Source organism: Ananas comosus, linkage group 7, assembly GCF_001540865.1.
Source record: "Ananas comosus cultivar F153 linkage group 7, ASM154086v1, whole genome shotgun sequence".
Taxonomy (NCBI): domain Eukaryota; kingdom Viridiplantae; phylum Streptophyta; class Magnoliopsida; order Poales; family Bromeliaceae; genus Ananas; species Ananas comosus.
Window position 1 is genome coordinate 11,706,115 of NC_033627.1, and position 72,089 is coordinate 11,778,203.

Consider the following 72,089-nt stretch of genomic DNA (forward strand, 5'->3'; position numbering starts at 1 on the left):
AAAAAATAATAAAATGATAAAAAAAAGAGAAAAAATAAACCACAGGGGGCAAATTGATACATTGTAAACCACAGGGGGCAAATTGATACATTGTAAACCACAGGGGGGCAAAGTGAGAAACTACGAAACCACAGGAGGGTTTTTGAAGTTTTCCCTAAATTTATATATTAAAAGGGGTATACATAATAATTTAAATTTGAAATTTTAAAAGAACATATTTAAAATTGCCCCATTATTTTTTTTTCGTTGCTTAAAAATTTATTTCCCTTTCTCTTTTATTACATTGTTTTGTAATTGTATAATGTAATATATATTATTTTATATAATTCATATTATTACTTCTTGCCTTATACTCTATTATGATCCCTACAATGTTATTGATGACTTAGACAACATTATAAATAAATCCTAAATACTATCATGAAATCCTAGACACCACTATTAAACTCTAGATACCATAATTAAGCTCTAAATTCTCTGTATATAGATACCAACACATTAATAATATAAAAGGGCATAAATTGCGAGCGCACATTATTCTTACAATTATAATGTTGCTGGAGGTAGTACGGAGTGCAAGCACGCCCCCCACTTCAATAAACTTCTCAATTCATCTCATAGTTTAATTTAAGTAATTATCCAAATTTGAAATAGAAGAAGCAAAATGCTATTCGTACATTTATATATGTGTGTAAATGTGATATCCTAAGATTTGGAATAGTATTATATATAAGATATATTATGACGAAATCTCTTTACCGGCTATAACATTTTAGGCGGTGGTTACATTCAAGAGGTTGAAAAAGTTAAACATGGTAAGACTATAGTAATGTTAGGATAAGTGATCCACTGAAAAGTGGGGCGTTACAGTTGGTATCAGAGCTAATCATCAATCGAAAGTATGAGATAAGTTTTGGCTTAGCCGAGGTCACACTATATGTCTTATATCGTCTGATATTTGTGAATGTACTTGAAACAAGAGGAGAAGAACATGACAACTTAGGAAACTCGTTTATATTAATTGCTAGCATGCATTCTTTGTTATTTCTTAAAGTTGACTACTTTAAATTAGTAAAATATGAAGTTAGATGATTACTTATAAAATTTGAATGTTTGCATGGTAAATATAAAATTTTAAAAGGTTAGACAACTATTTATAAATGGGCAAAAGTTTGGATGGTTCCACTACATTAAACCCTAATTTTTTTGGTAGTTTTTACACAACCAATTAATGTACTCTTTTAATGTGAGGATTATACTACATATAAGATATATTTTAAGACCTACGTGGTGTTGAGCTTTCAAAATAACCTACTATTATGTCTTGAAGGGCTCAAAAGATTTTAAAAATACTAAATAAATTTTATTGCGCCATGTAAGATAAGAAAAAGTACAATTAGAAATAATATGAAAATCTTATATCAAAATGATGTTTTGAAACTTCTTGTATTTATATGCAATGTGAATGTTTCTAATTAAATATTATTATTTTTACATAAAATAACTGTGAGAAAAAAAAATCACATACACTACAAGAAAAAGCGCTTGTAGAGGCGGTTCTCAAGAGGTGGTTGTTATGACCGCCTCTAAGCTACATATTAGAGACATAGGGCCTGTTTGGCCTAGCTTTTGAAAAAGTGATTTCTAAAAAAGTGATTTTGGTTTAGAAAAGTGATTTCTGTTAAAAGCTGTAGAGCGTTTGGCTGAGTCTGATAGAAAAGTGATTGTGCTGAAGTGATTTTAGAAAGCTGTTTGGCAAATCTTTTTTGCTGAAGTGATTTTGTAATGCTATTTAACATTAGTTATTTTTAAAACACACTAATATCACNGATTATTATGATATTTTTTATGTAGAGGCGGTTTAAACCGCCTCTATATAATAACATGCCTCTTACCCGTAGAGGCGGTTTAAACCGCCTCTACAAAATAATATTTGTAGAGGCGGTTTAAACCATCTGTAAATTATTATTTAATAAATAAAAAATATAAAATAAAACAAAATAAATAAATTCGTAGGGGTGGTCTAAACCGCCTCTATAGGACCGTCTCTAAGCTCCCCCGGCGGTCGCTCAAACCGCCTCTACATTGTAGAGGCGCTGTCTACGCCGGCGGTCTAGAGGCGGTTGCGGAAACCGCCTCTACAAATCATAGAGGTGGTTTAAACCGCCTCTACGACAGCTAAAAACCGCCTCTATGAGCATCTTTTCTTGTAGTGATACACAATTCTCTGAAAAAAAAAAGAAAGAAAAAACCATTATAAATATGTCAAAATCAAAATATAATAATTGATCCTTAATCATGTTAGATTAGAAAAGTAACCTTAGTATTTTACACTTTCTCAACTCGTATTTGTTCTGACTTGAATAATTTCAATCAATCAAATTAAAAGTTTAATAAAATAATATTACAATCTATTATTTAAAAAAATATAAATTTAAATATAATGTATATTCATATACATTATATAATATAAAATTAATTCATGTTTGTATCAGGTTGGATATAGATAAAATCCATATATATATTCGAATCCAAATCAATTTGAATTTTGTTTTTAATTCCCGTATTCGAAATCATATTAGTTTAGCATATGGTAAATCCGGCCCCTTTTAACTAGGGATTCGAATAAAATTTTGAATGTCGGTATCTAGGGACATCCCAAATTGGGTCTAACGAAATTACCAATTCAAATAGGTCAAATTCAGACAAAGAGTACACTTCAATTTGTCCCGTTGGTTTTGTCGACCATTTTGTCATCCTCATTAATGTTTGAAAAGTCGCACTTCATTGTCTCACAAAGAGTTTACTTGCTGCGCTTAACTCATATTTTATTGGACTAAAGAAAAACAAAAACCTTTAAATTATTGCAATTTTTTATAATAACATCATGCGCATATTTCCAACATACAAATCTCAAACAAATGCTATGCTGGCTATTTATTATTGGATTACAATACGTCCAACTTTCTGTCCCGTGACAATAGACTCAGAAGACTAATAAGTTGAGTGGAGGTATGGTCCATAAGAGACCTAACAGCAAGAGGCCCGGCAAAAGATCCAACGTTCAAGTAGGTTGAGTCAGATCGAAGCCCGCGAGCACTGTGGCTGAGCCTTAAGTGTGATGGATGCGCCCTTTCTATCAGCACGTACTTTTGGGATAGTTGATTGGCGCTTACGATCCACATGTTAGACATTCTTTCTTTTTCTCTTATTTATCTATTTATTTATTCCAATCAACCCCATACGTAAGCATCTTTGCTTATACACTTATATATTTAAGTAGTGAAACATGATTTGAATCAAAGACCTATATAGGTATAGCCAGTAGCTGAATACCATAAACCCTAGCTCAGCAAGGCTTAGCTACCAGTTGGAGACTATTCTTCCTCCTCACAGTTTGGCCAAACACCTCATCCATGTCCAGCTCCTCCCCTCTCTTCTCATTGGGCAGTTCCCAATCAAACCTGTGAACAACATTGGCAAGGGCCAGCTCAAGCACCACCACTGCAAACCCTATCCCAGGGCACACCCTCCTCCCCCCACCAAATGGCAAAAGCTCATAATCTTGCCCCTTGAAATCAATAGAGTTACCAAAAAACCTCTCAGGTTTGAACTCCTCTGGGTCCTCCCACACTCCTGGGTCCCTCCCTATGGCCCATACATTGACAAAAACCCTAGTTTTTTTAGGAATGTCATAGCCTTGCATCTTGGTATCCTGCATGAGCTCTCTGGGGACTAGTAAGGGCCCTGGTGGGTGCAGCCTTAGGGTTTCCTTTATCACAGCCTTTAGGTAGGGCATGGAGGCTAAGTCTTCTTCGCTTACCGTCGGGTTCGAGCCTACGATGCCTCTGATCTCTTCTTTCAGCTTCTTCATCGCCTTAGGGTTTCGGACGAGCTCCGCCATCGTCCATTCCATTACGATGTACGTCGAGTCCGTCCCCGCGCCAAACAAGTCCTGTTGCCATAGGAGTACAATTGTGTGATGGCCGGGTCTAGCATTATAGAGCTAACTAAGAAGATGTTGGACATGTAAATAATTGCATAGTTATGTATTTGATTATAGTAAAAGCGTGCAGAACTACATCAGAACTATAGACCATTTTGAGTTTGCTATCCAATTTTTCAAAATTTTTATTTTACTATACAATTCTTCAATTTGTTTGATTTGAGTCAATGTCCAGCTTACCTTCTTCCATACATTTTAGCTCATGTCCAACTTACTTTCTTCCATACAAAAAATATGCATCAATTCTATCGGTATATTATAAGTTCAACAACTTTATTTAAACAACACTTTTAAATGAGTTCTGATTAGACCATTAAGGTCCTTAGCGGATCAAAAGTAAATAATTGGCAAAATAGTACTGCTACTTGTTGGGCCAAGTTGGGCCAAAAATTTTAGGACCGGAAACTTATTGTTTTCGATTTCTTTGATCGGTCGTGCCCGATAGGGCCCGCGGATAGAAAAAGAGTACAAACATTTTCTGATGAGAAAATAAGTTTCACAAGAATTTCACAAGAGTTTGTCGTAAAGTAAATTCACTCGTTACTCTACATTCGTAGAACACCGTAATTGACTTCGCTCTAAATGGTCTTGCAGTCAATTACATATGCAAGAAAAAGAAATGTAAAAGATAATAAAAAGTAACTATTTTAATTTTTTTTTCACCCTATTATGTACTAGTGTAGAAATCTTCAATAAAGAAAAAAAAAGTAAGATAATTGCAATTCTAAAGCCATTATAATAAATAAATGTTACAAATGAATATATATCTATACTATATATAAAAGCACGTATATTCAAATTTGGGTATGTCGACAGACCCATTTTTCGGCGAAAAAATTAGCGCACATTTTCCTCTTTCCTTATGAAAAATTTTAAATATAAGAATAAAAATAGAAATAGAAACAGCAATGAATATGTAAGTTCTCTATAACAGATTACTGATATGAAAATTCTAAAATATAAATTTTTCTATTTAATTTCAAAAGTAAGTTTTCTATAATAGATTACGGGTGTGAAAATCCTATAAAAGATATTTTTCTATTTTATTTTAAAATATCTTTTTTAGATATTATCTATTTAATTTCAAAATATATTTTCTTTTTAAGATAACGGATTTTATTTTTCTATTTAATTTAAAAAATTTATTTCCTAACAGATTTTATTTTTCTATTTAATTTCAAAAGTAATTTTTGCATTAGAGATTATTGTTAATTATTTATCATTTAAAGCATATCTTTCTTAATAGCGTGATTTATTATTTTAAATTTTTTAGATACATATTTGGCAATCATATAAAATATGGCCTAAAATTAAAAAATAATTTAAAAAAATTATAATTTTTTTTAATAATTATTACGTGCATTTTCACGTACATTTTACTAGTATATATATATATATATATAGAGAGAGAGAGAGAGAGAGAGAGAGTAGAGCTATTATACTATTGGAAGTATAAAATAGTTTGTGTTTCCGATTTTTTACCCTTAGATCAACCCCATTAATTATTTTTAACCATTGGATTAATATTATTAACCAATAGGGACCACTCAACCCTAAGGGGACTGCTATCATCCCAACTATAGAATTTTTGATTCCAGGGCTAAAAAATCGAAAGCACCAACTACTTTATACTTCCGATAGTATAGTAGCTCTACACTATGGGCGTGTTTGGTTCGCTAAATATTAACTCCGAAATCGGAATCGGAATGATCCATTTCGATTCTAGACGTTTGGTATGTCGTAATCTCATTCCGATTCCGTTTCTATTCTGGAATGGGAATCGGCTAATCAGGGTAGAAACGAATCCGGCCTCTCGTATCCAGGATTGAAAATTGAATTATGACTTAATTATTTTATACACCCCCGCGCGCTCGTATCTCCCCAAGCTTCATCCCTCCTGTAAGTAATTCCTCCCCCTTTTCTCTCTAATCCCTCTCTTATTATTATTATTTTTATTATTCTCAAAAGTCACATGGACTTTGGACTTTCTCTAAAAAAAAAAAAAAAAAACAAAAAAAAACTTAAGAAGAAGAAAAAGTCATATGAACATTAGTAATTATGAGATCATACTTTCTTTTGTCCTTGTTACTAAGAAGTAAATTTTTTTTTTTTTGATGTTAATATCACATATGGTGCTACTATGTTAAGAGGGAAAAAAATCTAGATTTTGATAAAAAAGAAAATTCTTATATAATAAGGTGTTGATACAAAATCATAGGATTTTGAATTGTGGTATTTTTTTTTAATTATAATAACTAGTTGAATAAAAATAATATATTGTATGCGAGATCATATATAGTAATGCTCTTTATATTTATTTTATATTTTTTCTTACTTTATGTCAGGATGGCCCGCCTTCCTTTAATTTCAAGAAGAAGAAGACAAATCTATGTTATTTTGAGCATGTATTTTATTTTTATATTTTTTTTCCTAATAATGTCATGGTGGTATTACATGTCGCTAACTTATAAAAGAACAAAACAATTAAAAAAACCAAAAAAAGATAGAAAACAATTACGATTTGAAAACTTACATAAAATAATAACAGAAAGTGATATAAAATGTGTGAGCCAATTGAGAATGGATCGACGTACGTTCTATATTCTTTGCGAAATGGTAAGAGATGTCGGTGGATTGAGAGGTACTCGAAATATGTCATTAGTGACAAATTTTTTTTTCAGGCTGTTTGGAATAATAATATATTATTTTGGATAATTTTATATTGTTACCAGTAATGTTAGTTTGCTATATATTGATCTTGAAAATATGAGTTCTCTTTTACTTTTTTTCTTTGTGGAAATGATTATGTTTTGATAACTATTCTATTTATTAAAATTATATAAAATTTTATTATTTATATATTACCATGTAATTATTACAATAAAAATAATAATAAATAATTTATTTTCATATTAAATAATATAAAATATAATTTTTTTTTACTTTTTATTCATTATTTTGTAAGTTGCTCATTTATATTTTAAATAGAGTATTCAAAATAGTTAAAAGTAATTAAAATGTATTATAAGGGTAAAATTGGTATATTAATTTGATTCCATTTTTGATAACTAGCTGAACCAAACACCGACAATAAGAATGGTTCATTTCGATTTTGATTCAACCAAACACCGACAATAAGAATGGTTTATTTTTCCTAATAATGTCATGGTGGTATTTTTTTTTTTTACTTTTTATTCATTATTTTACAAGTTGCTCATTTATATTTTAAATAGAGTATTCAAAATAGTTAAAAGTAATTAAAATGTATTATAAGGGTAAAATTGGTATATTAATTTGATTCCATTTTTGATAACTAGCTGAACCAAACACCGACAATAAGAATGGTTCATTTCGATTTTGATTCAACCAAACACCGACAATAAGAATGGTTTATTTTTCCTAATAATGTCATGGTGGTATTTTTTTTTTTTACTTTTTATTCATTATTTTACAAGTTGCTCATTTATATTTTAAATAGAGTATTCAAAATAGTTAAAAGTAATTAAAATGTATTATAAGGGTAAAATTGGTATATTAATTTGATTCTATTTTTGATAACTAGCTGAACCAAACACCGACAATAAGAATGGTTCATTTCGATTTTGATTCAGGTGGCGAACCAAACAAAATTAGGTAATAAGTCATTCCGATTTCAATTCTATCTTATTCCCATTCCGTTTCCGATTTTGATTCCGACTTCAAACCAAACACACCCTATATATATATATATATTGCAAGGAAAAAAGAACAAGAAAACTGTAAACAACCAAGCAAATTAACTAAATTAACCAACTGGTATTAATATTACCGTAACAATGGCTTTGATGTTCTCCTTGCCAAAGGAAACGCCCATGGTGTTATCTTTCACCGCAGAGAGCAAGACGTCGACGAAGCATTCGGGCTCACGATCATGATGATCACCGTGATCCCGCGACCGAGCGAGGCGCTGTTCGATGATCGCCTCAAGAATGTCGCTCGCTGTCGCCATCGTCGTCTTCAACTTCGCGTCGAGCCCGGTTAGTTTACCAGCCCATGAAAGTGCAGGAAAATAGTCCCCAACATGAAACGAACCGAGCATTAAAGAACACTCTTGGATCATCAAGTGTAGAACACTATCCCACTCCTCTTCTCTTGAGGGTTTTCCTACGATCACTCTACTTATGATATGCTTAGATAGAGAGGCGAAAAGCTCGCTCATGTTTACAGTGGAACGCGAAGCAGAAGCTCGCGCGATCGCCGCGACCAATAAGGCCACTTCTTGCTCTCGTATGAGCTTAAACGAGTCGACCATTTTGGAGCTCATGAGGTGGAGAACACTTAGCTTTTTCACCTGTCTCCAGTAGTCGCCGTAGGGCGCGAAGGCGATGTCTTTGTTGTCGTAGAAGAGGGTGGCGGGCACCTTCAGCGAAGGCCGGCTCGCGAAGAGGTTGTCTTGGGTCTTCAAGACCTCCCGCGCGGTGTCGACGGAGGACGCGATGAGGGCCGGGACGTGGCCTAGTTTGAGGAGCAGGAGAGGCCCGTGCCGGAGAGACATGCCGTGGAGCGTGCGGTGGGGGAGGGGGCCGAGTTGGTGGAGGTTGCCGAGGATCGGGAGCCCGCGGGGGGAAGGTGGAGGGCATGACAGCTTCTTGGAGAAGTATGGTGTTATGGCATGGTGTAGTAGTAGAAGTAGGAAGAGGATGAAGAGGAGGGAGGTGATCATAGAGGGAGGAGAGAGCAAGTGCAATGAAAGAGTAAGAGGAGACATGGGAATAGAATAGAGTTTACTTTACATAATGCTAAAGGGTTGTAGGATATAGGGATGTTATATATAGAAAAGTTGGTGCTATCTGTAACTGAATAAGTTATTTGTTGAATAGTATAAGTAAAAATAATTAAAGAGTTAAATCTAACGGCATAATACTCGATAGCATCAAGCATTTGGTACTATCGATAGTATCGCAGCCGGGCTTCTATTTGTAACTGATCTCGAAGACAGAAAATTTCTGCACACTAGATATCTGACTATCTATTAAAAATATTAAATTATGTAAAATAGTAATTATTTTTTAAAAGTTTAAGCTATTTAAAATGTGATGTCTTTATATTTGTATATTCAATGCTCCCTGTGGATTTAGTTAAATAGGAAGAAATTAAATAATACTAGAAGTCTAGGGAGAGTCCGGGACTCCAACTCAGATTTTTTATGTGGATATCATTCTAAATAAACAATGCAATCAAATAATGCAAAACAATCATGTTTTTCTGAAAAGGGAGGCATTTAGTTTGGGAATAAGGGAGGGAATAAGCCTTTGTTCCCCGGCCCCTTTGTCCCCAAATGTAATTTTTGGTACCGAAGAATAGTAGTTCTCGAATCTCTGAAATAAACTGGTATGATTTAGTATAAGTCTGGAATTGCTGTTCAACCCTTTTTTCTGATACAAGTTTGTTCCAAGTGGTAACAAGGTTAATTAATATCTAAATTTAATTTTAATTATAGTATTAAATTAATATTTAATCTAATTAATACATTTAAATTATTATTCATTACTTAAATAATAAAATAATTTATTTATTTATTATTTATAATTAATTAGCTAATTAATTATTAATAATTTAATGTGTTTATCTCTAAACTAATATTTATATTGATCAACAATTAATATTTTATTATCTAATTAATTTTTTTACCAGTTATCTAATTAAAATAATTTACTACTTAACTAAAAAATTAAATTATTTTTTATATTTAATTAATTAATATATTTTTCATTATCTTATATAATATTCATAGCTAATAAATTTATTAATTTATTAAATTACTTTTTATTGTTAATCAATTAGATAAAATATTTTTAATTTAAAATCATAACTCTTATTTCTCTTGTTCTAATCTAACCATCCAAACACCATTTATCTTATTTCCAGAAACAACATAAATTTTATCAAAACGCAAAATTAGTCAAGTTCCTGATTACACCTAAACTTTATATCTATTCCTAAAATAAACGGTTTTTATTTATACCCGAAATAAATGCAAACTTAAGTTATTAGAAAAGAGTACTTTTATATTTTTATATTTAGTAAGAAAAGTAGTGACAACTTTTATGTTTGGATATAAAAACAAAAATTAATAATGTCTGCACATCAGATTTTGAGCCATTAATTAATTCATTAGACCATGGAAGCAATTTCTATGGTTGGACAAAAGCAAGAATTGAGTGGTGGAGGAGATATCTAGTCTGTAGACCAGCAGTACTATGACAAGCTCCTATGTTGTTGGGAATCTTGGGATGGGCTACTGCAAAGAATGTGATGTGAATTTATGTTGATGTAATGCCTCTCTTATGTATTTTCTCTTTTCTTTTTTCTTAATCCTCTCATCCTCCTATCAAAAAAATAATCCACTAATATTAAAATTGAGCTTCTATACTTTTAAAAAAGTATTTAAGTCGTTGGTACTTATAAATTTTCGTCTTTGGGTGAAGATTTGTATGTTCAGAATAATAGTAATCTGCTAAGATTGAATGGATGATTGGTAAAATAGCATAATTTAAAAAGTAGAATTGATTAAAAAAGATTTTACAATGAAAAACTTAAAAGCTCCAAGTACTTGATGCTTTTAAAAACACCATAACTGGACACGTAATATTAACTTTTAATCAGAAATTGAATCATCATAAATCGAATCATCATATTAAAAGGGGAAAACTTCAAAAACGTCTCCTCTGATTTCGCACTTTTTCCTTTTAATATTTGTGGTTTAAAGTGTATCAAGTTAGTATCCTGTGGTTTCGCACTTTCTCGCTTTAGTACCCTGTGGTTTAAAGTGTATCAATTAAGTTAGTACTCTGTGGTTTTATTTTTCTATCAAGTTAGTACCCTGTGATTTTATTTTTGTATCAAGTTAGTATTCTGTAATTTTAAACCATAGGGTACTAAAGTGAGAAAGTGCGAAACCATAAGGGGGGTATTTGAAGTTTTCCCTATTAAGGCTACGTTTGGTTGGAGAACTAAATTTTGGAGAACAACTTTTGTTGTTCCCGAGAACAAGGGATATTCTGGTACAAGATAGAACAATTGTAAATTTATGTTTGGATGCATTCGAGGATATTCTAGAGGATATCTTTAATAGCGTTTGGATAAAAAGTTTAGAACAACGTCTAAATATATTTTTAAAAATAAAATATTTNGGATGCATTCGAGGATATTCTAGAGGATATCCTTAATAGCGTTTGGATAAAAAGTCTAGAACAACGTCTAAATATATTTTTAAAAATAAAATAATTAATTTATATTAGTATATTTTATATAAAATTATTTATAAAATTATTTCATATAGTAATTTATAATATAATATTTTATGTAAGAATCTAATTTAAAATAATATATATTATTTTATTATATATAATAATTTATTTTATGTAATAATTTATTTTATATAATTTATTCATAATATATTAATGAATAAAGTATAATACTAACAATATCCCTATATTTTTAATTAATAATTAGTATAAATTTCAATACAAATAAAAAAATATATATAATTAAATATTAAAGTGTAAATGATAAAGTTTAATAAAATAAAAAATATATCAAATTTAATTAATTTATATAATATAATAAAATTTAAGTATAAATATATTGTCATAAAAATAATATTTATATTAATATATGTATTATTTATTAAATTTGAGCATTTATTTAATTTATTTGAAATTAATTAAAATAAAGTATAAAAAAAATGGCATAAAAAGAAAAAAAGAGACAAAAAAAACAAGTTCCGGCTTGTTCTCCATGAAATGGAGAACAATCTTAACGGGTTGTTTCCGGAACAACCCGTTAAGCCCGGAACAACCAGGTTGTTCCATTTTGCATTGCGTTTGGGGGGACAACGAGGGATATCCCGTCTTGTTCTGGAATATACTTCCAACCAAACGCAGCCAAGTATAAGATGGGTGGAGGATAATGAATGTGTGATGTAAATTAATTAAGGACACGCAAGTGAGTTAGGCACAACCAACAAATTTTCTGATGATAATGGCTATAAACAAAATATTTCTAGATGCTTAGGACGAAAATAAAACATTACAAAGGACTAGGAAATAAGAACTAAAATTAAACTTTGTTACTAAAGGTTAGGGTCTAGATATTATTTCTACTATTTTATAAAATTAATCAAACCTAGTTTTAACTATTACTGGAAATAGCAACGTTACAAATTAAACAAAATTTTATTATTATTTCTAACTATTTCAAAATAATAAGCTACCTTAAAAAAAAAAAAAATTTATTTTAATATTTACTATTTTCTAAGCAAACGGAATCTTAACACTTCTCGAAGAAAAGGAAAGCGCACGTGAACCTTGTTCATTTGGTACAATTTGGGATTGGACGGTTCAAATTCACCCACGTCATCCCACTCCGCACATGATTGGTGCCCACGAGTCAAAATTTTTTATATTTTAGAATTTGGCGTAGTAGCAACGTGCCAACAACCATTAATTGCACTTATTAACATTGTGAAACCGTAAAATGCAACAATAAAGTCAGATATAAATTAAATCAAGGATTAATTTCATACAGATCACTATAAATATAGTGAATTATAAATATATTCTTATAAAATTTAATTTTTATATGTTGTCCTTGCAAAAGTCCTGATATTTTCACATATATCCCCGTCGTTAGGATCCTTTAAAAAAAATTAGTTAATCATAGATAAAATACTTAATCTTAATCTTAATTAGTTAATGAGACGAATTGATATTTTTATCCCTCTTTAATTAGTAGTTGGGATATTTTTATGGACATATTTATGATGACAAAAAGGTCATTTTACTCATAAAGAAACATCGTTTTAACGATAACAAACTATAAAGAACAACATATGAAAGTTGAACTTTGTAGAGATATATTTATAATTCACTATATTTGTAGGGACCTGTATAAAATTAATCCTATAATCAAGTAAGATAAACATTGTTTGACTACAAAGGTTTCATATGTCAAAATAATTACTGTCTCTTTGCATGCAAGGAATCTTTCAAATCCAATCCCACATTCAATCTTAACCTCTCATTCAATTTCCAATAATCTCAACGTGCTCTTCTTATTTTATCCTATTGAATTCAATTTTAAATATTAAAAATTAAATAGAACATAATAGTATAAAGTAAAATGAACTATGCGTGGATTTGTTGGCAGTACACGAACGAATAAAAAGTATTTTTTGAATTTATTAAAATATTATTTTTATATGTTGCTGATATGTTGATAAATTTATATGGTATTTTTAAAATGCGCATAGGGAGCCAAAATTAGCAAGTTGGTATGAATTAGACAAATACTTAACATTTCTCGCATGTTTTTGTTGTGGTTGTACTTCTTTTTCTTTTGTTTTTTTCTTTTCTTTTTTTTTTTTTTTTTTTTTTTTTTTTTTTTTTTTTTTTTTTTTTTTTTTTTTGTGGTTCAGGGGCCAAACTAGCGAGTGGATATGAATTGAGTAACACTTCTCGCATGTTTTTATCGAGGCTGTACGGTTTTTTTTTTTTGTTTTTTTAAAGTTCAGAAATAAGAAAGAGTATCAAACTAAAGATAATACAATAATTTTATATTAAAATAATATTTAAATTGAAAAGATAAGATATATATTGCTACACGTCGCAATCTATCACTTATCTATAAATATAATAAAAGTTGAGCTTTTTTTACACGTAACGAAAAGGGGGGGTTTAATTAGTAATTTGTAATGATTTTGAGAAGTGAATTTTTTTTAAATCTAATCTAATTTTTTTTCTCTCATTACAAAAATTTAAATACATACGTTACTTTTAAATAGTTTAGACTATACCTATTAAATATAAATTTTAATTCTATAATATTGATCACTTAGATATAAATTGTACGAGAAAAAAAAGAACGATGAGTGAAGTTTAAATTAATTATTCATTTAATATATTTTACATGAAGTGCTAATTAAATCTGTACTAAACGACACATTCAAATTTTGCAGTCAATGTATCATTAACTGACTCAAATTTAATATATAAAAAAGTTAGATAAAAAAATTAAAATTTTAAAAGGTTGAATAGTTAATTCAAAATAATTTATAGTTCAGAAAAATTCTGTATGTTTTTACTTTAATTTTAATATGAAACTTCAATACCATATTTATAGTTAGATAAGTGATCAATTTCACATTTAAAATATTTTAGAATATCAAAAATATAGTTGGTCGACTTTTAATTTTAATAATTAAGCATTTTAAAATTTATTAAATAGTTTAACATATTCTTTTCTCAAATAAAATTACTAATTAAATAAAACCAATCGATACTCAATTCTGTCTTTGTCTGAAATAAATTTAACATATAAAATGGATAATTGCGCTTTTGATCCTCAGACTATAAGACACATGATATTTTAGTCCTCGAATTTTAATGAATTATATTTTTTTGTTGAAAGTATGAGACACATGAAGCTTTAATTCTCAAATTTTAATGAGTTACAATTTTAGACTCAAGCTACTGCTATTATAAATATAATTTATTATTCTGATATTTTTTTTCTTATTTTTTTTATCTTTCTTATATTTTTATTCTTATATTTTACTGTAGTAGTTATTGTGTTTTTTATTTGTTCACTAGTTAGAAATAAGTGAGCATTCGGTTTACACAATCTATCATTCGATACAAATAAGATAGTGCCCGGTTCAAGCAAGCAATCCATCGCTCAATAGAATAGAAATAAGAGAGTTTGGTTCATGCTATTTATGTGCCACCCTGTTTTGCAGAGGATTCACTCATTCTAGAACTACTTTAGTCTTATCATTCTTAATCTTGTTAACCTTCCAAGCGTAGTCACTGTTTAAAATATTAAAATCGATGTAAGAGATTTAGTGGGTGTTTGGTTCATATTCTGAAAAGTGATTTACGAACCAAGAGTGATTTTTTCATCAATAGAGTGTTTGGTAATATCTATTTTCAAAATCTGATTCTGTTTGTTTAGAATAATAAGTTTTCTAATTTTAGAGACCGAAATCAGAAATAACTAAAACCTGCATTTTAAAATCTAATTCTGCTTTTGAACTCAAATTTTAAATTTTAATTTTAATTTTAGATTCAAATTTAAAATTTAATTTTAGATTCAAATTTAAAATTNTGCTTTTGAACTCAAATTTTAAATTTTAATTTTAAATTTCAAATTCTAAATATCAAATTTAAAAATTTAAATTTATGATTTTACATTCAAATACCAAAATTTAAATTCTGATTCAGATTTTAAATTGTAAATTTAAATTCTAATTTTGACTCATTTTAATTAAGCAAAAAATATTTATGATGTACAACCACAATAGGATTTTGCCAAATAGTCTTACAAAATTACTTCAAAAAATTATTTTCTATTTAGAATCAGCAAAACGCTCTATAGTTTTTAACCAAAATCAATTCTGCAGAAATCACTTGTCCAACAGTTAAGCAAAGTGTTTATTATACCTGATACATAGAATTATTCTAAATTCTAGGACCTCCCCGTAAGACCCTAGGTAGTTCCATTTATAAAATATAATAAGACTAAATTTTTTAACTCGGCTATAGCATTTTAAACGGTGATTAGACCCAAAAGATTAAGAGAGTTAAGCGTGTTAGGAGCCTAGGGCTAGAGTATTTCTAGAATTGATGACTCTTCTGGAAAATGAATATCAAAGTTGGTATCCAAACTAATTATCATTGGAAGTGTGAGATGACTCTCCTGGGAAGTGGATGTCTCAGCTGGATCTCTTAATTTTGCTCTTTGAAAAAAAATCCTAATACTCATAATTTCATAGGATAACAAATTTCACCAATGAAATAATTGTCTTATTCTAATAAAATGACTTCAAAGCAAACTAAGAGATGCCAATCTAAAAATTAAATCTCGCTCATCGACCAAATACTACAAGCTTCTTAAGTGAATCAAAGAGATACATTGAACAAGATGTTCATCCAATCAAAACAAGACCTTAATGACTTCATCATATTGCGCTCGGTGACGAAATAAATACCGGGATACTAATTTTATATACTTCAATTTTATAATAAGTAAATATTTCTTTTTTCCAACTTAATGAAAGCATTGCGATGAAAACATAACAGTTAGAGATTCCGGAGCAGTAATAAGCATTTAGTGACCAGATTAAAGCTTTAGGTTTAGCAGTAAGCTAAAAATGAGCTATCAAGAACAAACAACAGAAACTCTAATTTGAAATCTCTACTTTTTATTATAAAAAGTTGTAGAAAAAAGAAATAGTATATAAATTTAAATATATATATATTATATATTAGTATATATAATATATATATATAGTTGAGCTGGAATGCTTCGGTAGCAAACGGGTTCCGTTGCCATCCATTTGTTTTCAAGATGGAGCTTTCAAATCGACGATCGGACCGTTGAACATGATCTATATCACTTGAAGTATCAAGAAATCAAATTTCAAATCTTTTCGATATCATTTACCTAATGATCAAAGGGTTTCAAAATTAGTAATTTTAATGGTTGATATGAGGGGTTTCTCGTTTAACGGTGTAAAGCTATCCAAATCAATTGAATTTTGGTTAGAAATTTTTTTAAACTATTTAGAACATATCTATACTCTCGATCATGCTTACAAAATTTCTATCATCACTTTTTAGAGGATATTCATTTTCAGCCGTTTATTTTACGGCCCACTTGATGGACAAGAGAACAATATCGGAAAAGTATGAAATTTGATTTCTAGATGCTTCAAGTGGTATAGATCATTTTCAACGGTGCCGATCGTCGATTCGGAGGCTCCATCATCGAAAACAAATGGGTGGCAACGGAGCCCGTTTGCTACGATAGTATTCCAGCTCAACTCTATATATATATATAATATAATATATAGTATAATATATTATATAATAATATATATATATATATGTATGAAAAGTTTACTCGATAACAAATACCAGCTATGGTCAAACAGCCCTCTAAAGGTATCACTATTAGGTGTAACATATGATGATTGCGACAGCCAAAGGCATTTTATTGCCATTATATTAAGCACTAGAACTGACCTTTGATTTACAATGATGAAGAGATATGTCCGAGTTCAACATAGCCAGAGAGCACGACGCGGTTTCGTTCCTTCACCGTCGTTTGATATATCACCCTACATACATAAATTGTAATTTCAACATGGAGTAAAACTTCTAAAAAATTATCTTTAAGTAGAGCAGTTCTATAAAGCCACGAGCATCTTTTTGATTGAAATAATCTTAGCAGCTTTCAACTGCAACCAATTATAGAAGTTTTACATTAGAGCTTCTACTTATGCAACCAAGAAGAACCTCATTTCATCCTTGGGCCTTAGCACTATTTTTTTTTTTCTTGCCAATACAGCTGGCTACTGTTTCTGAGAGCATTGAGGTTGTTGCAGAAGCCAGCCAGGCCCAACAAACACTAGTGCCTTAGCTGGAGAATATATTTACCTTGGGCCTTCGAGCCACATTTCCGTGATTAGAGTTTCTCCTGGGTAAACATGCAAAAGAAACCGACCGAAGATGGTTTTGACTGCAGTTGGTTCACCATTGCAAAATGATCTAATGACAGCTCTGACTGCAAAACCTAGAGTACATAATCCATGAAGAATAGGGCGAGTGAACCTTCGAAATGAAGAACAGATCAGTCAATTTAGGAGAAGGAAAACCAACCAAAGGCATGTACAGGTATACCGTGAGAGCACAAAGTGAAGGACGCATTTGAAAGAGTATAATGCACAAGCATCTTAAATTCAGAAAAGGCACAATGACAGGCATACATAATTAAGGTTACTCCACGTTCCATAGAATTGAAAACAAATCAGTCAAGACAGAACAATCTGATAATGCTGATTATATCCTAACCAAATCCAAATCGCTATGGTATCACAATCTCCAATAATAATCAAGGGGAATATTAATTTTTTATTATCAGAATAAATCTAATGATTAAAGATTGATGTTTTATTTGTTGGAATAACTAGGGATGAAGCAGAGGATAGCACAATTCCAAGGATTGGTTGGAACAGTAGTCCAATTTATCCTAGACTCATTTGACCATCATAACTATCCCTCAACTATTTTATCGTCTTCAGTAGATTAAGGCTTATAACAAACAGTACCACGCAACGTGAAACAAAGGCCATGATACGGCCAGGGGCTCAAAAGATGGTAATTGTACATGGTTACCTTCATAACGTGATTCATAGTCATTTTCCAGTTGCCTTTACACTCAACACAAGCAAATTAATAGTAAATGGCATGGTCGATGACTATTTAAAATGACATGCAGGTACAAAGGTTGAAGATCAAAATTTAAAGTAGTTAGTCTACTCGACTCAACAATAAAACTTACCAAATGTACATTGATCCCATGTTTTTTGCATCTAACTGAAGATTGATTTTCTACCCATCTCATTTTCATAACTGAAGATTGATTTTCTACCCATCTCATTTATTGCTCCTCTTACTTTTTGTGCAAGTCACAAATATGTGAATTCCTCTTCATTGAAGCAAAGGTAATCGGTCTCACCTAAGTATCATGGTTACTAGCCAATTATATGATATACTATTGAGTTTTTTTTTCCCAACAAACTCGTTCCACACATTACAACGTTCAACACTTGCAAATGCAGCACATCCGCGGGATGGCATAAAAAAAAGTTTACAAAGAAAAGAATTAACAGATGTAAAAAGAAGCAGTGAACAAAACAGTTACAGCAAAATAATCTTATAATGCTAATTTTACATACCCTGCAGGCTGTGCCACCATAGGATCTGAATGCAAAGGATTGTAATCACCTGATAACCTATATAGAAGAGCCTGCAATGAACTGAAGTGATGCATCAGAAATAACAGGAAGTCTAACTGATTCCTCAACGAACAATAAAGAACAACTACAAATAGAAAACTGCTTATGAGGACAGTGATACAGTGTGGAAATACTTAAAGACCCAGGCCAACCAAAGAGAGAAGTTAAATTTACAGCTACAATTAAAAGTACAATTACACAAACTACTTGAGGCCAAAGAAAAGGAGAATACAGATTGCTAATCGTGACTATCAACACATGCAGCTTTTTTTTTTCTCGCTCAAATAAATAGGTTGATGTGCGTATCTCAACATCAAAACACAATATCTGAATCATGGAAATGTGAGAATTTTAAACTGATAGTTGTTATTTGGTGTCTCAGAAAACATTGGCGGAAAAAAAAAGGAAGAAAAAGTAGTCTTAACCCCTTATATCCATCACACAAGTTAATCAATTACCTTTGTTATTTTAACTGTAACAACTAAATGAAGTTACACAAATCTTTAGTCAAGCCTTCGTGCAAATCCAATTTATTTTATTATTCTGTTTCCCCTATATTCATGGTTTTATAGAGCATAAGTGATGTGAGATTTATACATGTTTTTTGCTTAAGCTCTGCATCATTTGAATATTAGGTAGAAGAATAATCAGGTAATACACCATAGTACTAAATTGGACCATTTAATGTAAACTCATGATGCTTTTATATGAAATTGTGTATGGGTAGAAGAACAGCTACTGACCCAACCGGACAGAGCTCTTTTTAAGACCAAAGAATGGTCACAGTGCCCTTTCTGTTCTACATACGAAATAGCCATAACATCAAACATAGTAAATTGACTACAGTAATATGTTTCGTGAAGGTCATGCATGACATAAACGACAAATAAAAGAAATAAAGTTACAAACAAAAGGTGCATTAAGACTACAGAACAGAATATAAGTGGCATGCCTGAGATTTTTGAGTGCAGTCTTCGTATACTGCTGAAGGTGACGTCTTTGGAATTGAAACACGGGAAATCTGATTGGGAGGATAAGTTGCATATGAATACGGCTGTGAGGAATCTGAAAAGCCTCCGGAACCACGCAAGTAAATGGTACTCCTGCAATGAGTTGTGCACTATAAGACTGACCGGGTGAGTTCAATTATAGTAATTTCTCATCTCTTACTAACCTGTTCATGCATACAACTTCACCAGAGTCCTTTAGATAGCTAGTGGTTTCAAGCTCAACAATAGCAGCTTTCCCTGCAGCATATAATAAATCATTCTAATGATGCTATTTTAAGTCCACATATGGAGTTGTTTAGGTATTTATTTCAGACCTCAAGTACAGAATCCACATTTAGGGCATGTTTGGTTTAGAATAGGAATTGAAATTGGAATAGGCAACGGGAGTGTGACCAAAATCGAAAATGGAATGTTGAAAACTCCTAATTTGTTTGGTTCATAAAAGGAATCGGAATAGGAATCATATTCAAATTGAAATCCAAAAAAATTACATTTTAATTAAAATTAAAATTTACCCAAATGTGTAATCAAAATTTGAATCCAAATCTGAACTCCCAATTTGAACTTAAAACTTGAATTTACAATTCAAAGTCAAATTTTAAATTTAGAACTAAATTCAAACATCAAACTTATATTAGAATTTAAATTTCAACTTAAGAAATTAAAAATTGAATTTTAAATTCATAACTCAAATTCAAATTTAAAAATTATAATTTGTTCTAAAATTAAATATAGACTAATATTTGAATTTAAATAACTGTTAGTTATATATATATATATATATATAAAAAGTGTTCTTTTCTCAATCTCTTCCGAAATCAAAGTTGACTCCCACCTCTATGTTTAGGAATCATTTTGTGGGGAGCGGGGGATTCGATTACCCCAGGATTGGAAATTGGAATGCCAATCCCTCAAACCAAACACGAACAATAGGAATGGATCATTTTGATTCCTATTCCAAGCCTCAATTCTTCAAACCAAACATGCCCATAGATTGAATGGAATAAACAAGTTTATTTACTTAAATTGAAACAGTTGCTGCCACAAAGTTATGAAAGAAAAAATGTGGTCACTTCCTTCTTTGGTAGCAAAACCAGTCAAGAGAAAAAGTCAGAGAATTAATGGACAGATTGCAGGCAAGTGATAACATTAACACACCTTTGTCATGCAAGCCTGCGATGGATACCTTGTTTACAATCTGAATAAAAAAAAAAAAGGCTTCACTACTAACTAAATTTAGAAAGCGAAAATAAATTTTCATTGCGCAGCTAAAAGATTTTCTAGTTGTACATCAAATATGAAGCTCATAGAAATTCAAAGTTCAGACTATATCAAAAAACATAAATCAAGTGCCAACTTAGCAACCCCAAATCACAAGTTATAGAACAAATAATATTTAAATTCAGTTTCAACAACTTGTTGCCAGAGGTCTTACGCTGCTACTTGAAGGAAAAGGCCTATAGATCTCAATGTATTGCTGACCATGCAACAACAGTTTCGGATCATATCTGGGTAAGAAACACAAGAATCCGGGTAAACTTCAAACTATAAGACAGTTGATAAGCAAGGTCAATGAATAAACTTCACAGCATAAGCTAGTTAAAAAGGTCAATAAACATGACAGACTCAAAGACATAAGGCCCAAAATGTAGCTAAGAATATCAGCAAGTGCAAGAACAATTGAAAGCTAATAATATTGGATGTACTTACTGTAGGCCAGTGATGCCTTCAAGTCCAAGCCCATTAAGCTTTTGGAAAGGAAACAGAGCAGCAAAAGTTGGCAAAACCTGCAGATGAGATTAATAGCAGGTAAACTAATCATCCACTGGGAAAGAATAAATTGCGTGATACAAATGAATAGTGGTTGGCCTTTTATATTCAGAAAAGCACCAGAGTCACAAACTCTACTTTGAAAATTTATTGAATAGATACACTTGTTTGTAGAGACTGTAAATACACCAATCTAAACCACTAATATATTAAAAATAAAAATTTAAGCAAAAAAGGAATGATCTCAACCATAAGCTTAGTGATGCACATGCCACATCAACGTAAGTTTAATTGCAGTCATAATTTCTGGCATTAGCCCAGCAAGTGCAATATACTAAGGAATTGAAAAAAAAGGGCGTCATAAACTGTGTAATTATATGTTCTCTTCCGGTCAACTTCTTAAACCTCCTACCAAGAAAACTACTCCCTCTTCATCTAAGCTATGGCTGCTTCTTGTTGCTGAAAGTGGAGATCAACTATATGCTTCATACTTTTTAAATTGCAGCACTCACTATTGTTGAGCCTTTTCAGCTTTACCCCTAAAACATAAATATCCGTGTAAAATTTGAAAATTACGCATCTGCACCTCAAAATCCTTAATTCTCAGTTGTGCACCGTTAAATTCCAAAACTTATTTGCCCTATACAAATTGACTAATGTCAATTGACCGCTAATTTTTTTTTTCTGTCGAGAGTGCTATGCCATTAAAGAAACACATCATTTAAGATATTTTTTTTCCTTTTTTAAGAGTCTAGTATTTTAGTGTTCACATCAAGGTTTTAAGTGCCCGTCGGCACGGACCGTATCCACCGTGCCGTACCGTGCCAACAAGATACCGACACGATACAGACCCCGTGCCGATGACACAACTCAAAACCCTCTATTCTTTAAATTAGTAAATAATTTTCTCAATAAAGTTCAAAAGATGTGATAAAAAGACATAATAAATAGTTAGAATATTTTATTGCTAAAGAAAATAAATATTTTATACTATTATGTGTCGGCACACAAGAATTTTTTTGACCGGCACGCATCTGCACTGCTCGGCACGCACCGTGCCATACCGTACCGGCAAGTTTTCGGCACGACCCCGTGCCACGGCACTTAAATCCTTGGTTCACATAGAATGGCATAAGAGATGGGATGGAGAAACTAAGGCCCTATTTGCTTACACAATCTTATTCCACATGTCTTTTTAATTTTCTTCAAAATTATGTAGTCTTTGAAAGATGAAGAGTGCGGTCAAATGTCTAGAATGAATAACATATTTAGCCTTCAAAATGATTTTCTAAGAATAAGATAAATCACCTCTTATATAAAATATGCTATCTTACCAAATTATGAATACCAGGACCTTTTAAGAAGAAAAATTTAAACTCTTTGCTTCGAATCACAATATAAAATGTTAGTGCTGAATAAATTACCGACATCCAAACAGAGCCTAAAAGAGTATATTTTTCAAGAGTAATATGGTCATTTTAACAATAAAAAGTCAAATTTAAAGGATCAACTATTACAAAGGGATACATTTTGCAAAATTTTAGAATTTCAAGAAACATAACTTTATCTCTTAAAACTTTTTAGCACTTAAATCCCTTTAGAGACAAATATGCAATTTCACCAATTTACAGCTATATGTACTCAATCGTCTCCTACCGAAATTTGTACCACTCATTTATCTACTCAAACCTAACAATCTAATTAACATGTCTCTTCAATCCATTTCTCACCAATAAAGAAGAAAATATGGCATTAAATACAGAACCAAATTAAATAAAAAGAACTGAAAATTTCGGATTAAGGCCGTTAAATCGACCTGGATGAAGGGTTGCCCATTCGGATGGTAAACATACTTGAGCTCCTTTTCGTCCACCGGATCGGCGCCGCAAGCTCCGACGCCGAGAGCGTACAGCGCCACATCCCTTCAAATCCAATACAAGATTCAATTGGATTAGATTAGATTAGATTCAGTAGAAGCAAACCATGTGGAATGGATCGGATCGGGAGAAGGAGGGGGAAGTAACGAACCTCTCTGTATAGGAGAAGGATCTCTGAGCGCGAAGCAGCGAACCGAGAGAGAGAGAGAGAGAGAGAGAGAGAGAGAGAGAGAGAGAGAGAGAGAGAGGTGAGATGAGTTCATGGTGAAAGAGGAGAGGAGAAGAGGAGGAGGAAGAGGAGGAGAGGGGGAACCTCGGGGAACTTGTGGGAGATGACGAGGGAGGGGTCGATCGAGGAGGAGGAGAGGGATCGGCTAGGGTTCGCCATGGATGGGGGGAGGGGGGCGTCGAAGCTCCGCTAGAGAGACCGGTGGACGACGACAGGTAAAAATCCATGGAGACCCCTCAATTATACGATATTTGACAACTGCACGGTACCCCCTCAACTATAGGATATTTTGAAATCGATACCTCTACTTTTATACTTTCCGTCAATTTTAACAGATCTCTCTATAGTTTCAAAATTTTGAAAATGATCCTTAAAAATCTAAAATACCACGTATATTCTTCTGAACATATGAGCCTTTTTAAAATATCACTTTCGGATTAAAAGAGAGTTAAATACTGATTAACTTAATAAAATAATAATTTTATTCTCAACTATAGGATATTTTGAAAGAGGGCCCTCAACGGTTATTGTTAGCACCAAGCATTTTGTACTATCGATAATATAATACCCGGACTTTCTCTTTATATAATATAGTCCGGCTACTATACTATCTATATTATCGAATTTGTGCTATCGAGTTTTTTGCCGTTAGATTTACTTATATATGAGAGTCCGGCTACTATACTATCGATAGTACCAAGCGTTTGGTGCCATCGAGTTTTCTGCCGTTGGATCTACCCTTTTGGCCATTTTCATTTGTTAGATCATATTATTCAACTAGCCACCCACTCAACCTGAGGGCTACTATCATCCTGACCGTACATCCCTTCATCTATGGATCAAAAACCTAATACCAAGCGGTTGGTATTATTAATTATATAGTAGCCTAATTATATATATATATATATATATATGTTAGGGTTACTATACTCTTAGGGCCCATTTGGTTCGAGTTATGTAATATTATAAAGTATCTTGATATATTCATGTATCTTGAATTTCGGCGTGAGATTACTGCTGATGCTGCATTAGCGCGTTTGGTTTAATGTAGTAATGCAATACTAGATTACAGTGATTATAGCATTAATACGTTTGGTTCAGTTTATAAAATTTAATAATCCTGACATAAAAGTATAGTTTTTTTCAAAATTGCCCTTATTGTGGTCATTTGAATATTATTTTTTGCGAAAATGACGAATGGAGGGAATGAGATCGTGATGATTACCTGGGAGGACGACGCAATAGAAGATGATAGGTGTTCGTGAGAGAGAGAGAAAGAGAGAGAGACGTTGAGAGAGAGAGAGCGAGAGAAAGCGGCGTGCGAGAGAGAGGGGGGAAGGCGAGAGAGAGATGAAAATAATACTAATTAGATTTGGGGTTGTTGGAGGATAAAATTGTCATTTTATATAATATGTAGTATTAACGGGTTTCAGTATTGCAAGATACACGACCTCCCTCCCGTTAATATTTTCTATGTAATCCTGCTCGATTTGTAATGCTACATTAACGACTAGATTACATAACGGATTAACCAAACACAATTATCCTGGCAAGATTGCCTGTAATCTTGCCAGGATAACTCGAACTAAACGCACCCTTATGAGTATTCCGTGCCGGTAACTAATGTATCGAACTTTTTGACTGGGTCTGGCTTAGGCTTACACATATCCAAATATACCTGAAATTTTTTCAGACGTAAATTTTAAATTCGGTTTAGAGCCTATAATTCAGATATCCAAAGTCCAGCCTATTTATGGCCCGTGAGGTCCGGTTTATATATTTTCATATATTTTTACCCTTATAATCTTATTCCTAAAAATTAACTTAAAAATTAAATATATAGTATATAGTTCCAGACATTTCATCTTACTCTTCATCAACCAAATAATACAAGTTAGAATAAGTCAAAAGAAAAAAAAAAAATCTGAATAAGGTGTTCATGCATCCATACACGTTGATACCGTAGTAAAGGAATCGATCCAATCTTAAAGCTTATACTGATACTAATAGGTCCAAATACTCCGAAACAACATAATTAATCCAATATGGGAGTATTATGTTTTATTTGCCAAACCAACAACCACAATTTCCTCCCATTTATTAAGCATCTATCAATCGATCTAGATGAATGAGCACAAAAAAGAAAAAAAAAGGATAAAAAAAAGTTCACATGAAAAAGAAGAAAAAAAATAAAGGATAAAACTAATTAAGTTTATGATCCTTGATTAGTAAGTGTCCTCCACAAGCTGTTTGAGAGTGATAGGGGAGGCAAACTGGGGAGGGCCATTGTAGAACATAAAGGCGGCCAATTTAGAAGCAGCCTGGGTGGGGTGCAGACTGTCCCAGAACAGGTACTTGGTCCGGTCGGAGCAGAAAGTCGTGTTCGGCGCGCACCAGATCTCGGCGTTGAACTTCCCGCCGCCGCAGCACGCACTCTTCACCTCGATGAATCCTTAAAAGAGAAAAAAAAAAAAAAACAAAAGTACGTAATTTACTCGTGTCTTGATTGACCTTGCTTCTGTTTTTATTTTTGTTGACTTTTTTTTTTTTCTCCTGTGGAGAGTATGCATTAAAAAAAGAATTCGATACGATGGTTTTCTAAAAGCACCGAATTACTTTATATCTTGGAAAGNGTCCGGTCGGAGCAGAAAGTCGTGTTCGGCGCGCACCAGATCTCGGCGTTGAACTTCCCGCCGCCGCAGCACGCACTCTTCACCTCGATGAATCCTTAAAAGAAAGAAAGAAAAGCGCTCTTTCTCCACTCACATAAAAGTAGTGGCAAAGCCGGTAGTTTACTTTTACTGCAAGCAGCTCTAAAATGTTGGCGGTTAGACCAGCATCGTCTTACCTATTAGGGATGTAAACGGGGTGGATCTCAGGGGCGGGAGCCCCGCCCCGCTTTCCGTCCCGACTAGTAAAATTTCGCCCCGCCTTCCGCTCCGAATCCGTGACGGGTTAAAAACTATATCCCATAATCCGCTCCGCCTCGTAACCCGCCTCCCGCCGGCGCCCCGAATCCGCCCGACAAATTAATATTTTTTATAAAATTATAAAATTATTAATATTTATAAAATATAAATTCATAATTTTTAATAATATTATATATATAATTAATAATATTAATTATAAAAATCAAAAATATCAATCATAATTCAAAACAAAATTTTAAATTTTAAATACATGAGAAATGAGAGTACTAATTTATTTATATTTTGAATTTTTTTATAAATACATTATTTTTTTAGGGATATTCTTTTAAAATATAAATGGTTTTCGGGCCGAATTCGGGGCGGATCATGACGGGGCGGATTCAGGACGGATCAAAATTTCTTCCGTTTTCTATCCCGAATTCATCTCGGATTATAAAATTTACTCCGTTTCCTGCCCCGTACCCATTTATTTTCTCCCATTAATTTATTACCCCCGTCGGGGGGATCGGGGCAGGAGCTTCACCAACCCGGATCCGTTTGCATCCCTACTACCTATGTGACGGAGAGCGGTGTAAGCCAAATCATATTCGAAACTCTCTGACGTCTATGTTTATAGACTTTAACTTGGTTAATCTCTTTCCACCACGATCCACAGAAAAGTTAAGTCTATAAGAATCCAAAATTACCAAACTACTATCAGTCTAGTGGTTAAGTGTCTAGATGACGATCAAAATCAGTAACGACCCGAGCCTTTTAAAATGAGTAAATTTTCAAATTGATTTTGTGGTTGGTTGGGTGGTGTTGGCTCTTTATAATTGGGCTATAGTGGGTCCAACATCCTGCCTCGTGATAATAGGTCCGAAAGACTAATAAGGTAAGTTGAGTAAGCTTAATAAGTTGAATGGAGGTGCGATCCATAAGAGAGCTAATGGCAAGAGGCCGAACAATAGACTCAACGTCCAGATGGATTGAGTCGGATCGAAGCCCATGAGCACTGTGGCTGAGCCCGTAAGTGCAACGGGTGCTCTTCTTATCAACACGTACTTTTGGGATAGTTGGTTAGCGCTTACGATTCACAAGTGATATCAGAGCCTGTAGCGTGAGTTCGATTTCTACATGCTGCATTTAATAGTGCAGGTGTTGGGGGTCGACTAATAAGTCAAATTGGGTGAGCCTAATAAGTTGAGTGAAGGTGCGGTCCACAAAAGATCTAACGACAAGAGGCCCAACAATAGACCCAACGTCCAGGTGGATTGGACTAGGTTGAAGCCCGTGAACGCTGTGGTTGAGCCCTTAAGTGCGATGGATGCGTCATTCCTATCGACATATGTTTTTGGATAGTTGGTTAGCGCTTGATAGTTCATTAACGCTTACGATCCACAGGTAGGAGTGTCTAAAACCCACAAAAGAAAAAAAAAATGGAAAAGGAGATTAAAATTGAAATATAAAATTATTTTGGGCATACCTACTGAATTAGGGTTGGCTAAGGCAGTAGACACCAACTCATATGAACTCCCCACTGAGTACTTCAAACCTTGCAGTTGTGTGCTAAGTTGGTTCCACAAAACCCTAACAGCATCATTCAAAACTTTGGCCAATTCATTCAATGCATCGATGCATTCTCCGGTCGGATTCAATGTTCGCGCATACGGGCAGCATCCCATTGTCGTCACATCGATCACCTCAAACTTTCTTGCGCCCAAATCGTACAATTTCTGCGACAAAATCGACCGTTCAGCGACTAACTCGAAAATTTTCAGAGTACAACAATGTGCCTAAACTTACTTTGATATGGCTCGCATAGTTCGATACGAAGGTATCGATGAAGAGTTTTACTACGGTGGCGTTCGGAGATTTGTTCTGCGAGAAGAAGGCGAATGCGTCGTTCCCGCCCGAGCTAATGATGAAGATCGATTTTGAGAGCAAGAAGTCGGCTCTTTTCGGACTTAGTTTTGATAAGATCTGCGATTTGAGCGTAGCGAAATCTTCTATTTGCTTGCTCATAGTAATAGTAGACCCCTGTAGAAAACAAAAAAGATTTTCATAAAATAAGTTATGTTTAAGAAAAATTTTCGCTTCATCACGATATTTATGAATCAGACCAGTTAACATGCAACACATACATTAAAAACAAGCTAAGTTATCCTACTCTATTACTAAAATGGTCATAAACGAGCAATGCTTGAGCTTACCACATACATTATATAATAGGGATAATTGTCTATATACCCCTCAAAACTTTGAAAATATCTCATTTATTTCTACTCTTTTTTTTTTTTTCTTTCCAATATACCTCTCATATGTTCTTCCGTTATTTCAAAATACTCCTACAATTACCATCCGTTAAGTTAATTAACTTAGTTTAAACGTAAATTAAATATCTACCACAGTTAAAAAAAATTAAAATGCCACTTTTATCCTTAACTTAAAGATAAATAAGAAATGTTGGTGATAATAAAAGGGCATATTTGAAAAGACCAAAAAGCAAAATACTCTTTGTGTCCCTAACTAAAAGGTAAATAAGAAAAGTCAATGATGGTAGATATTTAATTTTGAAACGTAAAAAAGGTATTTTCAATATTAACCTTTTAAGAGTGGTAAATCAGAAAGTCGAAAACTTTTCAGGGGTATATAAGCAATTGCCCCTTAATAATATATATGAAGTATTTTTTTTTTATTTTTTCAAAGTAAATAAAACAATTAATTAATAGAAACTAAAAAAAGGAAGAGGAGATAAGGTAGAGAGAGAGAGGAGGTGGTGGAATAATTGCTCACTGTGGTGTTGAGAATGCCAGATCCTGCAGATGCAAAGTTGACTCCAATGAGGCCTCTGTGGATTTGAGAAGTGCTCTTATGTGGGAGAGAGAGATATGGGGGAGGGCTCCTTTTGAAGCCCACTCTTTTAGCTGCATTTATACAAAGTAATATTTCAAGGATCACAATAATAAGAAATTAAGCAACATGTAGATAGATGATAGGACATTTATGTAAGTTGATTTGCAAATTTTATTATTTTTGATTGGTAGGGTCAGAATTGTAATTAATTCAGTTGAATCTTCACGTGCAGCTCCAACTGTAGCAGTTAGAATTAAATGAATCAAATTAGAAACTATATTCAAATACATATATCTATACTATATATAAAAGCACGTATATTCAAATTTGGGTCTGTCGACAGACCCATTTTTTGGCGGAAAAATTAGCGCCCATTTTTCTCTTNTGATCACACGTGACTGCGTTTTTTTTTGCATTAGTCAATGGTAAATGCAATTACCAAAATATTACCAAAATATATATGACATAAATTTTGTAGATTTTTTTTAAAAAAATTATAAATTGCTTCAATTATAAAGCATGCAAGTCGTTTAATTGCATACTTCTCAATCAAATTCTTGTGAATCTGGCTATTATGATTCTGAGGATATTTTCTGATTTCAGCCTTATTATATATTTACATATATTCTGAGGATATTTTCTAGGTGGTATGATTAAAAAAATTAGGTTTTGCATAACTGGAATTTTTAAATTAGGCATTTAAGACTATGAACTTTTAAAGATATTAATTTCATTTAAGCCTTTGTATGGTCTAATCATTGACTAAACAATTACTACACCCATTAGATGCTTGTACACTTTCGTGTCGGCTCTCTATTTCATCTCATATTTCAATTCTAATTATAATAAAAATACAGTATTATTAAAAAAAATATAGTTGAAAACGAACAAAGATCGAGGTGTAAGTAGGAGGGTTCTAGAGTGTTTACAAGTTTCACTAAAAAACAAAAATAAAAAATAAAAAAAATAAATAAAGGGTTAATGACCCATAACGTAAGGATANTATATATATATATATCTATCGTAGTTACAACTAGTGTATATAGTATAAATAAGAATAGTAGTAATAATAAGATCAATTCCAATAAAGGACACATGAGGATGATAATTGATCACACGTGACTGCGTTTTTTTTGCATTAGTCAGTGTTTGCCGTTCAATGATAAATGCAATTACCAAAATATATATGACATAAATTTTATAGATTTTTTTTAAAAAAATTATAAATTGCTTCAATTATAAAGCATGCAACTCGCTTAATTGCACACTTCTCAATCAAATTCTTGTGAATCTAGCTATTTTGATTCTGAGGATATTTTCTTGCTTCAGCCTTATTATATATTATCTAGGTGGTATAATTAAAAAATTCAGATTTTGCATAACTGGAATTTTTTAAACTAGGCATATATTTAAGACTATGAACTTTTTAAAGATATTAATTTCATTTAAGCCTTTGTATGGCCTAATCATCGACTAAACAATTACTACACCAATTAGATGCTTGTACACTTCCGTATCGGCGCTCTATTTCATCTCATATTTTAATTCTAATTATAATAAATATGCAGTATTATTAAAATTAAAAATAAAATAGTTGAAAACGAACAATAATTTGATGGTAAGATCTAGGTGTAAGCAGGAGGGTTCTAGAGTGTTTACAAGTTTCACTAAAAAACAAAAATAAATAAATAAATAAATAAATAAATAAAGGGTTGATGACCCATAACGTAAGGATATACAAAAAAGTATAAAAGTCCAAATGCAAAAGTTCGAGAACCGAAGCAAAATTCAACTAACACTCCCTTTGAATGCAAACAAAACAAATAAAAATTGAAACCGTTTAGACCGAAATTTTGAACAGAGAGAAGAATAAAAATTAAGAGTAACAGACAAAAAAATAAATTCTCCAAAAATAAAAAGAAAAAATTTTTTCAACTTTTTATTTGTTTTGTTTGCATTCATCTTTTAGTTTGAGTTATATGGGTCTAGTTATAGGTTGTTATATGATGGTGCATGGATAAGGACTATCTCCTAGTTGCATTTGTATATATATATATATATATATATATATATATATATATATATATATATATATATATATATATTCTCTCTATCCAAACTTAGCCTAAAAAAGTTCATAAAATAGTAATGTAACTTACCCAATAAACTACCTACTTATGAATAGTAATTACTTGTATCAAACACAAAATTAAGCGAGCTGCGACACTAATTACCCAAGAAGTCGGCGCCGTTAAAGCCGTTGCTGAACCTCCCCGTCGGCGTCGAGCGCGGGAAGTCGACGCCGTAGTGCGGAAAGTTGGCCTTGGAGCTGTTCCCGGGGAGGTAGTTGTTGTTGCCGACGTCCATCGTCGAGTCGCCGAACACGTACACCGCAGGCGCCTTCGCCTTCGCCTTGCCCTCGCCGTTCGCGGCCGCGACGAAGCATACGGCGGCGACCGCAGCTGCGAAAAGAAGCGCTGCTGTAGAAGTCGGCGACGACATGGCTAGCTCTGCCGTGTTCTTTGTTACTTAAATTTCTGAGAGGGCTATGAATGTGTGTATGTGCGTAGGTGTGTATTTATAATGGAGCAATTATGGGGTAATAATTGTTATTAGCTAATTATGGCATGTGGCGTATATTTTGGGATTTGAAAAGGAAAGGGGAGTTTGATTTGGTTGATCCGTTCTAAAAAGTAGAGAAGTGGTGGGCTGTGTGAAAAAGAGAAGGAAAAATAAAATATTAAGAAATTTAATTGGAAATTTTGGACATGGTCTACCACAACAATCATGGACTTATATATATATATATATATATAATTGAGTTTCTATGCTTTTAGAAGTACAAAGTTATTGGTGCTTGTAGATTTTTAGCCATTGGATTAAAAGATATGCGGTTAAGATGATGTAGGCCCCCTAGGGTTCAGTGGGTGCTTGGTTGAATAGTATATCTAATGGTTGAANATAGAGCTTCCGACCCAGGTTGTTTCGATTTAGTTATTATCCTTGGTATTTCTGTTGATATATAGTTAGTTAGTTTATGTGGTTCAGTATTTATTTACATTCGAAAATGTAGATTTCTGGATTTTGTAAAATAAAAGATTTTCTACCCCTCGTGGTAGCGTTTTTAAAAGAATAAAGGTTTCTGTGTAGGAAACAGTTTTCAAAAGATTTTTGTGGATTTCTGTTTAAACCTTGAATGTAAAACCGTGATGTGAATGGTGAATGTATGAATGTATAGTTATCTTTATATTCATCTTGTTGTGGTTGTATCCTGGTTGTACTGTGTATTTGATCGACGCCGTGCAAATACAGGGAAGACTCTGTCCGTGTGAACAGTGGATTCCCTGTATTTGTGGCGGATCTGGCATACTCTGGGGTCAGATTTTCAAAAAAAAAAAAAAATTCAGATGCTTTTCCGCTTTGTTTTAAACTGAAAATGGACCCCGGGGCGTGACAGATCCTTCAATTCAAGATCAGAGTTATTGAACTTTATCTATGTAGTGAATAGAATTTTCTATCAAAAATTCAATAAATTTCGATTCTTTTACACCGTTAAACCAGCAAGTATCCCATACCGGCCGTTAACAATTGTCAAATTTGTGACCTCTTGATCGTAAGGTAAATAATGTCGAAAAATTATAAAATTTGATTTCTAGAAGTTTTAAATACTGTAAATAACGTTTAACTGTATGAATCGTCGATTTGGAAGCTCTATCATCGAAAACAATTTATGAGTACGAGAGAGATCGTACTAATAATAGTATAGTAGCCGGACCCTCTCTATATATATATACACACACACACACACACACACACACACACACACACACACACACACACACAAAGAAATAAGATTAATTGTGTTTGAATATTATTTTACTATTAAATTTCTATATTAGTTTTTTAATATATATATTAGAACCTTTATATATAGCTATAAAATTAGATTATGTTTCTCTATTGTCGGATTATTAGCGTTAATCATTAATTTCAAAATCCACCCCGCCCCCACATCCCAACACACATATATATAATGCAAAACTACTATGCTATCAAAAATATAGAGAACTTGGTATTTCTAACTTTTTGGCCCTTTGATCAAGAATTATACGACTGGAACGATTACGGTATCCCTTAGAGTTGAGCGGTTCTCATAAGGTCATTTTTTCATCTTGGAATCGGAATCAAAAGGAACGAATTCGTTTGTCCGTGTTTGGCATGTGGGATTTTTATTTTGATTTTAATTTTCGGATGAATGGGAATCCCCCTAATTACCTCTTTTTTCAATCCAGGCTACATTGAAAATTGAATCCAGGTAGAATTGATTTGTTCGGATTAAATTTAACTTTTTAAACTGATTTTTTTAATTAAAACATAAGTTTAAGTTTAAGAATTATATTTATAAATTTTAATTTGAATTTGAACTTTAAATTAAAAATTAAAATTCAATCAAGCATTTCGAATCTAATTTATAAAATTGAATTTAAATTTAAATTTAAATTTAATTTAAAATCTAAAGTTTTAATCAATTTTTAAAAAAATTTAAATTAAATTTATAAATTCAAATTGAAATTTAAATCATAATTTTAAGTTTGAATTTGAATAAATTGAAATTTATTTTTATATTTTGAATTATTTATTTATTTTCAAATTTTATTTTTTTAAAAAAAATACATTTAAAATTTTGACGTAAATTTTTAATATTTAATTTTTAGTTTGAATTTAAACTAATATATTACAAAGATAAAATTGGCATATTAATTTGATTATCTTTCTAATATCTATCTGAACCAAACTCCGACAATAAAAATGATTCATTTCGATTCTGATTCAGGTGGCGAACCAAACAGAATGAGGTAATAAATCATTCCGATTCCATTTCCAGCTTATTCTCATTCCGATTTCGATACCGATTCCGACTTCGAATTAAACATACCCAGAGGGTAATAATATTAATCCAAATATTAAAAATGATCAAAGAGATTGATCTAAGGGCCAAAAAGTAAAAAAAAATCGAATTTCCTATACTTTCGATAGCATAATAGCTCTACTCTATATATATTACAAAGAAGACTTTTTCAAATTATGATCACACTCTATCAGAACGCTGCAGGTTAAAATATGAGATTAAATGGATGATTAATATGTTACGATTTACCATATTTTATTTTTACAATTAATGGCAGAAAAAAGGCGGCCAATGAAAATGAATAAATTGCACTACATATAGGTCACGAAACTCATTATAAAGATTTATTCAAGTAATTGAACTTTAGTTTTGTTTCCACTAGATCATTCTAGCAAACTCCAATTAATTTTTTTGAAAAAAAAGGAAAAACTTTAAAAACCCTCCCTGTGGTTTCATAGTTTCTCACTTTGCCCCCCTGTGGTTTAAACTGTATCAAATTGTCCCCCTGTGGTTTTGTTTTTATCTTTTTGATAGCTTTTTCGTTAATATTTCATTAAATTATATACAAAAAACTTCAGATACCCATCTAGATTTATCAAATATTCACTTTAGTACTCTTTAATTTTAACTTTATCACTGATTTAAGAAAAAATAATAATAAAATTGATATGAAAAAGAGAAAAAAGAAACCACAGGAGGGCAAATTGATAAATTTTAAACTACAGGGGGGTAAAGTGAGAAACTACGAAACCACGTATGGGGTTTTTGAAGTTTTCCCCAAAAAAAAAAGAAAAGAAGAAGAGTCAATAACTGATTCACTTATCATATCATCTTATAGACATAATGTAATTATTACTGATTCAACTACTAAATCAATTTTGGCGTTATTTTTATTATTTTAATTTTTAAAATAATATATATATATATATATGATAATAAAATTAGCTGTCAAATTATGACCACGTGGTTGGTCGATCGTGACTATAGTTTCAAATCAATTGGTTAAGCCAACGTGACCACCAGTACTTCATTAATTGTGCAAATAGAAAAACTATTGAAAGTCAGATCTTTGAGCTCCTCCAAAAAATGCTGTACTTACAATCCCATGTAAATGTAAAATTACACATTTTATACTTTTGCACAAAAGAGTTTAAATTTTTATTTCAAATTTTTTAAACTAAAAAAATAAAATCTACCCCTAAAAATCTAATAGGGTGTAAACTTTGGACTTATAATTATAGGGTTAATTGTATACAGGTCCTTGCAAATATAGTAAATTATAAATATATTCATGTAAAGTTCAACTTTCATATGTTGTTTCTGCAAAAGTTCTGATATTTTCAAATATGTTTCTGTCGTTAGAATTCGTTAGAAAAATTTAGTTAATTATGGGTTAAATAATTAGTTAATGAGCTGAATTGACCTTTTTACCTCTCTTTAATTAACAGTTGGAACTTTTGGAGGAACATTTGTGATGACAAAAAAATTATTTCACTTATAAAATAGACAGTATTTTAACGATAATAAAACAGAGGGACATATTTGAAAATATTTAGAATTTTGCAGGGACAATATATAAAAGTTGAATTTTGTAGAGATATATTTTAGAATTTACTATATTTGCAAGGATCTGTATAAAATTAACCATATATTATATATGTATAGAATATAGATAGGATATTCCTCTATTAGTTTCTGGGATGTTCAAGAAGCACACATGCTTAACTTCATGTTATTAAAAAAAAATAAATAAATAAAAAGTGATAAAATACATGTTTGGTCCTCAAACTATAATTAAGAACGTGATAATTTGATTCTCAAATTTTAATCTGTTATCATTTTTGGCTCGAATTTTATAGACTTGTTGTAATTAAACCTCATAATCTTAGCATTTTAGTTGAAAGGATTCTTGAAAAAAGTTTTTAAAATGCTAATTTTTTACATGTTTGGTTGAGAGAAAAACTATTTTCTAAAGTATGAAAATCAAAGTGTTATGGGCCAAAATTGTAATTTTATCTTTTGTAATATTATATTAAAGTTTGGTGACTTTAATTGTGAACATGATCCACAATGTGCCAAAAGCTATTATTATTGTAATAAACACAGTCGTAAAGCCACGTGCACCAGCTAAAAAACGCGAAAGTTCTTTTCTAAAGAAAACGATTATGATTAAACTTCAGATGAACCTCAATATCAAACTAAGTCTAAATAAAAATTTTTAAAAATAGTAAAAGACTGAAATCTTAGTATGTAATAGTAATAGTCGAATCAGACGGAAGCAAAAAAAAAAAAAAAAAAAAACATGAAATTTCCTTAAATAATAAAAATTAACTATAATTGACAATTTGGAGCCAAAAATATGAAAGTTGAGTTCGAAAACAGTATTCATGAATAGCGCGACTCTTAGGTTTTATTGGGTTTTTGGTGATTTAAAACTTATTAGGTCTTTTGGGCAGCCCGATACTTGATGGGTCTTGCCGGAAATCCCAACTTAAATTTTCATATGTAAGGTTTAGTTTCACATTGAAAATTAGTTATTATTTATATACTCGTTTATTCTCAGAGTGGTTGTTTCGGAGAAAATGAGAGTTATACTCTCGACTAAACGCACGCGCGCATGAGCACGGACCGGCGCCTAATCCGTATCCCGTATAATCTTGCGCTCCACGGAATTGATGGCGATCTTTTACGCTAGAATATGGACGTTGTATCGCTGGAAGTAACTGCTGGGAAGCCTCACACGTGGAGAGGCAATTTCGCTTGTAGAATAGTGCTCTACACCCCTCAATTTACACGCCTTTTCTAATCCTTTTCTCTACAGTATTTATTATTTAATATATTTTCAAAAATTTTTTAAAACTGAAATTAAACTTTGGAATATGGACGTTATATCGCTGGAAGTAACTGCTGGGAAGCCTCACACGTGGAGGGGCAATTTCGCTTGTAGAACAGTGCTCTGCACGCCTCGATTTACACGCCTTTTCTAATCCTTTTCTCTACAGTATTTATTATTTAATATATTTTCAAAATTTTTTTAAAACTGAAATTAAACTTTGGAATATGGACGTTGTATCGCTGGAAGTAACTGGTGGGAAGCCTCACACGTGGAGGGGCAATTTCGCTTGTAGAATAGTGCTCTGCACGCCTCGATTTACACGCCTTTTCTAATCCTTTTCTCTACAGTATTTATTATTTAATATATTTTTAAAATTTTTTTAAAACTGAAATTAAACTTAATTTGGAATATGGACGTTGTATCGCTGGAAGTAACTGCTAGGAAGCCTTACACGTAGAGGGGCAATTTCGCTTGTAGAACAGTGCTCTGCACATCTCGATTTATATACCTTTTCTAATCCTTTTCTCTATAATATTTATTATTTAATATATTTTCAAAAATTTTTAAAAACTGAAATTAAACTTAATTTGGAATATGGACGTTGTATTGTTGGAAGTAACTGCTGGGAAGCCTCACACGTGGAGGGGCAATTTCGCTTGTAGAATAGTGCTCTGCATGTCTCGATTTACACGCCTTTTCTAATCCTTTTCTCTACAGTATTTATTATTTAATATATTTTTAACTTTTTTTTAAAACTGAAATTAAACTTTGGAATATGGACGTTGTATCGCTGGAAGTAACTGCCAGGAAGCCTCACACGTGGAGGGGCAATTTCGCTTGTAGAACAGTGCTTTGCACGCCTCGATGTACACGCCTTTTCTAATCCTTTTCTCTACAGTATTTATTATTTAATATATTTTCAAAATTTTTTTAAAACTGAAATTAAACTTTCGAATTGATTTTACAGAATATTTTACTAAAATATCAGAAAGATTTTCCAACAGCAACTACTAGGCCCAGTGCTTCTTATCTGGCTCGAGAGATTATTATTTCGAAATTGCACCTAAAGCGCAAAATTTTAACCGTTTTACTGAATCTAAATTCAAATTGTATCCAACAGATCTCAATTGACACTATTTTGATCGAATTTAGTCCGGTCCTATTTTTTAAGATACTTTTTTTATGTTTCTTAAGATTAGGTATTGGTATAACATTGTCAAAATTATCTTTTTTTCCCTTGTTTTTGCTAAAAGGAATTTACGAGGCTTGCTATAAAAAATGTTTAGGCGACACATAATTCTAAATCAAGTATTTTATATCCAAAATTCTTTTTTAATTTTAAACTAGTTAAAAATATTTTTTTAGTCAAAAAAATTATTTTCGCAAAACCAAATATGCTGTAAACTAGACAATGCTTGTTACATGTGCTACGTTCATCAAGAACATGTAGTTTGATAGCTTAATGTTACCAAACGAGATATATATATAAAAAGAATTATTGTTAAGATATTATTATTATTGTTATAATTATTGCGTTGAAACTGTGGAGGTAGGTGTAGAGTTTCAGATTTGGTTGGTTTCAATTGACGTGTCAAAATAGACAATGTTTTGTTAAATTGTACACGCGTAACATCCACAAGAAAAAGAATAGGCGTGTGACATAGTGATTCCATAATAAAAAAAAAAAAAGGAAAAACTTCAAAAATCCCCCTGTGATTTCATACTTTTTTCATTTTAGTACCCTGTGGTTTAAAGTATATCAAGTTAGTACCCTGTGGTTTCTCACTTTATCACTTTAGTACCATATGGTTTAAAGTGTATCAAGTTAGTACCATGTGATTTTGCACTTTATCACTTTAGTACCCTGTGGTTTCACACTTTATCACTTTAGTACCCTGTAATTTAAAAAACCACAGGATACTAGCTTGATACAAAATTAAAACCACAGGGTACTAAAGTGATAAAGTGCAAAACCACATGGTACTAACTTGATACACTCTAAACTACAGGGTACTAAAGTGATAAAGTGAAAAATCACAGGGTACTAACTTGATACATTTTAAACCACATGATATTAAAGTGAAAAAAATTAAAACCACAAGGGGAGTTTTTGAAGTTTTCCTAAAAAAAAAAAAAAAAAACTTCTAGCCCTGTTTGGTTCGGTACCAAGAATGGGATAACCCTTTATCCCACTATTTATATCTAAAAAAAAACAAGTGTAGGATTGCTATCCCATTGCTTAAGGGATTATTTCGGAATAACTCGTTAAGAAATGGGATCCCTTCCTTTGGAATAAGAATGAGAATAGCTATTCCAACCATCAATTCATTTAAGATCAAAATTTAATCTAACTATTTCATTTCTAAGTAGGGATGTAACTATATAATTCAGATAGAAAATGTATGAAAAATGTACAAACATTCTTTGAATTTTAAAGCTTTGCCAAATGAAAATTTTGAACTTTTAATTTTGCATCTAGACCCCCTAAACTTTATCAAATAGATATGTTTATCTTTACTCTAAAACAAAATTATTAATTAGACAGTTGAGCTAAAAGCATATCTTATAAATAATCTTGTAAAGCTTCAAAATACTTTTTTTTTTTTTTGGTTATCTTCTTATGGATGAAAAAAAAATGTATCATGATTAAAGCTAATTAGAAAAGGGCCTACGAAACTATTTAATAAAGTTTAAGGCGTCTAGAGACCAAAATTAAAAGTTCACGAGAACTAGTATCAAAAGTTCGAAGGTTTAGTCAGGTGATAATACATGATAAACATGAATATGTAAGGATTAATTCATAGTGCATGAATGTACGGATGAAACAGACGCACGTAATATATACCTTTATTTTTCTCAAGGACGAAGAATAAAATAAACCACTTTCATGGCATCTTAAATATTAAAATCAAAAGTTTTTTGTTTTTTATTTTTTATTTTTTATTTTTGTCAAATTTCAACTTCAAAATGCTATATAAGACAATGATTTTCTCACCAAATTTGGCTTATCAAAACCCAATATAACCCCACATGAAACAGTGTTTTGCTAATTTAGGTCCACGGCAAGTTATCCTTCTTTTGCTAGCTGGTTGTAGAAATTATTGTGTGAACCTGGTATATAGACCAAATCTAATACAGAGAGGCTTTTCTCAAAAAGAACTCTAATAAAAAAATTGGTTGAGATCAAAATATATAAAAATATTCTTTTCTAGCTGTTCTTTTGGTGGGTTCGATTAAATTATATCTGATATAATCACTTATAGTAACTTAAACTTTTTTCCTATTATTTTCTTCCCACTACAAGCAACCCGATCTAAATCTTAATCTTAGAGGCCATTTGATTGCATGTAGTTGCTACTGTACTATAGTTATAACTGCATGCAAATATAAATTTAGCATTTAGTTTAATATATTTAACTCCAACAATTATTGTAAGTACAGTCGGAGGGGGCCCAACTGCATAAATTGAAACTACGCTCAAATTGACTGCAATTCCAACTGTAGCAATTGGAGACAACTGTAGCAGTTGGAGAGAGTAACTTTAAGCAAAAGATAAGCTTAACTCCCTAATTATTTTTTAAATAAAAAACATATATTTTTTACATTGGAGGTAATTTCACTATCATATATATACGGAGAAATGATTCGATACTTTTAAAAAAAAAAATAAAAAAGATCTTAACCGTTGATTAATAAAGGGTAAAAATATAATTTTAATATTTAGCAGGTAAAAGGACTATTTTATTCAAGGTTAGTTTGGTAATTAAACAATACAACATTTAAAAAAAATTTTAATTGAGGTCCTGAATTTATGCATTAATTTGCACTAATTTAGGAAATTAATTGATTAACCAAATTTATGCATTAATTAGACATTAATTTAGGCATCTACTTTAAATATTTTAGTGTTTCTAAAATTATGCATTAATTTAAATTATAGGAATTTTAGAAATAGTTCTATTTCTAAATACGATGAATTTAAATTTTAAATATTAAATATTTAAAATTTAAAAGTGAAATTTAAATTAGAGGAATTTTGTATTACTATTTAAAAAAATTGTAATGTTGGTAAATATTTTAATTCAACATATTTAATATATTTAAGAAACTTTTAAATTCCTATAGTTTAGACATTAATTTTGTATCACTTATTTAAAAAAATTTGAATGTAAGTAAAAAAATTATAAATTAAATGTATTTAATATGTTAAAAAAATTTAGAATTGTTCTACTTTAGACATTAATTTTGTATGACTATTTAAAAACATTTGTAATGTTGGTAAATATTTAAATTTAACATATTTAATACGTTTAACAAAATTATGAATTCATCTTAGTCATTAATTTTGTATACTAATTTTAAAAAATTAAATGTGGGCAAATATTTAAATTCAACATATTTAATATGTTTAAAAAAATTTAAGAATTTTTCTAATTTAGATACTAATTCTTTATCACTATTTAAAAAATTTAATGTAGATAATTGATTAGAAATATAGGGTAAGGATATAATTCAAATTTATTTTTATAATATAATTGTATAGACAAAATTAATTCAAGATTTGAGATAATGCTACACACATTTTTCATCGGAATATTGTTTTCTAATCTATCAGCCATCGCAAATTTCAACAAGCTATTACTATAAAAAATTCTCAGATCGAACTAGAAAAAAATTAACTAACAAATTAAATCACAAAATAATCTAAATTTCATTCTTATTTTATTAAAAAAAGATTTAGAAAGCAATAGGCATGGAAAGAAATTTTAATGCATAGTTTTTTAAAATTAAACTCATTTGAAATATTAAACAAATAAACAAAGAGAAAAGAAAAATTAAAAGATCATATTGTCAAATAATTTGAAAATTTTCTTGTATGAAATGCCAAATTATGAAAGGAAAGATAGAGAGAGAAAAATGAAACAAAGGGAAAATAAAAAATTTGAAAATATAGTAGAGGTAAAATGACTAAATTGTCCATATATTAAAAGACAAAAAAATTCTTTTTTGAGATACCTGGTAACCGGTACCTCTCCCAAAGTGACCTGCTATTGCAGGTCACAATTTTAAAAAAACTAAATCTGAGCCGTTGAATACGCGTGAATAAACGGTAACGAAAAAAACAAAATATAGAAGCATTACTCATATATATAATAATAAAATTTTAAAAATTATTTATCAACTGTATATAATCAAATAAATTATTTATAGTTGCAGTGCTTTCTACTATATCCAACCAAACAAAATGCATGTAATTATAGTTGCTGTATTTTCAACTATATGTATCTTTAACTATACTGTATTTATAATTACATCTAACTAAACGGTCCTTAAATGAAGCCTTAGATCAATGATTAAACCCTTTAATCAAACAATTTAATTTCTAAGAAGAGAAAAGGTTGAGACTCAATCAATGATAAATAGAATTGAAATATATATTAGTTGGGATAAAAAGTCCATAAGTGCATGATGCATTGATATAATAGTGATATATGCAAGTGTAAATTACAATTTTCATCCTTAAAATTAGGAACGATATTTTAGTTCTCAAACTTTAATTCGTTATAATTTTTAGTTCAAATTTTTTAAATTATTATAATAAAGTCTCACGACTTAATTTTTGACTATATATTGATTAATTACTAATATAGAAGTGTTGAATTAGTATTACATTAATAGTCCACCAACATGTAGTACAAAAAAATTGAATTGGCTGATTTAGTTGCAAAAATTCAGAAATTTCGAACTAGAAACTATAATGAATTAAAATTTGAGGATTAAATTGTCACGTGCGCTATAATTTGAGGACAAAAACTGTAATTCAACCTATATTCAATTACTAGCTATTTATCAAACAACAAATTAGCATAAGAACTAAAACAATATATTTTAAAAAATGTAGTACGCTAGTTATTAAATTTAAAATTTAAAAGTTGACCAACATGTGGGAGACAAGTGGTGCAATTAATTTGCCTTGAGAAGTGGGTTTAGATTTTATTTATTTGTTTATTTATTTTTTTTTATAATGGTTAAACAGATTTTATTTGCTTACAAAAAGGTGCAGTAGATATGTACTCATCATTCCCACAAGCTTGATTTGAATGTGCATGCATGTTCTTACTGTTCTGAGGACCTCCTTGTTCTAAGAATATTTTATAATTTATAAAGAATTGTTAGTAACATTTTTTCTCATGATTTTTTTTAATACTTTTTAGTTGGATGATTTTTTCATAGTAAAAACATTTGTAAATTTTGATCATCAAATTTTACCTTCCAAAGTAGTACATGGTCTAAAACCTAGAATATTGACAACTAGTTTAAGTTCCGTTGGATTTTAAAATCAAGACGCTTCATTGGAAAACTCTCGATCTGCTGTCAGGCGTTAGTTTTACTTCTATCGAATGATTCGTTGGTATTTTTCAATACTAAAATTTAAAAAAATTAAATTCTAGATGAAATGATTGTAATCCTTGGATAGAGATAAAAATAATACATGGTGAAGCTTTGGAACATCTTACCGAGGCGTTGTTGGGAAGTTTTCTACTGAAGTTTTTTTTTTTTTTTTTTTTTTTTTTTTTTTTTGGTTTGTTTGTTTGTTTCTGCTACTCCATTCAGAAACCGTATGTTAAAAAGCTGAAATGAGTTTCCAGAACTTGAAATGGGAAACTTTAATTGCTTTAATGGCATTATGAGACTATTTAGAGAAAGTTAATGAAACATAATTGGAACCTCTTCAAATGGTTTTGTTAAATAGGTTCAAATTCTCTGCAACCTTATTTGTAGAAACATCTATGAATAAGTGTTTTCTATTGGTCTCTCTAGATTCGCTTATCCCATCATAATTATTAAAAAAAAAAAAACTCTAAAAGCAAAAGCACAAAAATTAGTTTTGTGCGCATATATATAAAGATAAAAGACACTAATACTATAATTTAGGTCTAAGCATTTGGAGTGACATTTCAGATTCAGCATTTTTTTTTTTGAGTAAAAAGTAGCAAGCTATCTGTTTCATTCATTAAAAAAAATGAACTAAGCGTACAGCGATGGAAGCAGCTAGGGCCTCCGAGAAGTGCAAAAATAACTGGCAGGCGAAGAAGGGAAAAAGGAAGAGGGGAGGGAAGAAGAGTGAAATTAGTGTCGTTTCAGGTTAGCATTGTCCAGTCGGTCGTAAGAAGAATAACTCGTTCCAATGAATTATTAGTATTAATAAACTTGATGATTGTAGAAATTTATACAACCAGTTTTGATTTTTTATAAAAATTTTGTTATTATTATTAATTTTTTTTGTAGAAACACCAAATGGGGAGGGTTTCACAGTGGCCCTAGCTAACATGTCTTACTAACTTGAAATTAATAAAATTATTTTAATTAAAAACAGTGTATGAATTTTCTTCTTCTTTTTTTTTTTTTTCAAATTGATCTACTGCAACAATATTTTTGCCTATTCTCTTTTGTTTTTAAGATTTTTGCCACTTTCTCCAGCTGGCCAAATTGCTCATCTTGCTAGGTCAAATAATTAAGATATATATCCACAATATTTTATTTGTGAATGCTCAAATTTGAATGGAAATTAAGCAAATTACCTTGGACCAAGACTCTATTTGGAATTTCAGAGAGATTGTTATATATATACAGTAAAAAAGTATGCTCAAAAAATATTTTATTTGATCGGTACATTATATTACATTCAGTATAATAAGTCAATTATGATATATTTTTTGTTGTTTCAGTAGAATATGTGAAAGTATAGTCTACAACTTTCGCCTCAGTTCCGTTTTGTCCACCAGCAAGCATCAGATATGTCTCAATACCAAACGTCCCGAGTAATATTTGGCTAACATTGATTGCACAACTCATTCGCAGATTTGGGTCATGTGTTATTTTAGTTGTCGTACTTTTAAACTCGATGTTAGCGGCTCCTAAACTTTTTAAAAAACTCCACTTAGTCTTGTACATATTATTATTAGAGGGCAAATAATTGCCCATACACTGAAAGCATTTCTATATTTTTTTTCGATCTTATATTTCGATCTTATCATATACTGTGTTATAATCTTATTTCAATAAAGAAATTGTATCGTGAAATTACAAATATGTAATAGATGTAAAATTGATACATTTGTGGTGCACATATATACTGATAAACGAGATATAAAGAATAATTTTTTACTTTATGATAAAATACTGGTTAAAGAATATTAGAAACTACAATTAAATCTTATTTAAAATTTAAGGTCTTAAATGTTGAAGTTAAAAGTTTGAGAATTAAAATAAAATTTTTGACTCGAAATTTGCTTGGTTATTTTACTTGGTCACAAATGGTGTGTGAGGCTAAATAAATGTTTTTAATATACAAAGTCCGAATTAAATAGCAAGTTGCACAAATTGACTTAAAATTTTGGACTTAGTCGAACTCCATGTGATAGTCATTAATGGTAATAGGTACCTTCAAAAAATTATTTTTATTTATTATTATGAAATTTGGAAATTAAGGTAATGTGATCAATCATTATTGTAACAGGGATCTCAAAACATTATATATGAAATTTAAATAAAGAAGGAATTTGATTTTCATTTGTTCACATTTCTTTTTTTTTTAGGGGGGAGAGGGGGTATTCTTGGTATTCAAGTTTGTGGCTTTTACACATATATCCCTATAAAATCATCTAATTGTTAACCATACTTTAGCCCATTTGTAAATTATTCTTAAAACATGGTAATCTTCCATCAGCTGATTTCTGATGTAAAATTTTAGTAAAATCATATTTTGCTTATTGAGAAAATATTTTTTCCCTAATTTGATGAGTCCAATCAACTAATTAAATTTTCTATATAATAATATCAACACATCAATAATATATAAAAATAACATTACGAAAGACGTACAGAAGTACTATAAATGATCCACTGCATGTCCAAATTCCAAATAAAGCCAATTGCGAATGTGTTAGGCGTTTTGGCTCCGGCTCGCATAAATATATATATGTTTGGGTAAATTTCACGTTTCGTTCTTAAATTATGACGCAGATAACATTTTGATCCTCAAACATTAATTTATTATAATATTTCTTCCTCACTTTTAAAATTATTGCAATCAAATTCTTCAAAATGTAACGTTGCTATAAAAGTTATGTAGTATCTTAATTATTATGGCATTATCAATCGCAATACTTTCACATTATTTCTACATTAACAATTTATCAACATTTAGCCAACTAAATTAGACTAGAGGTCTTAATTGTAAAAATTGTAAAAATTTTAAGAATTTGAACTAAAAGTTACAGCAAGTTTAAGTTTGAAAATCAAAATATCACATGACTCATAATTTGAGGACCGAATGTAAAAGGACTAATTTTATGGTCCCCGACATGTTTAGGGTAAGATGCGAAAAAAAATTGAAACATACTTCTTGTACGCCCCAAAAAAGAATGTACATCTTACACTCACAATCTTAGAATTGATAAAATTTGAATTAATTTTTAATAAAATAAAAAAATGATGCGACAAGAATGATCTTAAAATGGAATGGGTATAAAATGTACATCCTACTTTAGAGTGTATCTGTAGCATTACTTAAAAAATTTTTATTGCTCTAGTGATAACATTTTATTTTTATTTTATTTGAAATAATAAAGATTTAGATGTAGGAAGCTAAACTAATATGAAAAAAATGTGAGAAAATAGTTGAGGGTGCTAATTTGGCCACCCACAAATAAATAATAGGCCAATTTGCAAAAAAAATCCACAAGTTTTGAGCTTTTACAAAATTAGATCGTCTTTTTTAATTTTATAGATTCGGTTTGAATTTTCAGCAAACTGAACAAAATATTATTATTCCTTTTTCTCTCTTCTTTTTTTTTTTTCCTCTCGTTCCCTTTTTTTTTTCTCTCCGAAGAGGTAGAGGCCGAGGCGACCCGCCTCTACCCCGCACACTCTCGCCCTCGACCGCACCCGCACCCGCACCTGCACCCGCACCCCTCGCCCTACTCGCCTCCGACCCTATTGAGGCTGCGCCGCTATCTTCTTTTTTTTCTCTCCGACCCTCCTCTACCGCCTCCGCAGCCCTCCGCGATGGTAACGAGGATGACAACGAGTTCTCTTTCTCCGCTTTCGCCTTCCACCTCTACTGCACTAGATTTTGCACCCACCAAACCCACTTCTGTGAACCCCGCTGTCCACACCACCATCGCCGACGACAAAGAGGAAGCGCTTCTCGGCGCCGAGAAGCTCGCCGGCAAGGGAGGGGGCAAGCGGCCCACCCGTCCACCCTAGAGGGCGGCGGTGAGCGCAGCCTTGGCGATGTCGGAGGCGAGGAGTGCATGGGGGCATCTCTACATTAGCACTTTTATTTTTTTTAAAAAAAAAATTAACTAAAAGCCAAAAACTATAAAATAACGAAGAAAATCAGAGAAGAAGAAAGAAAAAAAAAGTTGCACTGTTAAGATAAAATTGTATTGTTTTAAAAAAATGTTGCACTATTATGAACGTAAGTTGCACTATTTAAAATTAAATTGCACCCTTTAAGATGAAAGTTATACTTTTTAAATAAAAATTACACTTTTTGGGAGATATTTATACTGTTTCTTTTCTTATTGCACTCTTTAAGATCTGAACAGCGTCCTTTAAGATGAAAGTTGCACTTTTTAAATAAAAGTTGCACTCTATATATATATATCAGTCTTCCAGTGAACTCTCTTTACAAAATTAGAATTATCAGATTAAAAATTATACTTTTGGATCATAAAAATTATACTTTCGGATTTCAGATTTTTGGTCGGATTCAAATTTGGATATGAATTTTTTTTAAATCTGTCGGATTTGGATTCCGATTCTGATTTCAGGTCTGGTAGTCAGCTTCAGGTTCAGATTTTTAAAATCCGTCCCGAATTCGATCCATTGACATCTCTATTTAGACCCGGTTTAATTGGGAGCATGTACAAATGTTATCTGAAGAGAACTGTTGAGGGGTGTTTCATAAGGTTCTATAGTTTAGGGTCTTCGTACATTTCCTCTATTTTTTTAAACTTCATCCCAAAATAAAAAATAATAATAATAGTGCTCAGCCTAGGTTGTCAACAAGTCGAACAGGAATGAGCTGGGCCCAAACACGAGCTGGTGTGTTAAAATATCAAACTAAAAAATTAAACTCATATTCGACTTGTTTATTAACGAATCGAACACGAGTTGCTCACGCACAATAAATTAAAAAAATTAATAATATTATATATATATATATATATTAATACTATATATATAATTATATATTATATATGATAAGATCTTACCTATTATTAGCCTTTGATCTAATAGTTGAAACCTCACACATAAATGAACCCTTTTGTTATTCAGTTAGACTTTATATTTCCGTTGTTTATATATATAAATATAAATTATTCAATATAAAATATATGTATTCGAGTTGTTATCGAGCCGAACACGAGTGAACTGACCCCAACTCTAAGTGAGAGATTCAATTTCGAGCTTATTTCGAGCCGAACATGATGCCGGTTTGAGATCAGCGAGCTGGATTGCCATCCCTAGCCCAGCCCAGAGGGTAGTGACCAGCCCTAGCCCAGCCCAAAAGATAAGAAATAAAATAAAAGGTAAATTTTTAAAAAAGGGATAATTGCTTATATAACCTTCATACGTTTGAAAATATCCGATTTACTCCTTTTTTTTTCTTTTTGTTCTAAAATACCCCTCATATGTTCCATCGTTATTGCAAAATACCCCTACAGTTAAGTTAACTTGGGTTAAACGTGAGTTAAACATCTACCACAGTTAAAATTAAAATACCAATTTTGCCCTTAACTTAAGGGCAAATAAGAAATATTGGTGACGGTAGAGGGGTATATTGGGAAAGACCAAAAGTCAAAATACTTTTTGTGCCCTTGACTTTAAGGGCAAATAAGAAAGACAGTAATGGTGGAAGGGTATATTTAAAAAGGCAAAATAGTAATTTTACAGAGATAATAGAGTTAATTAACAGATTTTAACTCTAGGGGTATATTAGAAATATGTTAGAACGTAGAAAAGGTATTTTCAATATTAGCCTTCTAAGAGGAGTAAATCGGAAAGTCGAAAATTTTTCAGGGGTATATAAGCAATTGCCCCTTTTAAAAAAATTAACACTAGAAAACAGTGCACATATATGGATCTCACTTCTTAATTGCGTATGTTACTATAAAATAAATTATAAGCAATTAAGAAAAAAATATGCATACGAAACTTTGCGAAACTAATAGACCTTTTTAATTTAGCTACTTATCGAAATCAAAATTTTAAAAAATTAGGTAGCTAAATCAAAATGGCCTATAATTCAAGTGTTATATGCATTTACCAAAAAAAATTTACGCCCGAACAAATGTTACTGTAAAATAAATTATATTTATGTTTTTCTATATTATACGTGTTTATTCTAGGCCAATTTGCATAAAAAATCCACTTATTTTGGGGTTTTGCAAAATCGGGCCACCTTTTTCCTTTTTGCAGATTCGGTCCGCTTTTTCCGCCGCCTGACCAAAATGCCCCTCCTATACAATAGCCTCCCGCGTATTTCTTGACATACGTATACTGCCCTGCCGTACGGTCTGGCGCGCATTAATTGACCGCTTATTTCTCGGAACCCGGACAACATCCGACCCCGCTATTCGCCAGTCCCGCTGTTTCCTGTTCTGCTTAAGACTTTACGAAATTTTCGAACGCTATTGACAAAAAGTGCGCGCTCCGCAACAGGGATAATAGTGCAATGTGAAGTCTACGAAATGAGAAATGGTGCAACTGACCTCTATAACAGTGCATCCTAGCCTCGTTCCAGTGCAAACAAACCATAATCAGTCAAAATTTAACNTCATTTAATGCGCGCCAGACCGTACGGCAGGGCAGTATACGTATGTCAAGAAATACGCGGGAGGCTATTGTATAGGAGGGGCATTTTGGTCAGGCGGCGGAAAAAGCGGACCGAATCTGCAAAAAGGAAAAAGGTGGCCCGATTTTGCAAAACCCCAAAATAAGTGGATTTTTTATGCAAATTGGCCTTTATTCTATTTGAGTCTTTTAATGAGCTAAGATAACAATCGATTGTTTCTTTTAAATTTCACAAACTTTTTTTTTAAAAAAATACAAAAATTACACTATTTTTTTAAATATCTCTCTCTCTTTTTGAGGATAATTAGGTAATCTTTGTTTTTAGGTTACAATCAAGACCCATATTTTTTAAAAAACATTTTATCATTTAATTAAAAACAAACAAGTCAAATATACTTTTTTTTAAAATCTATTTTCTTTACTTCTTGAAAGAATATATCAGAAGTGAGATCTCGGTATCTGTGCATTTTTTTTTCTAGTATTAAATTTTTATTTTTTAAAATTTTATTTCTTATTTTTTTGCCTTTTTGTATTTTTTTTCCTCTGATCTCTCGAGACCTAAGAATAAACGCTACCATAGCGAGTACTATAGAAATTAGGAAAAACTTCAAATACCATCTCTATAGTTTCGCACTTTTTTATTTTAGTATTATGTGGTTTAAAGTATATCAATTTAGTACTCTGTGGTTTCGCACTTTCTCACTTTAGTACCCTGTGCTTTAAAGTGCATCAATTTAATACCCTATGATTTCATTTTTCTCTTTACGTCGGCTCCACTGTTAATATTTTGTTAAATTATATACAAAAAACTTCAGATATCCTACCTAGGTTTATCGAATATTTACTTTATTACCCTTTAATTTTAATTTTGTCACTGATTTTTTTCCCTCGTTAATATTTCGTTAAATTATATACAAAAAATTTCAGATACCCTATCTAGGTTTATTGAATATTCACTTTAGTACCCTTTAATTTTAACTTTGTCACTGATTTAACAAAAAAATTAGTGAAATAGATAATAAAAAGAGAAAAATGAAACCACATGGTACTAACTTGATACACTTTAAACCATATGGTACTAAAGTGAGAAAGTGCGAAATCACAGGAGCTAACTTGATACACTTTAAACCACAAGGTACTAAAGTGAGAAAATACGAAACCACAGAGCGGTATTTGAAGTTTACCCTAGAAATTATTTTTACCGTTCTAGCTAGTTACTGAAGAAGAAAGAAATATGACGGTATTTATCACCCAAATGTTCCTTTCACGTAAAATAAGACATTAGCTCAAATAGTTGATTTCCGACATCATTATATGATAAAAAGTTATTGAAAAAAAATTATTGGTAAAATTATTTTTAACTCAATTTGAGATATTTGTAACTATTTTTTTTTTTAATTCGTTCCCTGCTCAGGATCCGGCCCATTTACCATCTATTTTATGGGCCTGACATTTATTTCTTTCTCTAATATTTTTCTAGTGGAGGTTCCCGGCCTCATCTCGGTACAATCTCATTTCTCTTTCTCCTCTTTTCCAACGAAACCCACGCACTTCGTCGTTCTCTTCTTCCTCCTCCTCTTCGTCTTTCTTTTCTGAGGAAATCGATCGAGCATTTGGTGCGCGTCCTGGATCGGTCGACGACGCGCGCGCGACCCCTTCCTCCTCCGAGCCGCGGCGGAGCTCCTCGCCTCCGCCTCGCGCCTCGGCATCGTCGTCGTCTCCGACTGCAATCGATCCCCGCCGGAGTTTGAGATCGGAGGAGAGAGAGATCGATCGAATCGATCGATCGAGAGATCGATCGCTTTGATCCGAGCGGCTCGCGTGGATGATTGGATCTGTTTGGTAGAGTGGAACCGATCGAGCATCTGGTGGGCGTTTTCGGTTCGGTCAACGTCCCCTTCCCCCTCCGCCCCGGGGCTGATCTCCTCGCCCCGATCGATCTCCCATTGAAGGGGGAGAGCTTTGGATCTTGAGATCGGAGGAGAGAGATCGATCGATCGATCGATTGCTCGCTCCCTTTGATCTGAGCAAGTATTGTTGATGATCGGATCTTCTTGGTATTGCGAGAGAGAGAGAGAGAGTATTGAGAGAGAGAGAGAGAAAGAGATGATAACGAGATCGAATATGGCGGAGCAGCTGCGGGAGTACCAGATCCGGTCTGACCACGACTGGGCCACCGTCTCCTTCTTCACCTCCACCCCCAATTCCTCCTCCAGGTCGGTTTTCCTACCCTTATTAGGATTTAGGGTTTACTCATGGCTCTTCTTTAGATTTGCTTCGATTTATCTTTGATATACCGTTTAAATTGGCAATGTTAGATGTTATCCCAAAAGATCGATTTGATAGGAAAACTCACCAAATGGTTTTAACACCACTATGTATTGAAAGTGAGGTAATAGAAGAGATAACGTACAAGAATTTGTTTGTACAATTACTTAGTAGATGTGAGAATTTAACCTAAGACCACTTGGAAATTGGAATTGGGGGATTAAGATCGGCTTTTGTTGTTGAAAAGATTAATCTGATAGAGAATGGTTCAAACATACTCTTTTAAGTTAAACACCCCCCCTGTTTTGATTCCTCTTTGGTGTACCGTTTGCATTGCCGATGTTTGATGTTATTCCAAAGAACGATTTGATAGGAAACAACTCGCGAATGGTTTTAACACCACCTAGTGTATTGACAAGTGAGGTAATAGAAGAGATAACGAACTACAATTTGTACCAGTATGTAGTAGATGTGAGAATTGAATCCAAGACCACTTGGAACTTGGAACCGGGGGACTTGGGATCGGCTGGTAGAGGATGGTTCAAATATCTACAAGAATATGGTGGAAATAGGGTGAACTATGCACTTGCATTATAACAGAGGTGACAAATGAGAAATGTGAACTCCACTTCCAAATCCACCTTTGGTATCTAGTTAATAACATGGTGCTGTGAATTTAGTTTATATGCTGCATCCTCGATTTACTTCTCTTTAATCAAAGCTTTCACTGTGCCTGAAACATTCTTCCATTATTTGTGATCATTTTATCTGCCTATTGATTGGTGTGAGCTCCATACTTATTTGTAAATTCAATTGTGTAGGAACATCTACTTAAACTAATTCACTGGATCTGTCATTATATATGTATTTTTTTGAATCACAGATTGTTAGAATACACTATCGTAGGAGAATGTACATGAACTTATTTTTACTTTGTAGAACTTAACAAGATTCTTCCATACATATCAACAATTCAAATTTGCTCAGTATTCTTATATATATTTTCATGGATGCAGGGTCGATGTGCTGTTTGTGATACTGGAGCTGTTGATGTTTGCTCTCCTCGTTTTCTCAGGAGTCTCGTTGTATTTCAGGTACATGAGGCTTGCCTTTTTGTTTATCTGTGCTACCACACTCATTTTTGTGTGCACAAAAATAACAAAACAAGTGAGACAAGACCGGAAAATTAAGAGAAGAATGCTCCTCCCACTATCAATGTAAAACTACAGGCAATAGTTTTCTGGAATTGACTATTATATTCCTACTGTTGATTTGAAAATTTCCCATTTATAGTTTCGTTTTTTTTTTTTTTTCATTTTTTCTTTTTCTCATTTGTCATTTTGATTGAAACCTGTGATTGGAACCCAAATTTGATATATGTTATCTTTGAGGATGATGATTGTACTAGACATAGAATACTATTGCCAAAAGACTTAAAAAGAGTGGAATTAAATAGGTATATATCTCTTTCAAATGTGCGCCTTGAATAAAGAATATCCAATTGCTAAGATACAAATGAATTTTTAGTTCAAGGAATTTCGCATTGCACTGATTTGTGCCCTTCTATAACGTACGAAATGTCTTCTTATCTTTTTTTTTTTTTCTTAAAGAAGCTCTTTTGTGGGGCTGGCCACTGTTATGCTCACTGTTTCTTTCCGTGTGCTTAGCTAGTTTTCTGCTTGCTGTTATTTTATTCTTTAGCCACAGTAGTCAGTATGATTGCATGTTTTGGCTGGCTTCTGAGTTCTTAAAGCAGAGGTTTCAATTGAAACATTGTTTCTTCTGCCACAGAAGGCAGTATGTTGTTGGGAGAGATTTCAGTGAGCAAATTGTTACTGTTTTTCTCAAACAACTATACTCAAACAATATGTATGCAGAAGCTTATAGCGCGGCCAAGTATGTTCTATGGGTTTGTTTGACCCTATTGTAGGATATAGTGTTGTTAGATAAAAATGTTATTTTAAGTTAGACTTCTAGAAGAAGAGTTATAATGAAATTACCCCAAAAGCTTTCGTTTTGAATAGTACTAGCAGCTCGGAATTAAAATCCTGTTTGGATGTTGGAACAAGTTATTCAATAATAGCTTGTGGGCAATAAGATTTTCTTTTGTAATAATCTTCTAAGAGTTTGCTTTAAATGCCTTACAAGATCTTGGCAACCATGGTTTCTTGGGATGTTTTACGTTCAATATGATTTATCTTGTTCCAAGAAAATGAGTAGGGAGGCCAAATATAGTACGCCTCCATTTGCGTTTGTTTATACTCATATACTAATTATTGGAGCCAATGCTTTTGCTTTTCGGCCTCATAATCACATTCGTCCTTCCCTCAAACGCAAAAACTGTATACTTCTGCCCAATATTTTACTAGATATAATTGTAGTTGAAATCAGAAGCAGAAATAAAGACCAAATAGGGTGACAATTAGTAGGTATGCTACTTGGTATTTCCCTTCATTGTTGTGCTAGGATCTCAGAGATCCTCTCAAAATGTTGCTGATATGCTGGCAATCATGCATGGCACCAACCCGAATGCACTTAACATTCCATGGGCTCATTGATGTCTCATCAGCTGTCTAAACCCCCTATTATCTGGTAGTGGTGTTTGAGCTTTCGTATTAAATCTTTTTCACAATTGATGTCTCATCAAATCTGGTATTGATGTCTCATCAGATGCTAGTGTTTATCACAATTATTGCATACAGATTCATAGCTCTGGCCAAAATGCAAGAAACACTCCTATAAATGTGGTGATTTTATTATTGCCCCTGTAATTGTACTCCAACCTACAAGTTTTTTGCAATGTATAGTACCCATTCTTACTCTTTATAAGCTTGGTAACAAAAGTATGCAACATAAGAATGTAAACAAAGCCAAGCTAAGCCAAAGTCAGCTTCTCAGGCACATAATGCCATAGAATACTACAGATTGTCATATATTGTTATATAAATGCATGGAGGTATCAATGGAGCGCCAAATGAGTTCAACAATTTCTCATTACATAACAAATATGGATGTTTCAATTAACTACTCAAAGAATATGTTCCTGGGCAAGATATACATACAGAAAAAATTATAGATAGAGAATGAAGACCAGATCACTTGACTTTACCATACACATATGTTCCTAAAACCAATATATCTCAACCAATTCAAGCATGTAAATGGAAGTAAATGTGACGATACCTTCAAAAACTGTTTCACCTCTTGCGAGATTTGAGAGCCTCGAAGCGAGCAGTGAGCGCGTCGTAGTCGGGCAGCTTTGGATGAACATGGGAGATCGGGCTTACCTTATTCAAATCATTATTATTACCATTCTCTCTTTCTTCAAAGTGGTCCGTTCTAGTTGGTACCAAAGGAGGAGGAGGAGGTCGATTGGGCGGCCCACGGCTTTCCATTGAACGACGCCTCTCTAATTCAACTGCTTCATCGCTTTCCGAATCAAAACCATCCGAATCATCAAACTTTATATCCGAATGCACTGTTTTCGCAACACAACTGTTCCTTCTAAGTACCTTCCTGTCCCCTAATTCATCACTATCAACAGCATTGTCTTCCGCATTGATTGATCCATTAAAGCTCTGCGAACTGAAGATCTTCATATTATGCTTGAACTCATTCATTGACAAGTCATTTTGCCTGTTCAAAGATTGTCTTGGCGGTCCGTCTATAGTGCTAGGAGTAGAAAATTCATTTTTTGAGGTTTCGAAACCAACTGGATGATTATATGAAGGTGAGTTCTGATTGGCGAGAAAAGCTGCGGCTTGTGCAGCAGAAACTGCTTTTTTCGCGAGCTCTGCAGCTGCCTTAGCAGCCGAAGCACTGTCCTTGAACTGCACTGCTGAGTTTTCATTCTCATTGTAATGTCTGTGACACATGTAATGATTTGAAGGATAGAAGTAAGAGCTCAGTTTCCAACAGTTTAATGAATCAATAGATTGAGGGGGGGAAAAGTGAAGGAAAATAACGAAAAACAAAAGAAAAGAAAACCTGTGGCTAGTATAATTTGGCTGCACATCAGGTGGTGGTGCTGCTGCTGGACTTGACTTCATAGGAATGCTAGTGGCACTGACGAATGTGCACGGGCCATCCTGCATTATTCATTGAAGGTAAATCAATTGTTTTGTTACCAGGACTGTACTGCAAAATATTGTAGTATTTACTAACATATTGCAGCACGAGAGAGAGAGAGAGAGAGAGAGAGAGAGAGAGAGAGGTGGTTAAATATACTAGACGCTCTTCGGGAGGTTTGAGAAGCTCCTGCTCAGTTTCTGCTGCATCCCAGTCAACCTGGTATTGCTTCGCAATCTCCTTCAAGAATTTCAGCTTCACCTCACCAGTAGGCTTCCTAACCGACAGCTTCTCTATCAACTTCATAAAAAGAAAGTATTCTGTTACTGGCTAGGTAGATAGAAAAGCAAGAATTAAAAATAAGAGGAAGTTATGTGCAAACATCAAAAGATTGATTCATGCTGCAATCGTAAAGTAGGGTATCGCATATATAGGATCTTGTAAGAGAGAAAATAGTTCGGTGATGATATAAATCAATGAAAAAATATTTCAAACCAGTTTCTTACAAAAAGCAGCAGAGAAATAAAAAAATAAATGAAATAAGGAGTTGCGAAGCGTCATTTAGCAATTATAATCAGGCTAAAATGCAATAAATTCCCACAAAAATCACGATGTTCACTTTGCCACCCTTAAATATCCAAACATATATGCTACCCCTTTGAACTTTAAGCTTTTCTCTTAGTTTGCCTTAGAAGATAACACTGCTCACAGGTCCATGGGAGTAATATGTATGTGTTAACATTTCTTGGGTGGCGGGAGCAATGCGAAGGTTGTGATATTTGTATGGAGATCTCTTGCATTTCGGCTTTATAAAAAGATTGTAAAATATGCCGGACGGCCAAAATCATTTACCAAACGATTTACACCAGAATTAGGGCGTAGATCTGATGCAGCAGCTACAAAATCCTTTCCGTATTTCTTTTCAAAGATGTCACGAATTCGGCCAAGTTCAGGGATCTCAGAGCACCTTGGAGCAGCATAAATCAAACTAGAAATCCCTTCTTTTAAATCAGCAGGGCATTCCCTTAAAAGAGGATAGAGATTAATTATACATGCATCCCTAAACAATAAAGCTTGTGATTAAGTATGCGGAGATTTAAACAGACCTCTGCTTTGCAATGATAGGAAGACGCACTGCAATCAGTTCACAGAAAAGTTCGACGATCTCATTAGCAGCCATAATGTTCTGCTCTCTAATCACATGTTCAACCTACAAATCCATTCAAACATTGCAATTACAACAGAGTACCATCTTTACACCTTTTAAGGGGAAATTCTATACTATTTAGAGTTGTTCGTGCAGAGGTTTCATAGGAAATCCATTATACCTAAATTGTGCGAAAGACGCAATAATAAAATATACTTAAAACAGTGCAAAAGAATAAACAGGTAACCAAATAAACAATAAGCCAACATATCCCTTTGTTAGAGCTAATCTTTGCCTTTCAAGGATAAGTTAGATCCTTCAACATGAAGGGCACGGAACACAAAAATTGGATCTATGGCCAGCATTAGTTTATCACATATTAGTGCATCGATTACACAGTATTTGACATTGTATTGCCAAAATAGGGTTTACAATTTCATCAACCAGTTCAAAGACGGTTAATTTCATGAATAAAATTTAGATGAAAATGCTGTTTAACCACTTCATGTTATTATGTCTCCTCCCAATTGTCTCTTTCATATCCATAGGTTGGTAGTTCCTTCTCACTTCTCTGTTTTTACTTAAATCCCAATGTACCATGTGCTCCTCATTGATTTTTGGCTGTTTCCACTCCAATAATAAGTAACATGAAGATATGAGTCCTACATACTCTTTCATCTGGTACTTTAAATTGTGCCTCCAATAATGTATTTTCCTCTTCAGATTGCTTGTCTTACTATGAAGAAAATGACTTCGCTAGCTGGAAAACCTCCTAATAAAAAGGGATCAAACAATTTCAAGAACTCGAATTTCCTTCTCTATCAATAGATTTCTGGAAAGAAGATATCCTCAAACTGATAAATCCAAGTATATAGTAAACATGAAACTAGTTTGGAACTCAATCCCATCTCTATACACACTTGGCAATTTCCCATATCCAGGGCATCCTATATACATACATTCTCAAGATTTTCCACATCCTTTATTCATCAAAAATTCAAGATTCCTATTCCTAAATTTTACACTAAAAATAGCATTTCGGTACCGCTTTCGCCAACGGATTCAAAGAGCTCATAATCCTGTCATGTAAAATTACGAAATCCTGCCTCTAATTACCCTGTTCACGAAAATCACAAATCGCCAACCAATTCCCTATCAGCACAATATGATTTTAGATCAAACATTATTTTAAAAAAATTAAACAACCATTTCAGCTGGGGAATAACGCAAATTTGCGTTCAAACGGCCAAGAAACCCTCATTTGATACTCCATAGACCATTTGCTACGCGAAGGTCGGATCCAAACCCTAATTAAGCAACAGGTAATCAAATCGAGAAGGGGGGAAAAGAAGCGGGGAAAGGATCGTACTCGGATCCGCGCGGTGTCCTCTTGGCGCGACTCGAGAAGCGCGGCGATGTCGCGGCGCATCTGCCGCACCTGCGCCTCCCGCTTGTTCCGCAGCAGCTTTATCCTCGCCGTCGCCATCTGCGCCTCCGTCTTGCTACCCTCGTCCATGTCGATCCGATCATCATCATCATCATCATCATCATCATCATCATCATCATCAACAACAACAACAACAAGATCACGAGAGAAAGAAGAAGAGGAGGAGATGGATCGAGCGGTGGAGATACCATTTGGAGGGGTTGAAGCCGCGGCGGAGGAAGGAGACGGTGGCGCCCATAAGCTTGCGGAGAGCGCGGAGAGCGCGGAGAGGGGATTTCGTATCGGGCGCCATGGGAGCGGGGGAGGTGGAGGTGGAGACGGAGAGAGAGAGAGAGAGAGAGAGAGAGAGAGTGGGGTGTGTTGTGGGTGAGTGGTGTGGTGTCGGAGTAACGGTAACCCTAGAGAGAAAGGGTTTTTATTTGAACGAGCGCGGTGTGGGGCCCACAGGTGCGTTGGAATGTGTGCGAGCTCGCGGAGTCGCGTTACCCGCGGCGAGCATAAGAGGCGCAGGAGCCGCGACTTTAGAGGCGGTGAATCATCAGGATCGAGCCTTCTCAAAAAAAAATTTATAAATAATTTTATAAAATTTGTATTTATAAGATTGGTTCTATTTTCGTCACGCAAGTACCTCGCGAGCATCACGTAAGTGTGGTGCTAGATTAAGTTTAATATGATGAATTATTCATCGTATTTGAATACAGTTAATAATTTACCATCTCTTTTTTAAATCATAAACTTTAAATTAAGGTTTTAAGTGCCCGTCGGCACGGAGTGTATCTATAGTGTCGTACCGTACCAACAAGATATCGGTACGATACAGACTCCATGCCGATGGCACAGCTCAAAACGCTCTATTTTTTAAATTAGTACGTAATTTTCTCGATAAAGTTATAAAGATGTGATAAAACAAATATAATAAATAGTTAGAATATTTTGTTGCTAAAGAAAATAAATATTTCATGCTATTATGTGTTGGTACACAAGAATTTTTTTGACTGGCACGCATTGGCACGGTTCGGCACTCACCGTGCCGGCAAGTTTCCAATACGACTCCGTGCTACAGCACTTAAATTCTTGCTCCAAATAATACGTAATAATATATAGAAAAATAATGAAATACGGTGAATCATTCACCGCACATTCGCGTAGCGTTTACATAATAAAATACGGTCAATCTTATAAATATAAATTTTATAAAATTATTTTTTTTTTTGGAAAAACTTCAAATACCGCCACTTTAGTTTTGCATTTTTTCACGTTAATACCCTATGGTTTGAAGTGTATCAATTTAGTACCATATAGTTTCGCACTTTCTCACTTTAATATCCTGTGGTTTAAAGTGCATCAATTTAGTACCCTATAGTTTCATTTTTCTCTTTTCGTCGGCTCGTCTGTTAATATTTCGTTAAATTATATACAAAAAATTTCAAATACCCTACCTAGCTTTATCGAATATTTACTTTAGTACCCTTTAGTTTTAACTTTGTCACTGATTTTTTTCCTTCATTACTATTTCGTTAAATTATATGCAAAAAACTTCATATATCCTACATAGCTTTATCGAATATTCACTTTAGCACCCTTTAACTTTAACTTTGTTACCGATTTAACGAAAAAAATTAGTGAAATGAATAATAAAAAGAGGAAAATGAAACCACAGGGCATTAACTAGATACACCTTAAACCATAGAGTACTAAAGTGAGAAAGTGTGAAACCACAGGGGCTAACTTGATACATTTTAAATCATATGATACTAAAATGAGAAAGTGTGAAACCACAAGAAGGGTATTTGAAATTTATTTATATATTTATTTATTTTTTAAGAGAAGGCTAAATGCAAAAAAAAAAAAAAAAAAAAAAAAAAAAAAGGCCGATGGGGTTGGTGAGACATTGAGGTGAGGGGAATGGGAGAGTGAGCGGATCACGCTCCTTCCCATTTTGAATTGGGATTCGGGGCGCCCCTTTTTAAGGCCCCATTGTTTGTCCCTAGCAACTTGATTACTAGCTAAAAATAATTTTTCGTATAATTAAAGTTTTTAATAAAAATTTATTTTTTATTTATGAAATTATAATTATTTTTTTTCTGTTTATTTAACTAAATTTTTTTTTACTAATTTAGGAGAGGGTGAAAAAAAATTATAATAGTTACACTCATAATAGAACTAATTACGAGATCCAAAAAAAATAGAATTATATATAAATTTAATATATACGAACTGAACAATAGACAATGGAAGATATGAGATGATTGTGGAGGAGAATCTGAAATACAAATAATAAGATTCAATTTAATGTAACTAATTTTTATAAAAGTATATAAATAAATTTATTTTAATATAAATCAATTTCATTGATTATGCTTTGACTTTTAGGTCTTTTTGTATAAAAAAACTCACTAGTTTTGAGATTTTATAAAAATGAGTCACTATTTTAGATTTCAGTGATTAGGCACGAATTTTTAATAAACTGATCAAAATATTTTCATCTTTTTTCTCTCATTTTTTTTTCCTGCTCGTTTATTTTTCTCCTTATGCTCCCGTTTGTCTTCGTCCTCGCTGTTTCTCTCTTCTTCTGCTTCCTCTTGCTTCTCCTCCTCCTCCACCACCCCTACATCGATGTCGCGTTCTCTCCTTTTTTTTCTCACTCATTTATTTTTCTCCTTCTGCTCTTGTTTATGTCTCTCCTCGTCGATTCTTCCTCTCTTTCTCCCGTTTCCTCTCTCTCCTCCTCCTCTATTGTCCCTATATCGACACCACACTCCGCTCTCTTACCTCGCCTGCAGCTTTACCGTCGCCAGCTAGGATATGGTATAGATTGCATAGGTGAGCTTGTGGCGGAGCACAAAGCTGCAAATGATGACGGCGATGAGAGTACCGAAAGATTTTAGCAGGACAGAAGGGAGAGCACATCGGGCGGGGGGTTGGCTGCGGCAGAGCGCGACGGAGGGCGAAGAAGGGGCACGATAGCGAAAAAAGATATAAAGGGTGAAAAAATGAGGAAAAAGACTGAAAAGAAAAAATATATATTTTTTAATCTTGTGAGGAAAAAAATATAGGGAAAACTTTAAATATCCCATGTGGCTTCGCACTTTCTCACTTTAATACCCTGTGTGGTTTAAAATGTATCAAGTTAGTACCTTGTGGTTTCGCACTTTTTCACTTTAGTATCCTGTGGTTTAAAGTATATCAAGTTACTACCCTGTGGTTTCGCACTTACTCACTTTAGTACCATGTGATTTAATATTTCGTTAAATTATATACAAAAAACTTCAGATACCCTAACTAGGTTTATCGAATATTCATTTTAGCACCCTTTAATTTTAATTTTGTCACTGATTTAACGAAAAAAATACCTTGAAATGGATAATAAAAAAAGAAAAATGAAACCACGATGTACTAACTTAATACAAAAATGAAACCACAAAGTACCAACTTGATATACTTTAAACCACAGAATACTAAAGTAAGAAAGTGCAAAACCACTAGGTACTAATTTGATACACTTTAAACCACAGGGTACTAAAGTGGGTACTAAAGTGAGAAAGTGCGAAACTATAGAGAGGGTATTTGAAGTTTTTCCAAAAATATATATTGCTACAGGAAATACCAAAAATTAGAGAAGAAAGAAGAAGGAGCTGAAGTTACACTGTTTAAAGTTACACTTTTAAGATGAAAATTGCACTCTTTCCGGCGAAAATTGCACTCTTTAAGCAAAAGTCGTACTGTTTGAATGAAATTTAAGCGAAAGTTATACTGTTTGAAATAAAACTTGTACTATTCGAACAAAAGTTGTACTCTTTAAGTAAAAATTGCACTATTTAAAACGAAAGCTATAGTTTTTAACAATGTACTAATAAAATTTAATTCTATGAATATATTTAAAAAAGTTTGAAACTCTATAAGGATACTTTTCAGAATAACATAACTTTATAATGGTGATTTTTATATTAGCCTTTTAAGAAAAATAAATATGAAAGACATGAAAGTTATAGGAGCAAATAAGCAAATTAAATTATTTTTTATNATAAAATTTCAAAAAAAAAAAAAAAAAGAGAAACCTTTTAAGGTCCTTGTTTTTTTTTACGTCTTTTTTTTTAGGAAAAAAAATTTTTAGTGAGAAATTAAGAGGTGTATAAAAATGATTTTTCAATCTTTCTATACATTAAAAAATTGATGACCAAAAAGAAAAAGGAAAAAAAGCTCTTAACTTATCGCATTAATCATCACATTAATTAATCCTTATTTAAACTGTTTTAAAGGTAGTAATATAAGCAAAAATTACATGACATGAGAAAAATTAGCTAGTTTCGGACACTTTCTCTATCTATTTTAACTGGTTATCTAAAATAAGAAAAATGTAACAACTTATATTCTATTTTGATCACTTAATTATAGATAGATATTGGGATTTTTTTTTTCCCCTCCAATTTGTTAATTTCATGCATATATATATATATACTTACTTGCACCATTAATTTGAGGTCAACTATTAGGTAGGTAGCTTTTGACTAGAAATTAAGTAATATTAATTTCTAAGTACATTTAAATTCAACATCATTTATCAAGACTCAAATCCTAATTAGGAAAACAAAAGGAGTGACTTTTAATTCCCATGGTCATAGTTCTCCAAATTGATATTCTATGAAATAAGTTACATATATGCATCCAAATTTAGTTCTAATGCTTCAAATTATCAAATAAATGATCAAATTTCAATGTTTAATTAGTACTCACTAGTTACTACTATAGTTAAATTCAACATTTTAGATAGGGCAAGGACAATAAACATGTGTATATACATGAACAAATATGTACATATATACATACATACGCGAACAAATTAATATGTATATAAAATTTCTTTTGTTAAGTTAAAATATAGGCATATATATATATATATATATATATATATATATATATATATATATATATATATATTTAAGCTACCTCATGAAAATAAATTTTCTTAGTTATTTCATGTTGATGTCACACTTTTGGGTTCTACTTGGACCCAATCCCAGCCCACACATATCTAATATGTGGGAAATGTTGCCCCAAAGCCCAATAATGTACACATTTACGACGCATTTGGTTAAAAATAAAAATGAAAATTAGAATAGAAATAAGAACGGACGGAATCGAAAACAAAACGACCCTCTCTTTGCCTAGCACCACCCTGGACTGCGGAGGGTCTATATAGTCATTTTTATGTTGAACATGCTAATCTAGTCACCATGTTTAAATATGGTGACTAAATTATCATATTTCTCTTTATATTTTTCACGATATTTCTTTAGTTTTCATCCTCTCCAAGACGAAAAATAGGAATCAGAGAATGAATATGAACATAGTAATCTAGTACATGGCCCTTTCTTATCCAACATAACACTTGCGTGGCGAGAAGAGGAAAATTTTCACAAAATAAATTTATTAAAATCATTTGTAAAAAAAAAAAAGAAAAAGAAAAGAGAGGACTAAATGCCAAAAACAAGCCCAATTCCAGCCCACATATAAAATGTGTGTGGGGAATGTTGGCTCGAAGCCCAATATCTATTAAACAAAATGAATCCACAATGTTTCTTGCTACGTGGCAAGAAACCCTTCATTCTTAGGTTAATAGATAGATAATCTATACCTGTACCTATTTTATTAATCCCCAATAACGTATTAATTCTCTCTCCTTTAATTCTCACCGTATTAGGCATCTCTTCATCTCCCCCACCCTTCCCCTCCCCTCTCCTCTCCGGTATATCTATTAACATTTCATGAATTAATGATAATCTACATTAACGTTTCATGGTAATTATAATCATAATTGATTACTCTACCAATACGTTTTTATCTTTTCATAGTCACCATTTCATTCTTTTATTATTTTGCTAATTTTTTTTTCAAACCTTTTGGTTTTTTTATTTTGGGTGTTAATTTGATAGGGTTTATGTCATTTGCAGGCCTGAGCTGAGAAGCTTGGATCCTTTCCTTCTCCTGGATAAGTTTGAAGATATTTTGCTTTCTAGAAAGATGTGAAAATCTTTTTTTTTCCGATTTGGATAAAAAATTTAGAATTTTTATCATTAAATTCTTCCAAATTTTGCTTGATTTTTCTCAGCTGTTCATTTTCTTTTAAGTTGGGTTTTTTTTTTTTTGTTTGAATTACAATTTATTTTGCTGCAGTTTCTCCTCCCGCTGGGTTTCCTAATCACCCTCATAGAAGTTGGTTTTGAAAAATCACAACTTATTATCCATGGTCTTATGTTATAGGGTATTTACTTCTGCTCAGATGTTATTGTGTTTAATTATGTTTTTTTTTTTTTTCAGGATATGAGACTGTTACATACATGTTAGAGGTAAATCAAGTTACACATCTATGTTATAATTCAGATTGGTTTGTAGCAAATGCTCATGAGGTGTTCACTGAATTGCTTCTGTAGGGTTTCAGGGCTCATTCACTCATCAAGATTTCGCCAGGCATAAGGGCACAATTGGGCCTGGAGATGTGCAGGTTTGGCTTTGTTTGTTTTTTTTTTAATATTAAAAAAGAATTGGTAAAAATATTTACTGAGAGATCCTTTATAGGCCATTTGAAATAGGCCCTCAATTTTATTTAATTTTCAATTAACACTCACTTGAACTTGTAACAATTTTTTTTATTTGAGTCGTTATGTGTAATCAAATTGTAAATTTTGTATTTGTCCTTTCTTATAATCTTATTATTTTTTTCACTAAACTATTGAGTTTGATTATATAGATTGTTGAGTTAATAAGTATGAAAATGTCATCTTTAATAGTTTTTTATTTAATAGTTACAATTTTAATTTAATAGTTTTTATTTAATAAAGAGAATGAAAATTTTGTTTGTAAAAAAAATTTTATTTAATATTAGTTTCAATTTAAACTAATATTAATTAGTTTATAGAAATAATGATTGTTTCGATAGTGTCTACCCGTTGCATCGCGCGGGTAACTACACTAGTATACACATTAATAAGGGAACGTATGATTCAAAATAGGAATCAAAATCAAAATACAAATAAAAATGAATTGGAATAGAAAATTAAATGACGAAAAGTATAATTTATTTGGTTCTTATCGAAATCGAAATCATATTCAAATTAAAATCCAAAAAAAAAAGACTTTTGTTAAAAGTTAAATTTACTATCCAAATTGGTACTCAAAATTTAAACTCATAATTTGAACTTAAAATTTAAAATTAAAATTTAAGTAAAATTTTAAATTTATAATTCAATTCAAGTTTAAAGATAAAATTTAAATTTAGAAATAAATTAAAATATTAAACTTTAATTAGATTTAAATTTAACCTAAGAAATTAAAAATTAAAATTTGAATCTATGATTTAAATTTAGATTTATAATTTATTCTAAAATTAAATACAGATAAATATTTCAATTTAAATAATCGTTAGCGAAAATATAGATTTTTTTTTCTCTCAATCTCTTCTAGAATCAGGGTTTTTTTACTTCACCTACTTTAGACTCTGTAATCAGAACAAGATTCACTGATTTCGATAGTTATTGTTTGTTTGTTTTACAAAAATCGGATTCCGATAATCATTCTACTCTGAAATGAGAATGGTCTAATCCATTTACGCCTCAATCCAACTTTGAATTCTGAATTGGTTCATTCTAAAGTAAACCATTCAAAACCCTATCTTATACAGCCTTTACCTTTTCTTCCTTCGTCACTCTTCTCTTCCTTAACCAAAAATTCTCTCTCAAAATTCTAGGTATCCCACTTATCCATTTCGATTCCCATTTCAGAAATGAACCAAACATTTTTCCGTAATTTATCATTCCACATTCTATTCCAATGTAATCCAATTTTACCGTCCATTTTTCTTCCAATCATGAACCAAAAATGCCTTCAAAGTTTCTTACCTTCATAGCAAAAATCATTTGGAGAGAGGGATTGAATTCCCTCGGAAAATAAAATCGGACTGTTAATCCCTCAAACCAAACACCGACAGTTGGAATCCACCATTCTGATTCCCATTCCAAGTCTCCAATCCCTCGAACCAAATACGCCCTAACATCCGCATAACAAGTTGAGCCCTAATACCACCAACAAAAATATTTAAACAAAAATAAATAAAAAATCACCAGAAATCCAAATCTGAACCTAACCCAATAGTATCTCCAATATTTAGGCTTTATTTGGAATTACAGAAAAATCATGTTACATATTGTCAAGAAGCATAAAAGAAAAATATTCCGCCTATTTCTCTTCGCATCACATTGAATATATTATAATGTGTTAGTTATCAGATACTTTTTATAATCCCATTAAAAGATAAAAAAATATATTTTTATATGCTTTTGCTGAACTCTGTTTTTTTTTTTTTTGAGAGATAGGTAGCACGCTACCCGCTTCGTTTATTTTAATTTAGAAATAAACTTAGCTGTAAATGTGAATCAACTAGAATTCGAACTTGGGTCTCGGATACTAACCATCAAGCCCTTTGCCACTTGTTCTAGGGACGGTCGGTCTGAACTCTGTCTTTGCCTTGTAGCTTAACATGGTCCTTAAAAATGTGCCACTATAGTAAAAGAGCAACAAATCAAGTTAACAGCTTAATTGGTACAAAATATAGGTGTAGCCATGAACCAACAAAATTTAATGTAGATCCGTGAGGGTGTTACGTATTATATGGTAGGACATTTTTGGATCCCTTTAATAATTGTGGTGTTTATTATATTTGTAGAGTCACATATATTGTTTGATTGATTGAGGAATCTTTAGAGTACACAAAACACAGTGGAGATTCACATTGTGGGTAACATGGCATGTTCTACGTGAAGTTAAATTGTGAATGTCTCGTTAGTACTTGTGAAAATTTAACAACTATTATGATTTGATTTAAGGCTAAAATACAGATATATATATATATATATATATATATATATATAATACTGAGGCTACTATTGTTATTGGAAACACGGAGCTTCGTGCTTTCAGCTCGTTTCGATGTTGGCGACTTCGAATGGTCGATCGGCTCCGTTAAACTTGATCTAGAGTATTTAAGTACCTAGAATAAATTTATGATTTTACGATATCATTTGCCTAGTAATGAAGGCTCAAAATCAACGGCTAAAAATAAAATCTTATAAAATGTAATAATATGACATTGAATTTAAATCAAATATATTGATCTTGTTTTATATAGTTAAAAAATTTCTATCAAAATTTCACGTGATTGGATATTTCTACAACCGTTAAACTTGCAAACAGCTCACTACGGCCATTGAAATTTATGATTTTAAGCCCATTCGATCACTAGGCAAATGATATTGAAAAATAATAAAATTTATTTTCTAGGTACTCCAAATACTGTAGATCAAGTTTAACGGAGCGATCGACGATTCGAAAGTCGTAACATCGAAAACGAGCTGGAAGCACGGAAGGCTCGTACTTCCGATAGCATAGTAGCCTCACTCATAATATCATATATATATATATTATATAATATATATATTATATTATATATATATATATATATATATATATTATATATATATTATATATAAATATATATATATTATATAATATATAGTATCTGTTTCTTTTAAAAAAAATTCTCTTTTACTTTTAATGATCTATATTTTGTTCTCTCCAAATTTCAAGTTGATACGCTACACTCTGCCCCCTCCTTCGTGATTTCGTCCCTGTTCTATTTATTTCTAACAATTATAATTGAATATACTAAAAATTTCTGTAAAAATAGCATAAATGTATTAAAGAATTAACTTCTTGAAAATATTTCTAAATTTATTTCTTAAAAATCCGCCATTCAATAATGTATTACAATTTGCATGAAAAACTCTTTAAAATTTCGACAAGAAGTGAATTATATGGCTTACCGAACTGTCTCAATAAGAATCATTGAGAAGCTCCTCATTAAAGTTGCGCTCAATGTTTTGCGTGATTTGGTGAATTTAGTGCATGAAAATGCTATTCATCAAACTACACTGCATGTGCTTAATGCATAGTACTCGGGACCAAAGAGGCCCAAGCTATGTATGGCCATGTTTGCCCCAATAAATAAATTATTGTGGTACGTAAAAAAGCAATTATTAGGAGAAGCGTTGTCCTCAAATATCTGTACCTACCTATTCTTTCTAGTTTATTTCTAAATAAAATAAACGAAATAGGTAGCGTGCTATCTATTTCTCAAAAAAAAAAGAAAAAAAACTTCTACTACAGACTACAGCTTAAGGCAGAAATGAAAGCTTCAGTGATGGAATGCAGTTTAGCCGTCTGCCTAGCTGGAACTGACTTTCAATTGCTGGTGGGAGCTTTGTTAGTTAATTCGCGAATTATTCACGAATTATTTACGAATTATTGAAAATTCGAATTAAACGGTTTGTTTACGAATTTTTTTTCAAAAAAATAGAATTATTCGTGAATTTTTGGGCCAGCTGAATAATTCGCGAATTATTAAAAATCTGAATAAAAATCTTATAATTTTTATGTTTAAATATGGATTATCTTATATTTTATATCTTATATTTTATATTTTGTACTGAATCAATTTTTTAAGCCAAATTTTTCAACAAATTCAAAAATTAGAAAACGAATTTTATGCGTATTATATCTGTACCGAATTTTTGCTGAATCCGAATTAACTAACTATGGGTGGGAGTTAATTACTTTAGGGCATGTTTGGTTCGCCTCTTTTTCACCCTAGAATCGAAGTCGGAATAGACGAATCCGTTAGTTCGTATTTGGTATGTGGAATTTTTATTCCGATTTCGATTTCCGGACGAGTGGAAATCCCCCAATTATCTCTTTTTCTAATCCGGTCTCCTAGTTTGGATTGAAAATTAAATCGGGACAGAATGGATTTCTTCGGATTAAATTTAATTTTTTTTAAATTTATTTTTTAATAAAAATATAAGTTTAAGTTTAAATATTATATTTATAAATTTTAATTTTAATTTGAACTTAAATTAAAAATTAAAATTCAATCAGGCATTTCGAATCTAATTTATAAATTTGAATTTAAATACAAATTTTATTTAAAATTTAAATTATATTTATGGATTCATATTGAAATTGAAATTATAATTTTAGGTTTGAATTTGAATATCGAAATTTAGTTTTATATTTTGAATTATTCGTTCAATCTCAATTTTTAATAATTTTTTAAAAAATATTTAAAAGTTTGGCATCATTTTAAAATTTTAATATTTAATTTTAAGTTTGAATTTAAACTAATATATTGTAAAGATAAAATTGACATGTTAATTTGACTATGTTTTTAATATCTATCCGAACCAAACACCAATGATGAAAATGATTCATTCCGATTCCGATTCAGATGGCGAACCAAACAGAATGAGGTAATGAATCATTCCGACTCCGTTTCCAGCTTATTCTCATTTCGATTCCGATACTGATTCCGACTTCGAATCAAACACATTCTCCCTTATTGGTATTCCAGAATATTACGCTTATAAATCGATAAATAAGTTCAAAAAAACACAAATCATATATTTTGGACTGCGCGCATGTATAATTTATAAAGATAATATTCTGAGAGACCAGTTGTTACACTCATCAAGAAAAGGGAATTTAGCACTTCTTTTTTCCTTTTCTAATTTTTGCTTTCTATGGAAAGTAAAAGTTATGGATGATGGCTCTTTGAATGACATACATATAAATTAAAAAAAAAAAGGAGCCAAAAAGAGAAAGGAAGACAGGCAGATGTTGAGCTGGTTAGTTTGTCTTGCATGAACCATTGAGAAACTTTCGGTGACAGATTTTTTTTTTATTTTTTTTTTATTTTTTTATTTTTTTAAAGGTCTCAGTAGAAGCATCAAGGTTAAGGAACAGCAGTCACATTAATTCATATATAGTCATATATACAAAACTTGGCTTTGGGAGGAGGTCGGAGTTACTGATCTTGAGCTAAGCAGTGGAGGAGATTTTCTATCAAAAATTCGATCGATTTCGATCTTTTATATAATTAAATTAGAAAATGTCATACTGACTGTTAAAATTATCCGTTTTGAGGCCTTTTGATTGGAAAGCGTATAATGAAGTCAAAAAAATATTATGAAACTTAATTTCTAGAGGTTCGTAACACTTTAAATTATATTTAACGATATGAATCTTCGATTCGAAAGTTTTACCATCGAAAATAATTTATAAGTATGAAAACGATTATAGTCGTAAAAGTATAATAATCGAAAACTCTTTAGAGAGAGAGAGAGAGAGAGCGGCTTGTGTGCTATTAGAAGCATGGTGGCCTCTATGCTATCAATTCGTTTCTGATGCTGGGACTTCCGAATTGATAATCGACACCGTTATGCTAGTTCTCGATTATTTGAAGTACTTAGAAAATAAATTTCGTAATTTTGCGATATCATTTACCTAGCGAATGAAAGGGTTCAAAATTAATAATTTTAATAATCATAGCACCAGTGAGCCGTTTGCAAGTTTAACGATATAGAAATATTTAAATTATATAAATTTTAATAGAAAAGTTTTTATATTATATAAAACAAGATCAGTATATTTGATCTAAAATTTTAATATCATATCATCATTTTTTATAAAATTTTTATCGTCAGCCGTTGATGTTGAGTCTTTTTTATCATTAGGTAAATAATATCAAAAAATTGTGAAATTTGTTTTCTATATAGATACTTTAAATTCTTTAGACTAAGTCTAACGGTGTCGATCGTTGATTCAGAAGTCTCAACATCGAAAATAACTTGATAGCATGGAGACCATCGTGCTTCTAAAAACACACAAGCCAGACTCTCTCTCTCTCTCTCTCTCTCTCTCTCTCTCTCTCTCTCTCTCTCTCTCTATATATATATATATATATATATATATGTATATATATAGGCTAATCATAAAAGTATAGTAGCCGGACTCATATATAGGCTGGGGCTACTATACTTTTATGAGCATAGACACTCTTGTACTCATAAATTTTTAACCGTTGATTGATGAGATATGTGGTTTGGATGATGGTGGTCCCCGCTTAAAATGATAGTGGTCCCCTAGAGTTAAGTAAATAGTTGGT

General features: G+C 32.0%; 5 protein-coding genes across 6 annotated transcripts; 1 reads left to right on the forward strand and 4 right to left on the reverse strand.

Moving 5' to 3' along the window:
- LOC109713015 (cytochrome P450 71A1-like) lies at nt 2,844-8,773 on the reverse strand (the record flags this gene model as incomplete). The annotated part of the gene is given in 2 exon segments (XM_020236927.1): nt 2,844-3,955; nt 7,815-8,773. Coding segments are annotated over 2 exon segments (1,545 nt in total). The 3' UTR covers nt 2,844-3,349.
- LOC109712268 (enoyl-CoA hydratase 2, peroxisomal) lies at nt 16,935-23,942 on the reverse strand. Its single transcript, XM_020235733.1, has 11 exons — nt 23,816-23,942; nt 23,654-23,676; nt 23,442-23,547; nt 21,566-21,642; nt 21,291-21,363; nt 21,014-21,053; nt 20,020-20,092; nt 19,798-19,948; nt 18,786-18,856; nt 17,485-17,658; nt 16,935-17,165 (listed from the first exon to the last, which is right to left on the reverse strand). Exons 1-11 carry the CDS (start codon nt 23,888-23,890, stop codon nt 17,078-17,080), a joined length of 951 nt encoding a protein of 316 aa, XP_020091322.1. The 5' UTR covers nt 23,891-23,942; the 3' UTR covers nt 16,935-17,077.
- LOC109712533 (GDSL esterase/lipase At5g55050-like) lies at nt 25,767-32,219 on the reverse strand. The gene is made up of 5 exons (XM_020236139.1): nt 31,731-32,219; nt 29,437-29,567; nt 28,447-28,680; nt 28,127-28,376; nt 25,767-26,183 (listed from the first exon to the last, which is right to left on the reverse strand). The coding sequence occupies exons 1-5, from the start codon at nt 31,996-31,998 to the stop codon at nt 25,957-25,959; spliced, it is 1,110 nt and encodes a 369-aa protein (XP_020091728.1). The 5' UTR covers nt 31,999-32,219; the 3' UTR covers nt 25,767-25,956.
- Nucleotides 51,925-53,884, forward strand: LOC109713368 (the record flags this gene model as incomplete). Its single annotated transcript, XM_020237419.1, is given in 2 exon segments — nt 51,925-52,324; nt 53,393-53,884. Coding segments are annotated over 2 exon segments (381 nt in total). The 3' UTR covers nt 53,598-53,884.
- Nucleotides 55,342-59,605, reverse strand: LOC109713367 (IST1-like protein). 2 transcript variants are annotated; one of them, XM_020237417.1, is made up of 7 exons: nt 59,227-59,605; nt 58,961-59,093; nt 57,551-57,654; nt 57,297-57,468; nt 56,604-56,744; nt 56,364-56,464; nt 55,342-56,240 (listed from the first exon to the last, which is right to left on the reverse strand). In XM_020237417.1, exons 1-7 carry the CDS (start codon nt 59,328-59,330, stop codon nt 55,574-55,576), a joined length of 1,422 nt encoding a protein of 473 aa, XP_020093006.1. In that variant the 5' UTR covers nt 59,331-59,605; the 3' UTR covers nt 55,342-55,573. The 2 variants fall into 2 exon arrangements, with proteins under 2 accessions (XP_020093006.1, XP_020093007.1); XM_020237418.1 differs by having other exon boundaries at nt 58,961-59,329.

Coding starts and splice junctions, on each gene's coding strand:
- LOC109712268 (XM_020235733.1), bottom strand. CDS start 23,890: ATGGCGAACCCTAGCCGATCCCTCTCCTCCTCCTCGATCGACCCCTCC. Junction 21,643..23,441: donor ATGGGCAACCCTTCATCCAG/GTCGATTTAACG, acceptor TCTCATCTGCAG/GTTTTGCCAACTTTTGCTGC. Junction 17,166..17,484: donor ATGTGGCTCGAAGGCCCAAG/GTAAATATATTC, acceptor TTATGTATGTAG/GGTGATATATCAAACGACGG.
- LOC109712533 (XM_020236139.1), bottom strand. CDS start 31,998: ATGTCGTCGCCGACTTCTACAGCAGCGCTTCTTTTCGCAGCTGCGGTC. Junction 28,681..29,436: donor CTGGCATTCTCAACACCACA/GTGAGCAATTAT, acceptor TGTTTTCTACAG/GGGTCTACTATTACTATGAG. Junction 28,377..28,446: donor ACTATGCGAGCCATATCAAA/GTAAGTTTAGGC, acceptor ATTTTGTCGCAG/AAATTGTACGATTTGGGCGC.
- LOC109713367 (XM_020237417.1), bottom strand. CDS start 59,330: ATGGCGCCCGATACGAAATCCCCTCTCCGCGCTCTCCGCGCTCTCCGC. Junction 59,094..59,226: donor GGCTTCAACCCCTCCAAATG/GTATCTCCACCG, acceptor GGACGAGGGTAG/CAAGACGGAGGCGCAGATGG. Junction 57,655..58,960: donor AGGACACCGCGCGGATCCGA/GTACGATCCTTT, acceptor ATGGATTTGTAG/GTTGAACATGTGATTAGAGA.